At 44.7% G+C, this 72,089-nt stretch overlaps 2 protein-coding genes and 1 long non-coding RNA gene across 3 annotated transcripts in view; 1 reads left to right on the top strand and 2 right to left on the bottom strand.

The window, feature by feature from the left end:
* Positions 1-8,214: 8,214 nt before the first annotated feature.
* Positions 8,215-16,002, bottom strand: LOC141100309 (uncharacterized). Its single transcript, XR_012234673.1, has 2 exons — positions 15,796-16,002; positions 8,215-8,827 (listed from the first exon to the last, which is right to left on the bottom strand). It is a non-coding gene; the product is annotated as an uncharacterized lncRNA (long non-coding RNA).
* A 9,225-nt stretch (positions 16,003-25,227) lies between these two features.
* On the top strand, positions 25,228-34,866 carry GAMT (guanidinoacetate N-methyltransferase). Its single transcript, XM_073547207.1, has 6 exons — positions 25,228-25,486; positions 29,180-29,325; positions 30,884-30,947; positions 31,020-31,087; positions 32,512-32,622; positions 34,500-34,866. Exons 1-6 carry the CDS (start codon positions 25,315-25,317, stop codon positions 34,638-34,640), a joined length of 702 nt encoding a protein of 233 aa, XP_073403308.1. The 5' UTR covers positions 25,228-25,314; the 3' UTR covers positions 34,641-34,866.
* Positions 34,867-65,295: 30,429 nt separating this feature from the next.
* Positions 65,296-72,089, bottom strand: part of NDUFS7 (NADH:ubiquinone oxidoreductase core subunit S7) — a 7,767-nt gene continuing 973 nt past the window's right edge. Inside the window, exons 4-8 of the mRNA XM_073547208.1 lie at positions 69,251-69,368; positions 68,493-68,672; positions 67,911-67,957; positions 67,287-67,375; positions 65,296-65,586 (exon numbers count right to left, since the gene is read on the bottom strand). Of these exons, the coding sequence (XP_073403309.1) occupies positions 65,489-65,586; positions 67,287-67,375; positions 67,911-67,957; positions 68,493-68,672; positions 69,251-69,368 (532 nt within the window). The 3' untranslated portion in view covers positions 65,296-65,488. The remainder of the gene's footprint in view (positions 65,587-67,286; positions 67,376-67,910; positions 67,958-68,492; positions 68,673-69,250; positions 69,369-72,089) is intronic.

The raw sequence follows: 72,089 nt of genomic DNA on the forward strand, positions 1-72,089 counted from the left end.
CTATAGGCCGGTGAGTCTGACTTCTATACCAGGAAAGATCTTTGAACAAATTATTAAACAACATGTATGTCAATACCTGGATAAGAATGAAGTGATTAAACAGAGTCAGCATGGGTTTGTAACTAATAAGTCATGTCAGACTAACTTAATTTCCTTCTATGACGGTATTACTGATTGGGTGGATCAAGGAAATGCTGTAGATATAGTATATCTTGACTTCAGCAAAGCATTTGACAAAGTCTCTCATACAATCCTTATTGAAAAAATGACTAAGTATGGAATGGACAAGGCAACTGTTAGGTGGATTCATAACTGGCTTAGTGATCGGACCCAAAGAGTGGTCGTAAATGGCTGCACATCCAGTTGGAAGAATGTCTCAAGTGGGGTACCACAGGGCTCTGTCCTGGGCCCTGTATTGTTCAACATCTTTATCAACGATTTAGATGAAGGAATTGAGGGTAAACTGATTAAATTTGCTGATGACACAAAGCTAGGAGGGATAGCTAATACTAGAGAAGAGAGAGAGAGGATTCAAAAAGATTTAAATAAACTGGAGAAGTGGGCAGCAACTAACAGAATGGTTTTTAACAGGGAGAGATGCAAAGTACTACATCTGGGCAATAAAAATGAAAAAAGCATATATAGAATGGGAGGAATAGGGCTAAGTGACAGCACATGTGAAAAAGACTTGGGTATACTAATAGATCACAGACTGAATATGAGTCAACAGTGTGATGCAGCAGCAAAAAAGGCAAATGCAATTCTAGGATGTATTAACAGAAGCATACAGTCTAGATCACGTGAAGTCATTATTTCCCTCTACTCCTCTTTGGTCAGACCTCATCTGGAATATTGTGTCCAGTTTTGGGCACCACATTTTAAAAAAGACATCAACAAACTGGAGCAAGGTCAGAAAAGAGTGACCAGAATGGTGACCGGTCTGCAAACCCTGTCTTATGAGGAAAGGTTGCAGGATTTGGGAATGTTTAGTTTGCAAAAGAGAAGACTGAGAGGAGACTTAATAGCTGTCTACAAATATCTAAAGGGCTGTCACATTGTAGAAGGATCAACTTTTTTCTCATTTGCACAAGGAAAGACTAGAAGCACTGGGATGAAACTGAATAGGAGGAGATACAGATTAGATATTAGAAAAAAACTATGAACTTTGTATGTAACCCCCTTTCTCATGTACAGCACCATGGAATTAATGGTACTATATAAATAAATAATAATATTCTTTCATGGCGGACCGTTCAGGCCCCGATAAATTGTAAAGGCGAGCTTTTGGTAATTTGGCACTAGGAATAAGGTCAATAGCACAATCATAGGGCCGATGAGGAGGTAGTATCTCCACCGCTTTTTCTGAGAACACATCTCCAAAGTCCTTCAGGTACCCCAGAAGACCCTACAGACTAGCGGAGCATATTTGTACATTTTTTAGTCATTTCTTGGAACAGTTGGGGTCCCATTTCACAATCCCCTTCAGACACCAATCAATAACTGGATTGTGAGTCTGCAACCATGGAAACCCCAGTACCAATCCAGCAGGTAAATTATCCAACACAAAACAGGAGATGGATTCAGTGTGGAGTGTCCCCACTTGGAGAGGGAAATTGCTCTCTTGACCAAGCTGTGAGCTAACAGTGTCTTGTCAAGGGCGATAATTTGAATGGGTCTTTCTAAACTAACTGTCCCTAACCCTAACTTCAGAACCAGTCCCGAATTAATAAAGTTAGCAGCAGACCCACAGTCAATGCCAATGTTGATAACACCTGGTTCTCGAAGGAAATCATCGTATTTATCAGTACTTTATCAGAGAAAGAAAAAGGTACCTGGGAGTCTGGGTGACCTCCTCAGTCATCCCCCAGACTCCGACATTCTCCCGATGATTTGGTGGCTTGAGGATGGTTTGGGCAATTCTTAAGAAATCGTCCAGAGAGACCGCAGAGTCCGAGATCTTGTCTTCGTCTTCTCTCTGCAACAGACTGGCAACTCTAACCTCGGGTAAATGGACCTGCTCAGGGGAAGTATAACATGCGGCCTGCTGTTCAGCATGTCTCTCATGGATTCTGCGGTCCATTCGTATGGCCTGAGTCATGGCCTCCATCAGAGAACTAGGGGCGTCATGGAGGACCAAAGCATCCTTGAGTGTCTCGGAAAGGCCTCTTTGGAACTGGCACCTGAGAGCAGCATCGTTCCATAGAATTTCGGTGGACCACTGCCAGAACTAAGTACAGTAGTCCTTAGCTGTGCGACCCCCCCCCCCTGTGCCAGGTTCATGATCTTAGCCTCTGCAACCTGGATTCTGTTGGGTTTGTCATATATCAGACCTAAACTGTCAAAAAAGGCATCAACGGAAAACTTCTGGGGCTTGAGGGAACAAAGAAAATGCCCAGGTCTGAGGACCCCCTCGCAGTAGGGACATGATTATTCCCACCCGCTGGAACTCCTTACCTGACGACTAGGGGCTCAGGGTAAAAAAACTTACAGCTCTCGAAAAAATACCCTAAACTGGTCTTTCTGTCCTGAAAATTTATCAGGGAGGGATATGACAGGTTTGGGAGAGACCAACTATATATCAGAGGGTACTGATGTCACAGGCACTGCCGGCAGTGAGGCACGATGGGAGGTCTTCATCAAGTTATTTATCTGACCCTGCAACTGATATTGCGATGACTCCAGACTCTGGCAATCCTTTGCCAGATCTTGAGTCATCTGTGTCAAATTCACCACCTGGTCACAAAGAGTGTGAACAGGATCCATACTGGCAAAAAACAAAGTCGTAGCAGCCAGACGTAATGTGACGCTAGTCACTTATCACGGCCAAGCCGTCAGTCAGAATGTTCAAGGAGTCCAAGGTCTGAAGCGAGGAGGGTATGTAATAAACAGAAGGAAGAGACAAAAGCGTAGTCAGGTAACGTTTCGAAGTCAGAGTACTGGGGGGATAGTCAGAACAAAGTCCAAGGTCAGGCAACAGATCAAGCAGAACTTAAGGCACAGGAAAGCACAAAGCACAAACCTCACAAGATGAATGTACGTCTGGTAGTGGTCTGGGAAAAGCTGCTCAGTTAAGTAGGCATGGCAGTTACCCGGGATAGTGAACACCTGGAGACTGCTGATGCCTCCCAGTAACAGAGTGTCTAGTCGAGCTTTCAATAAACACACTGACAGCTCAGCACACTCCTGACAAGCCTCGATTGTCTGCAGACAGGTTCATATCACCACCACAACATCATATCGTGGGATACAGTGGGCTGTTTCACATTTAGCAACAGAAAAAAATATAATTTTTTTTAATGCGCCTTAGGTCTGTAGACAGTTTCATCACCACAGCACTAAATGACAAGGGATTCAGCGGGCTGTTTCACATTTAGCTAGTGAAAAAATAAGATTTAGAATGCTATACTCGTGCATGGAGCACAATAGAAGCAGTGCACAACACACTTGTAGGACATGTGCCCTGCTGGCTTTGCTTGTGGACCTGAGTGATGGCCAAAAAAGTGCTGGAAGATAAATTTAACAGCCACACTGGAAACTAGCTAGCTACACTATCTGACTGATGTACCACCGCCCAGCTAACTAGCCAAAATCTTGCTGCTAACAGTGTCGGCGTCAGGAGCAGTCTCTGCGCTGTTTCAGTGTCAAAATGGCGCTAAAACAAGATATCCGCGCTTTATATGGAGAGGGACATGTGATTTCAGCAGCCAATGACACATGCCGTTGTGTCAGGACATTGTGGGTGTTTCCTGCGCCACTATCGGCTAGCCGCAATGTGAATACATAAAGTTAGGAAGAAAAAGAAATTACTGTTTACAAGAATGCCACGCCTCTGAGCTCTGCAAACCCCCTCCCCTCATCAAACACATGCCAAACGCTCATGATACACCACCATTATTGTTGCTAAAGTGCTGAAAATACCTTTGTGGCAATGCAAATATTTTCCAGCACTTTTTACCGAATGTTACTGATTTTTTCTGCTTTTATAAAATTTTACTCATGTTTCCAATCACGAAACGGAATGTGCCATATTTGTGCCGAATTTATAATTGGCGATCATTTTCCTCAGAAAAATGTTATTTTAGCCCCAAATTTAGCATTTTCATAAGGGTAACAGGAGAAATTGCACTGTATAATTTGTAGTGCACTTTCTCTTGAGTACGCCGATACTCCATATGACAGAGAAAACTACTGTTTGGACGTATGGCAGGGCTCTGAAGGAATGGAGCATCATTTGACTTTTTGAATGTAACATTTCCTGGAATCATTAGCGGATGTCATGTCCCATTTGGAGAGCCCGATATGCCTAAACAGTGAAAAACCCCCACAAGTGACTGCATTTTGGAAGCTAGACTCCTCAAGGAATGTATTAAATGGGTGATGAGCACCTTGAACCCCCAGGGTCTTCACAGAAGTTCATAACATTGAGCCATGAAATTAATAAAATAACTGTCATGATCTAGGTGGGATCTCACAGAGTAAATACACAAAGTAACCTTTTTTTTTTCCTTTGGCTGTGTGCCAAAGGTGGTTTTGCCCCCGGTGGCCATTAGGGTCATTGCACTGTGGTGATTTCAGTTAGTTTTCCCCCCGGTGGCCATTAGGGTCATTGCACTCTGGTTACCTTAGTTTGTGCACGTGATTATGCAAAAGGTGTGATGCTCTATAAAAGAGTATCAGGTGTGTTAATCACTGTTGGTGATATTGTGAATTCCTCAGTTACAAGCAAGCCTGGGTGAAGGATGGAGCTGAAGGAGAGTCCCGAGCAGCTCAGAGAGAGTCCTAGAGTGGCAGCTATGGTGTCTGCAAGGAGGGCTGGCATGGATTGGTGGAGTCGCAGCGATGATGTCAGCAAGGAGTGCCTGCATGGCTTGGTGGAGTGGCAGCTGTTGTGTAGAGCTGCACTCAAAATGCTGGACTCATTGGCAGAAAAGCTCGACTGATTTGCTGGACTTTGTCTCTGGACAGCTGCATGGAGGTGGTGACTCTGGTTGCTCCAAGGCTGCACTATGGTGTTGGATCCGGTGGGAGGAAACGATGCACGCAGGTAGTGGGCTCTGTTGCTAGGAGCGTAAGCAACAGAGCAAAGCTAAGTGGTGTTTCCCCTGTTTTGTTACTTTTCCTTATGTGTGTTTAGTGCAGTGGTGGGATTAGTTTCCGCACCGACCAATTCCCTAGTGAGGGTTTAGGTGCAGGGCGAGCTAGGGTTAAAAGGTATCCTGAGCGGCGCCCGGTGCGGAACCGGCCTAGGGAACGTTAGGAGTGTAAAGACACTGACTCAGGGGAGTGCAGGAGGTCTCCACGTCCCCCGTTCCCTATCGCAGGGCCACCATTGTTATTGTTACCCAGGTTTCCCTTATTGTTTAAATTCGCCTTACTGGAGGCGGGGTTTCCAGATTTACGTGTATTACCTAAACTCACCTGTTGGAGGCGGCGTATCCAGCTGCACGTGTTATTGTTTAAATTCGCCCAACTGGAGGCGGTGTATCCAGGGTCACGCGTGTCATCTAAATCCGCCCTGCTGGAGGCGCTGTGTCCAGCCACGCGTGACCATGACAATAACATTTTTACTCACAAAAATGTTGTTTTAGCCCTAAGTTTTTAATTTTTCTAAGGGCTAATACGAAATTTTATTTAGGTCCATTTTATACTGGGTACACCAATACCCTACATGTAATCGGGAAATATTTTCAGCCACAGTGTAAAGCTCAGAAGGCAAGGAGCGTCATATTTTACTGTTATGGTTTGCAGGTGCCATGACCCACTGGGAGAGCCCATGAGGTGCCAGAAAAGCAGAAATCCCCATAAGTGACCCCATTTTACTAACTACACCTCTCAATGAATTCATCTAGGGGTACAGCGACCATAATGACACCACGGGTGTGTTACAGAATTTTATACCATTGGGCAGTGAAGAAAAAATAACTACATTTTTACCACCAAAAGTTTGTTTTAGCCAAAGATAATATATTTTCACACAAGAAATGGGTAAAAATGGCACCAAAATTTGTCCCACAATTTCTATTGAATGTATAAATACCCCATATGCTCTTGTACAGTACTACTTAGCTATACAGAGAGACTCGGGAGGAATGGAGCACTATTTGCCTCCTGGGCGCAGATGTTCCAAGAACAGTTTGCAGACTCCAAATACAGAGCCCCTAATTGCTGGAAGAGCAGAATCCCCCTGTAGCGACCATATTTTGGAAATTATACCCCTTGTGACAATTTTGACTCCATGGATATTTTCCAGAAACAAGCAATGAATGTTGCGAGTGAAAATTACAATCTGCCTTTGGATTTGGGAGCACAGAATTTGCCAAATTTCTTTTTGGCAGGTCAGAAGTAAATTAGCTTTTCCAGAGCCTTTGTGCTAATAGTAATGTGGAAGCCCCCTATATTTCCTTTAACAGATGACAGATCTGAGTGGGTACTTGTTTTTTTGTGGATTGAGTTCAAGCTTTTATTGGAAACATTTTTCAGAACTTTGGGATTACATTTATCTGGCGCTCGATGTTGACCACTTACTTTAAGGTTTCCATCTAAATTTCTGAGTGACCTGATTCAGATGAAATCCCCAAGGGATCCATTCAGCGTTACTCTGGACTCCGTCTGGCCTTTGTTCAGTGGTGTCCTTCTTTTCAGAAGTGCACAAAACTGTGGCCAACGGAACTTTCACGCAATCTTAAAAAGACAGACACGGCCAGATCACAGATCAAACAGTGTCGGATGGGCGGCTCATGGCACATAGTGCTGAGTGTCAGCTGTCAGAAACAGCTGAAACCTGGCCTGTGTGCACAGGAAGTCGCGATGATGTAATAATCCATCCCTGGTCAATAAAGGCCCAGGGCACAGGGACGGATTATTACGTCAGATGTCAGAAAGGGATTAGGAAGAAAAAAAAGGGGGAAAAGAGTGAAATGGAAGTTCCATATCATGTATAATAAGTTACAAGAAACAGGCAGAAAATTCAGGAAATATAAAGTGACTGTGGTGTTGAATAAATTAAACTGATACGAAATGCAGAACAAACAACAGTGCCAATAAAAGGATTAAATTGAAAATTTTAGGTGTCAAGCATACTCTGAAAATACAAAAAAGGCCAAGACATTCCTGCTCAATTGTATTAATTTTCAGAAAGTTGTGGGAAGCAGGGTGTGTTGCAGTCCGCGCTGCCGAGATTCACAAATCACCTGGGATACAAGATGTTGTAGCAGTGTACTCCTTTATTTCCTCCTACGCGTTTCGGCGCCCTTCCTGGCACCTTCCTCAGGGATATTACATCAGTCATAGGAGCAGGGAATTTATAGCCCCTTACATTAGCAATTATGGGTGTGTTCTGTTTACATGTGATGTCATAATGGTCATCACTGGGGGAGGGGCCAGCATTTTTGGCAGAATTTCACATAAATAGCATGATAAAACAAGAAAATGGTCCAAAACACTTGCTAAAATATACATAAAAATCTTACAAACAGAATGATGTAAAAATTTCCATGACAAATGCAGCAGAAACGTTGCTAAAATATCCAGACAACGCAACGTTTCTGCTGCATTTTTCATGGAAATTTTTACATCATTCTGTTTCATCCTGCTTCCCACAACTTTCTGAAGGTTTTTCCACGTGCGAGTGGTTGGTGGAGGTCCTGCAGCAGCTGATTCTGTGATATGCTCTCAAGCCAGTTGTGGGTTACACAACTGGAATAGGTGAGTGGAACTGTATTATACCGCTCATACTTCAAGTGTCACTAGTGATAGGGCACTATTGCGCCTCTTGTTCCCCCCACCATTTTTTGTATTGATACAATTGTATTAATTGAGATACATAAAAGTGCCGTGATTTGAACTTTGCTTGTAAGGTTTTGTCCTGAGGAAGAGGTCCTACGTGACCTCGAAACGCGTTGACTATTAACCTGTTTTGAAATAAAGCTTTGAAGAATATCATCTGCCGTCCATCTTTATCAGCTGCGCAGATTTGGACACATACACCCAGTTTCACCATTATCCTTGGACTTTGGACCCGTGTCCTGCAGCAGCTGATCCATGCTTTTTACATGATGCTTAGTTGCAACAAAACAAGGTTAGCGTACCTCCCCCTGTTCACCTTATATTTTTAACCAGTAAAAACCCTATTTGGGCTTTTTTTGCTCTCCAGATTTTCTACTTCTATGATATGAACCAATCATTTAGTGCTATTGGATTGAAAGTGCAACTGAATAAGGAAAAGTGCAAAATATTTATTGGGATTAAATGGTCCCAAGGTATATAAATGATATGAATATTCTATATATTTTGGATGATAGAAACTGGGTTATGATATTGAGGAGAATTCCCCTCAATACGATAACTGCCACAATTTATTTCTCAATATTTACGTACCGATATTTAAAATATATTGCAGTATGCAATAGCAAAAGAATTTTATGCTACATTTTTGCAGCTATAGTGAAAAAGCAATCCAAATAAATCACATATCGATATGCATATAGAATAAATTATCTTAAAGGCAAATATTCTAATTAGATCAAATTATCACCGTCCCAAAAAGTCCAGATCATCCACTAGGATTATAGAAAGACATTTCAAAAAAATTGTCCATGGGGTTATGCCTTCTCACGAAATTAGGTATATCCAAGACTCAAAGTCTTTTCCCCTATTGTTGTCATATGTCCAGATTTCTATAATGAAATTTTCTGGATGAAATGTTTCCAAAAAGGCTCTTCTTTTCTTATACTGTGATTATTCACATGTAGTGATCCACCTCAAAAGTCCAAGCCCAGAGGTAATGAAGGTATATCCAAATTCACAGTCAGACTTAAGTAATAGAATCCTAACAAATAAGCAGAGAATACCAAATTAAAATCCCAAAAATAAACAATAAAAACAGTCCTCAACCCATAAATATACTTCTTTACAAAAAAAATCATATTTCTAAAAATGCTTCGAAGCTGAAATTTTCATTCAAACCCTGGGGTGTAAGGGTGCCTAGTGGTGATGAGCGAGTATACTTGTTGCTCGGGTTTTCCCCGAGCATGCTCAGGTGGTCTCCGAGTATTTTGGCGTGCTCGGAGATTTAGTGTTTGTTGAAGCAGCTGCATGATTTGTGGCTACTTGACAGCCTCAATACATGAGGAATGCCTGTTAGGGAATCCCCACATGTATTCAGGCTGTCCAGAAGGCGCAAATCATACAGCTGCAGCGACAGAAACGAAATCTCTGAGCACGCCAAAATACTCGGAGACCACCTCAGCATGCTCGGGAAAGCCCAAGCAACAAGCATACTCGCTCATCACTAGTGCCTAGTCCAAAGATCCAGCGACTTTCCGTTTGTGCCAGTATTTTACCCAGGTTACCGCCCCTAGCACCCAGTGTAATCAAATCAATACCTTTGATTTTTACATACCTAATTTTTTTGCATATCTCAAACTAGAGGAAAAAAAAAAAAAAATTGGTGACAAAAACAAAACTCTTAAAATATTGAAATGTATTAATTTATAGCTAAAAAATTTTTTTTAGAAAACAGGAAAAAAAATAGTACTGAAAAAACAAAACAAAACAATTTCTTATTCATAAATTACATGTTAGAAAAAATAAAGATTGAAGAACAAATAATTGCCATTATATGAACTGGCCATATGATGGTGCTAAAGCTTCCCATTACGATTTCACATTAAAACAACAGAGAAAAGAAAAAAAAAACGAATGAGTTTTCTATATTCTTAAAATACAAACACATAAAGAGCAGGCATCATTTCCAAAATATGTTCTCATTCAATCAGCCAAATATCCATCAAAGAAAGCATAAATTTACCACTCCGGTATCTTTGTTGCTTTTAACCTCCCAGAAGGAATGGCAGAAAGAAATACATACAAATGTAGTTCAGCGTAAGTGTAGTGTGTGTTAAACACCGGAAATATACGGTAGATAAATACCTGTGTGCCTTCAGCGTATGTTAAGTGCTGCAGTCAGGACTTGACAACCTCCTGCCCTGACGAGTGCGTTTCGCCTTGCTTCTTTGGGGGACGTGTGATCTAAAGATCCAGCGACTTTCTGCTTGTGCCAGTATTTTACCCAGGTTACCACCCCTAGCACCCAGTGTGATCAAACCAAATCAATACCTTTGACTTTTAGCACATTAAAACTGCATTGATGGAACCGCTTGAAATATCAAGGGATGGTTTTCAATGTGGATTTGTGCTCAGCCATTTTTGCTTTTTCAATATCTCTGCAATGCTCCTGTACGCAAATTTTAAGTTCACGTGTTGTTAATCCTATATATACACCATGTTGAGTGATATTTCACACCTTTGAATGAACATGAAATGTAAAGATTTTGATCCATCATTGTTACAGAAATGTTTTGCTTTTATCATATTGCAGCATGCTTTACATAGTCCACATGGGTAATAGCCCTTGGTGGTACATCTAGACCTTGATGAATTCTTGGTAGAATCATAATCACTATGTAACAACATATCCTTGAAATTTCGAGATCTTTTTGCCACAATTGAATGCTTCTGTTGGAGGATTTTCTAAAGGATAGGATTGGTTTGGAGAACCATCCAATGTCTATCAATAGTCTCTCTGAACTGCAGCCATTTGTTATGGTAAACTGTAATAAGTCGTACCTGATTATTGTCTTCTGTAGTTTTTTTCTTTGCCTTTTCACAATTTTTTTTTTTTTTTGCTCTTAAATAGCTCCGCCAAATTGTTTTTCTATTGAATCAGGTCTTTAGATTGTTCTTCAAAATCTTGAGTATCCGAGCATATTAATTTTGGTCTCAGGAATTGTCCCACAGGAATTTCTTGTATTATGGCCTGTGGATAAGAAGCGTGAACATGAAGAAACCTATTCATTGCTGTAGGTTTTCAGAAGATCTTAGTAGATAAGTTTCCGTTTGGAAGGGTACATATCGGTAAGTCTAAAAAGTCGACAGTTTTGCCATACTTGAATGTTAAATTGATGTCCAGAGAGTTTTCATTTAATTTATCCATGAGATTTGAGTTCACCAACCAACCCTTCCCAGATGAACCACATGTCATCAATATATCTCATCCATCCCTGGATCATCTGGCATTGAGGTATTGACTCACTTTGAAAAATGCCTCATTCCCATGCACCCAAAAATAAATTTGCACTCGCGGGGACACAACTGGCCCCCATTGCAGTTCAGCAAGACCAAGCATATCATGATGAGAGTAGTAGTCATCAGCCGACGCCTGACCAACGGTAACCTTTTCACTGCCGATCAGCGATGCTGGCTCACATGCTGTCCTCTGTGTGACAGCTTGGGAACAGCGATACCCAGTGGCTTTGACCGGCGGTGACTTCAGTAAGGTTACCGCTGGTCAGAACCAGCGTTTCCCACTCTCGCACACAGATGATAGTGTGGGAATCCCCAGGTGTTTGGGCCCCCCCCATTAACTTGAATGAGGTCCAGGGTTCGTTATCAAGTTCGGATAAATGTACCTGAAGCAAACTTTTTTTTATAAAGTTGGGTCGAACCTGATGGACCCGAACATTCATGGATCCACCCATCCCTACCCATGAATTGCGACTCAGACCAAGCCTTCTGACACTGGGCAACACATTTCGCTACAGTATAGATTGATAGACTTGAGATTACATTGTACCCTGCACAGATTCAAAACACCATTTTCCAGATGCTACAAATCAGCACAAAAACATATCCGAGCCTCCTCCATGTTTCACAGTAGGTACAATATTCTTTTCTTTGTATCCTTCATTTCTATATATCTGAAACAAGAGCTGATGTGACTCTCTAAAAAGCTCCAGTTTTGTCTTAGGCCACGTGCACACAATGAGTATTTGGTGAGGTTTTTTTTTTACAATTTCTGAGGTAAGCCAAAACCAGGAGTGGATCAGCCAGAGGAAAAGTGTGATAGAACAATTCACTGAATGAGGACTTTAAGACTCCAATAAGGAGCCCACAAAATTGAAAAAATTGAAATGAATTACTGACTTGGGTGGACTCTCTAAATACACACGTTGTCAAAATTGTTGGTACCCCTCGTTTAATGACAGAAAAACCCACAATGGTGACAGAAATAACTTAAATCTGACAAAAGTAATAAATCAAAAATCTATGATTCCAGAAGCTCTGTATCTTGTCAATATGCATTTTGACAAACTCCAGTCTTGCTTTTTTATGTTTTGCTTTTAACATTGGTTTCCTCAGTCGTTTTCCATGATGTCCGCTTTGATTAAGACAGCACCGGATTTTGCAATCTGACACTGATGTACTTTGACATTGGAGATCACCTCTAATCCCTTTGGAAGTTGTTCGTAGCTCGTTATTTACCATTTGTATTATGAATCAATTCATTTTATCATTAATTTATCTCTTTCGACTGTGTCTGGGGATGTTGACTACAGTCCTATAGACCTTAAAGAGGTTTTCCCACAAACAAAATACATTTTAATAAATAGATCTTGGAATAAAAAGTTCTAGAATAGGATACATTAGAAAAAATGTTCCTGTGCTGTGATAATCTGATAAATGTGCCCATGCTATATACTGTGTAATGGCTGTGTACAGTGCTAGAAGCTAGAACATGATCTGATCACACCACATCTCCCGGGCAGGGGAGGAAGTAAAAGAGTTTATAAAGACAGGGCAACATCGGATTGAAGCTGATTCTTTCTCTGAGGTAAAATATTCTTACATGAGGTCCAAGTCCATGGTGTGTTGGTTGCAGGGTAATACTCAAGGTTGCTTTCTCTGTCCTCTCCCACAAACCACGGACAACAAAAAGGGGATCATTATCATCTTCATCTCCTGACTGTTGCATGTCCATCATCTGTTTCTCCTCATCCTCTTCCATTTATTCCTCGACTCCTGTACCATCACTAACAGTTTTTCAGGTACCATGAGCCCCCCTCGATCTCTGTAATCCTGCTCTACTTCTACCTCTTCCCCTGGGGCCACGGCTGCCTCACACAGACTGTTCAAAGTGTGCTCCAGCAGGTAGATGACCAGAATAGTGAAGCTGATGATGGCATCGTCAGCGCTAATCATCTTAGTAGCCATTTCAAAACTGTGCAGAAGGGTGCCGAGGTCATTCATCTGTGCCCCCTCCGTGATTTGCTTCACATCTGTACTGTGTTGGCCCATGCTATCCAAAAGGGCATACCAGGGCTCGTCGCTGCTGCCACAGTGACTGCAACATGTGCAGAATGGAATTCCACCATGTCGGAACATCATAAATCAAATGGTTAACCAGTAGGCCGAAAGACCTCTGTAGCAATGCAAGTCAATAACCTGTGGGGTGCGATCGGCGGAAGTGAGCAGACAGCAACCGGGCTTTCTGCAGTAACACATCCAGGCCGGGATAGTGGCTGAGAAATTGCTGTACCAAAAGGCTGAGGACGAGAGCCATACAACGCATATGTGTGAGGTTACCCTGGTGTCGAGCCGCCACCAGGTTTGCACTATTATCCCACACAGTCTTTCCTGGCTCCAGGTTCAGTGGAGACAGCCAGTGCTCTTACTGGCCTGGATAGCTGTCCACAACTCTCAAGCTGTGTGACTGTGAGCTCCAAAGCATATTAATATTAACACTGCCTGATTTCGATGTGCATGTCTGCGCAGAACGGAGGTGTGGGGGATTCTATCTGCACTGTTAGAACGCGTGTCTGATTAAGGAAGAGGTTAAGGGCACAGGTGGAGGCTGACTATAACTGACGCTGCTTGCAGGTAACAGCGGACTGAAATAGCTAGACAGATACCAAAATAAGGTAGGGAAGATTAACCCTCGCATGACAATCCTGGGGAAAGAATAATCAGAAACAAACCCCGGACTGGATCATGACACAAGGAGCTCAGAGACAGAATTGTGGCAAGGCACAGATCTGGCTAAGGTTAAAAAATAATTTCTGCAGTAATTAAGATTCCTTAGAGCACAATGGCCTCCATAATCCTTAATGGAAGAAGTTTGGGACCACCAGAAGACCACCCCCGGGTGAAGTCTTCCTAGACCTGGCCGTCCAGCCAAACTGAGCAATCGTCAGAGAAAAGCCTTGTTGAGAGAGGTAAAGAAGAACCCCAAGATCACTGAGTCTGAGCTCCACAGATGCAGGAGGGAGATGGAAGAAAGTTCCACAAAGTCGACTATCACTGCAGCCCTCCACCAGTTGGGCCTTTATGGCAGAGTGGCCAGACGGAAGCCTTTCCTCAGTGCCAGACATATGAAAGCCTGCATAGAGTTTGCTAAAAAATACATGAAGGACTCCCAGACTATGAGAAATCAGATTCTCTGGTCTGATCAGACAAAGATAGAACTTTTTGGTGATAATTCTAAGCCGTATGTGTGGAGAAAACCAGGCACTGCTCATCACCTGCCCAATACAATCGTAACAGTGAAACATGGTGGTGGCAGCATCATGCAATGGGGGGGGGGGGGAAGTTGTTTTTCAGCTGCAGGAACAGGACGACTAGTTACAAGTGAAGAAAAAAAGTGCTCTGGACCTCAGACTTGGCCAAAGGTTCACCTTCCAACAAGACAATAACCCTAAGCACACAACTAAAATAACAAAGGAGTGGCTTCAGAACAACTCTGTGACCATTCTTGACTGGCCCAGCCAGGGCCCTGACCTAAACCCAATTGAGCATCTCTGGAGAGACCTGAAAATGGCTGTCCACGAACATTAACCATCCAACCTGATGGAACTGGAAAGGATCTGCAAGGAATAATGGAGAGGATCCCCAAATCCAGGTGTGAAAAACTTGTTGTATCATTCCCAAGAAGAATGATGTACTAGCTCAAAAGGGTGCTTCTACTCAGTACTGAGCAAAGGGTCTGAATACTTATGACCATGTGATATTTCAGTTTTTCTTTTTTAAGATATTTGCAAAAGTTTCTAAATTTGTTTTTTTTTCAGTCAAGATGGGGTGCAGAGTGTACAATAATGAGAAAAAAAATGAACTTTTTAGAATTTACCAAAAGGCTGCAATGTAACAAAGAGGGAAAAATTTGAAGGGGTCTGAATATTTTTTGTACCTACCCACTGTGTGTGTGTGTGTGTATATATATATATATATATATTTTTATCACCCCACCAGCTCCTGCTGGAACTGCCACAGCTCCTGCCTGCTGTAGCCACAAACCACCGGCACCTCTGGCTGCTGAACAAGCAGCTGATCGTGTCACTGCAGCTTCTGCTGCTGCAGAACCTCTTGCTGCAACTGTAACTCCCGCTGCCACAAGTCACTGCATGCTTCCGCTGTGCCATCTTCGTGGACCTGCCGATCCACAGCAACCTTCATAACCCCGCTGAGTTACAGCCAGACGCTTGGCACCTTTGTGACCCCACCGAGCCAAGGCAAGCTGACTTGAAGAAAAAAAAAAACCCTTTGTGACCCCACCGAGTCACAGCAAAACACCTCACACGTGCCTCCTGGACCGTTGCCCTTAGCAACCGAGTTTGTAGACCTCGTCCATTGCCCCTAGCAACAAAGCTACAAAAGTGCCCTTAGCATTCTCCACCATATGCAAGGCAGCGCTCACTGAGTATTTGGGAACGCCCGCTTGGCAGTGCCATAACATACAGGAAGACTCAATTTCCTTAAAAGTTCTTCTGGGTTTTTTGCTCCATATCCCCAGCAGCACAAACACAGTAGTCAGCCTTTAGGTCCGGCAACATAAAATAATAATGTCCATAACCAGGGGTTTGCTCCCTCAGACCCTGTTCACACACAGGTCAGGGAAATGTTCGTTAGACACTCAGTTCCATAGGACAGTACAGTCTCTTACTGACCGAGGTCAGTACCACTCACGGTTGTCCGAGCGTCCACTCTGGAGGTATCTCACAGACCTCTTTCCTCTGGTTCAGGAAAGCCAGCACTGCTTCCCCAGGCTGTGTGATATCCAGCAGGCAGGGTTGGCCAGGAGCTACACACACAGGAGGCCTTCTACCTCCCTGGTCACAGACAACTCTGTAGTGTCCCACCTGGACACAAGGAAGTCTGTGCACAATCCAGACTCCCACTCTCCCATGTGCTAAACACACCTTCATGATGTAGCTGTAACCCCACCCCCAGGTGAGGTATGGATCACATGGCCGGTCACCTGGTCATGACCTCATGGCAGGTCCTGAAAATACCTGCAGGTCCCGAAGGAAAACAGGGGAACAGCCAGCACCCTCACCTAAAGGTGAGGTCATATGGGTAGCCTGACCCTCCCATCTCTCATAGCTACCCGCAACCTGGACCCAGTGCACTAACCATTATATTAGTGCTCATGTGCACTAATAATAAAACACTCCGGGTTGCATCTCAGGGAGCATCCATCCCTGTGACATATATCGGCCATTCACAACCCTGCCAATCACTGTTTCTGCATCACCACAGACGGAACGCCTCTATGCATGACCTGGGGAGCCCACATAGCGCCCCCTAGCTGTCACAGGGGTCACTGCATTACAATTATATATATATATATATATATATATAAACGCCTTATCATGTCTGTCTGTAACCGAAATCCTGCTGCGACGATCGGTCGCGGCCGCCAGGCCCCCGCCAGGTTGCAACCAATTAGCAATAGGCGCGGTGCGCAGGCGCAGTTCACAATTAGCAGGACGCACGCCACTATTACCGTGCCGTTGGGAGATCAGCGGCGCTAGCCGCTGATCTTCCGACGGTTGCCACGGATGACCTCTGGGCTCACGGGCGTCAGCGGCGACGCAGCCAGAGATGCCCGGTGCTAGCCGGTACCCAGGGTCCGGAGGAGAAGAGACTCCTTCGGACCCTCGGTACCATAAACGTGTAAAAAATAGAATTACAATAAAAAATAGTGATCTACTCACCTTCCGACAGCCCCCGGAATCTGTCCCTCCTATCCACGCTGCCGGCATCTTCCATTCCCAGTACTGCTTTGCGCGAAATACCGCTGATGACGTTGCGCTCTGGCGAGAGGACGTTGGCAGCGGTCTTTGGCACAAAGCAGTACTGGGAATGGAAGATGCCGGCAGTGTGGAGAGGAGGGACAGATTCCGGGGGCCGTCGGATGGTAAGTATATCACATTTTTTATTTTAATCTGCCGCTGGCCATATTGTAGAGTACCCGATGCTTTAGAATTGGGCCAGCAGCTAGTATTTATATATCTAATATATAAAGCTCAATGTGTGTGTGTGTATGTCCGGGATTGGCATCCGCACCGTCACAAAGTTTTGCACAGTCACACGTCTGGACCCCGAGAGCGTCATAGGCTATGTTGTGAGGCAAAAATTTAACCCTGCGTGTTCCAATTCACCAAACAATTTTGCCCCTATCTAATCTACATACTGGGGAAAAGTGTATGTATTGGCATCTGCACCGTCGTAGCTACAGCCACAAAATTTTGCACAGTCACACGCCTGCACCCCGAGAGCGTCATAGGCTATGTTGTGAGGTGAAATTTTAACCCCGCGCATTCCAATTCACCAAACAATTTTGCCCCTATCTACATAATGGGGAAAAAGTGAAAGAAAAAGTGTTGGAGGTAAATTGTCAGCTGCCAGATGTGAACAAGGGGGACTTAAAGAATGAAAGCGATGGCACCAAAGAGTATATACCGTACAGTTGCTGAGGTGGGGCCCTGACATGGGATATTCACCACACACGGGGATATGAACACACACACAAAATGCGCCACACACTACCACGTGCTTCAACACATATACCACCCTCAGCACACATTTCACCACACATACACTAACCTCGCCACATAAAAGTCGAAACACAAAAGTCGCCACTCAAAACTCGCCACGCTGTCCCAGAGCTGTTTACAAGATGAAAAATGATCTGTGATTGGTTGCTATCAGCAACAGGTTTCTTTGTAGACAGTTGTGGTAACTGAGGCCTATTATTCCTATCATTTCTATGGTGTTATCGTCCTTCTGTAAAGCTGGAAATAACACAATTTATTACCGTGCCAACACAGACCACCCTCTGACACAGACTGCAGGGGGAGCCCAGTATCACACAGGATAGGATTAGATACACGGCTCAGCAGACAGTATCACACAGGATAGGATTAGATACACGGTTCAGCAGTCAGTATCACACAGAATAGGATTAGATACACAGCTCAGCAGTCAGTATCACACAGGAGAGGATTAGATACACGGCTCAGCAGTCAGTATCACACAGGAGAGGATTAGATGCACGGCTCAGCAATCAGTATCACACAGGAGAGGATTAGATACACGGCTCAGCAGTCAGTATCACACAGGAGAGGATTAGATACACGGCACAGCAGTCAGTATCACACAGGATAGGATTAGATGCACGGCTCAGCAGTCAGTATCACACAGAATAATATTAGATACACGGCTCAGCAGACAGTATCACACAGGAGAGGATTAGACACATGTCTCAGCAGACAGTATCACACAGGACAGGATTAGATACATGGCTCAGCAGGCAGTATCACACAGAATAGGAATAGATACACGGCTCAGCAGTCAGTATCACACAGGATAGGATTAGATACATGGCTCAGCTGGCAGTATCACACAGAATAGGAATAGATACACGGCTCAGCAGTCAGTATCACACAGGATAGGATTAGATACACAGCTCAGCAGACAGTATCACACAGAATAGGATTAGATACACGGCTCAGCAGTCAGTATCACACAGGAGAGGATTAGATACACGGCTCAGCAGTCAGTAACACACAGGATAGGATTAGATACGCAGCTCAGCAGTCAGTATCACACAGGATAGGATTAGATGCACGGCTCAGCAGTCAGTATCACACAGAATAGGATTAGACACAGCTCAGCACTCAGTATCACACAGGAGAGGATTAGATACACGGCTCAGCAGTCAGTATCACACAGGAGAGGATTAGATACACGGCTCAGCAGTCAGTATCACACAGGAGAGGATTAGATACAAGGCTCAGCAGTCAGTATCACACAGGAGAGGATTAGACACACAGCTCAGCACTCAGTATCACACAGGAGAGGATTAGATACACGGCTCAGCACTCAGTATCACACAGGAGTGGATTAGATACACGGCTCAGCAGTCCGTATCACACAGGATAGGATTAGATACGCAGCTCAGCACACAGTATCACACAGAATAGTATTAGATACACGACTCAGCAGACAGTATCACACAGAATAGGATTAGATACGCAGCTCAGCAGTCAGTATCACACAGGATAGGATTAGATACACGGCTCAGCAGTCAGTATCACACAGGATAGGATTATATACACGGCTCAGCAGTCAGTATCACACAGGAGAGGATTAGATGCACGGCTCAGCAGTCAGTATCACACAGGATAGGATTAGATGCACGGCTCAGCAGTCAGTATCACACAGGAGAGGCTTAGATACACGGCACAGCAGTCAGTATCACACAGGATAGGATTAGATGCACGGCTCAGCAGTCAGTATCACACAGAATAATACTAGATACACGGCTCAGCAGACAGTATCACACAGGAGAGGATTAGACACATGGCTCAGCAGGCAGTATCACACAGGAGAGGATTAGATACACGGCACAGCAGTCAGTATCACACAGGATAGGATTATATACACCGCTCAGCAGTCAGTATCACACAGAATAGTATTAGATACACGGCTCAGCAGTCAGTATCACACAGGAGAGGCTTAGATACACGGCACAGCAGATAGTATCACACAGGATAGGATTAGATGCACGGCTCAGCAGTCAGTATCACACAGAATAACATTAGATACACGGCTCAGCAGACAGTATCACACAGGAGAGGATTAGACACATGGCTCAGCAGGCAGTATCACACAGAATAGGAATAGATACACGGCTCAGCAGTCAGTATCACACAGGATAGGATTAGATACACAGCTCAGCAGACAGTATCACACAGAATAGGATTAGATACACGGCTCAGCAGTCAGTATCACACAGGATAGGATTAGATGCACAGCTCAGCAGACAGTATCACACAGAATAGGATTAGATACACGGCTCAGCAGTCAGTATCACACAGGATAGGATTAGATGCACGGCTCAGCAGTCAGTATCACACAGAATAGGATTAGATACACAGCTCAGCAATCAGTATCACACAGGAGAGGATTAGATACACGGCTCAGCAGTCAGTATCACACAGGAGAGGATTAGATACATGGCACAGCAGTCAGTATCACACAGGATAGGATTAGATGCACGGCTCAGCAGTCAGTATCACACAGGAGAGGCTTAGATACACGGCACAGCAGTCAGTATCACACAGGATAGGATTAGATACACCGCTCAGCAGTCAGTATCACACAGAATAGTATTAGATACACGGCTCAGCAGTCAGTATCACACAGGAGAGGCTTAGATACACGGCACAGCAGACAGTATCACACAGGATAGGATTATATGCACGGCTCAGCAGTCAGTATCACACAGAATAATATTAGATACACGGCTCAGCAGACACTATCACACAGGAGAGGATTAGACACATGGCTCAGCAGGCAGTATCACACAGGATAGGATTAGATGCACAGCTCAGCAGACAGTATCACACAGAATAGGATTAGATACACGGCTCAGCAGTCAGTATCACACAGGATAGGATTAGATACACCGCTCAGCAGTCAGTATCACACAGAATAGTATTAGATACACGGCTCAGCAGTCAGAATCACACAGGAGAGGCTTAGATACACGGCACAGCAGACAGTATCACACAGGATAGGATTAGATGCACGGCTCAGCAGTCAGTATCACACAGAATAATATTAGATACACGGCTCAGCAGACAGTATCACACAGGAGAGGATTAGACACATGGCTCAGCAGGCAGTATCACACAGAATAGGAATAGATACACGGCTCAGCAGTCAGTATCACACAGGATAGGATTAGATACACAGCTCAGCAGACAGTATCACACAGAATAGGATTAGATACACGGCTCAGCAGTCAGTATCACACAGGATAGGATTAGATGCACAGCTCAGCAGACAGTATCACACAGAATAGGATTAGATACACGGCTCAGCAGTCAGTATCACACAGGATAGGATTAAATGCACAGCTCAGCAGACAGTATCACACAGAATAGGATTAGATACACGGCTCAGCAGTCAGTATCACACAGGATAGGATTAGATGCACGGCTCAGCAGTCAGTATCACACAGAATAGGATTAGATACACAGCTCAGCAATCAGTATCACACAGGAGAGGATTAGATACACGGCACAGCAGTCAGTATCACAGGATAGGATTAAATGCACGGCTCAGCAGTCAGTATCACACAGGAGAGGCTTAGATACACGGCACAGCAGTCAGTATCACACAGGATAGGATTAGATGCACGGCTCAGCAGTCAGTATCACACAGAATAATATTAGATACACGGCTCAGCAGACAGTATCACACAGGAGAGGATTAGACACATGGCTCAGCAGGCAGTATCACACAGGAGAGGATTAGATACACGGCACAGCAGTCAGTATCACACAGGATAGGATTAGATACACCGCTCAGCAGTCAGTATCACACAGAATAGTATTAGATACACGGCTCAGCAGTCAGTATCACACAGGAGAGGCTTAGATACACGGCACAGCAGACAGTATCACACAGGATAGGATTAGATGCACGGCTCAGCAGTCAGTATCACACAGAATAATATTAGATACATGGTTCAGCAGACAGTATCACACAGGAGAGGATTAGACACATGGCTCAGCAGGCACTATCACACAGGATAATAATAATAATAATAATATAATAATAATAAATTTTATTTTTATAGCGCCGACATATTCCGCAGCACTTTACATTTCAGAGGGGATTTGTACAGACAATAGACATTACAGCATAACAATAATCACATACAGTAGATTATAACAAATACCAAGAGGAGTGAGGGCCCTGCTCGCAAGCTTACAGTCTATGAGGAAAGAGGTAGACACGAAAGGTGGGTGGTAACAGTTGCCCTGATTGTATGGACCAGCCATAATGTTAAGTGTGTAACAGTACAGACACAGAGGGCTAATGGATGCATAAAGAATGTGGGAACATGATGCTGGGAACCTGGTTATGGTAAAATGTTTGGCTCTGCCACACAGGGATAGGTTAGGTTAATGTGTTGAGGCGATAGGCCAGTCTGAATAAATGCGTTTTCAGGACACGCTTAAAATTGTGGGGATTGGGGACTAATCGTATTGACCTGGGAAGTGCATTCCAAAGAATTGGCGTGGCACGTGTAAAGTCTTGGAGACGGGAGTGGGAGGTTCTGACTATTGAGGATACTAACCTCAGGTCATCAGCAGAACGGAGGGCGCGGGTAGGGTGGTATACTGAAACAAGGGAGGAGATGTAGGGTGGTGCTGAGCCATGGAGGGCTTTGTGGGTGAGGGTAATAAGTTTATACTGAATTCTGGAGTGGATGGGTAACCAGTGTAATGACTGGCACAAGGTAGAGGCATCGGTGTAACGATTGGTGAGGAATATGATCCTGGCTGCAGCATTCAAGACAGATTGGAGAGGGGAGAGTTTTGTAAGAGGGAGACCGATTAGAAGAGAGTTACAATAGTCGAGACGAGAATGAATAAGAGAAACAGTAAGAGTTTTTGCAGAGTCAAAAGTAAGAAAAGGTCGAATTCTAGAAATGTTTTTGAGGTGCAGATGACAAGAGCGAGCCAGTGATCGAATGTGGGGGGCAAAGGAAAGCTCGGAATCAAGTATGACCCCAAGACAGCGGGCATGTTGCTGGGGAGTAATAGGATAGGATTAGATGCACAGCTCAGCAGACAGTATCACACAGAATAGGATTAGATACACGGCTCAGCAGTCAGTATCACACAGGATAGGATTAGATGCACAGCTCAGCAGACAGTATCACACAGAATAGGATTAGATACACGGCTCAGCAGTCAGTATCACACAGGATAGGATTAGATGCACAGCTCAGCAGACAGTATCACACAGAATAGGATTAGATACACGGCTCAGCAGTCAGTATCACACAGAATAGGATTAGATACACGGCTCAGCAGTCAGTATCACACAGGAGAGGATTAGATGTATGGTTTTTATGTGCAATATAATCATTATAATTTGTTATAACTAACCACAGTTGGTTACTATGCCCAGGCAACGCTGAGCTCTTCAGCTAGTAGATATATATAATCCATGACAATGGGGATGTGGGGATGATGCAGAACAGGGGTGAGTAATTGGAGGTTAAGGCTATGTGCACACCTAGATTTTTGTCCTGCGGATTTTTCCGCATGGATTTGTAAAAATCCGCAGGTAAAATCTCAGGTCAAAAGACCTGCGGTTTACCTGCGGATTAGCCTGCGGTTTAGCCCTGCGGTTTCACGCCTCTACAATGGAGAAGGTGTGAAACCGCTGCGGATTCCGCACAAAGAATTGACATTCTGCGGATTGTAACATGCAGGAAATCCGGGCGGAAAAATCCGCAGCATGTGCACAGCGTTTTTGGTTTTACCATTGCAAACAATGGTACTGTACAACGCAGCAGAATCCGCACCGTGTGCACATAGCCTTAGGGGGTTTGCAGACATAAAATAATTTCTATGACACTATTTCGTTTCTGACAGAACAAACAACTACAAGGAGAGAAGAGAGAGGCACAGCCCATGTGCTGCCATATTTACTAATATTGGGGGCTTTTGATCACTGCAATGAGAAAGATCTCAGTTGCTGGGTGCAGGCAGACCTTGGCGGGTGCACTGCGCATGCGCTCGCCATTTTCTTTCTGCAGAAGCAAGGATGTTGGCCGGAGGACCGAGGGATCACTGATCCTGTACCTAAGGTACTATGGGGGACTCGGGGGACCTCATTTCTCTCTTCGCTGATATGTCAGATCATATCAGAGGAGAGCGAAATGGATTTGAAATCGGACTTTTGAATTTTTTTTTAATATGTGATCGCTGTTATTCAGTGAATAACGGTGATCATGTGACTGGGGATGACAAAAATTGTCCCATATCATGTTCTCCGGGGTCCCAGCTACCCCCAGTACCCAGAGATTTTCTGACGCTGGGGGGCGCTATAACCTTTTTTCTCTGCGCCGTTGAAAAGTGGTGCTGAGGAATAAGTACCCTTAACTGCCGCGGTTAAAAGGTGTATTGGTGGCCGTTAAGGGGTTAATACAGTGATGTGCGGATGACACGGTTTTTTTATGCGTTTCTGCATTTTTTACCTGCGGATCATCTGCATATAATATAAGTCTATGATGGAAATCTGCCCAGAACACTCAGCGTGCTGCAAGGAAACAGCCATGTTGCGGAGCAGTTTCCGTAGCGTGAAGCCCAGTGGGCAGCAGATCTCTAGAAATCCCATCCACTGCGCTGGAACTGGAGCGTGAGAACAAGCAGGAAAACTCACTGTGTGCACACAGCCTTGCTGCAGCGTGTCATAGGCAGCATCCACAACTCACGGTGGGCACACAGCCTTGCTGCAGCGTGTCATAGGCAGCATCCACAACTCACGGTGGGCACACAGCCTTGCTGCAGCGTGTCATAGGCAGCATCCACAACTCACGGTGGGCACACAGCCTTGCTGCAGCGTGTCATAGGCAGCATCCACAACTCACTGTGTGCACACAGCCTTGCTGCAGCGTGTCATAGGCAGCATCCACAACTCACGGTGGGCACACAGCCTTGCTGCAGCGTGTCATAGGCAGCATCCACAACTCACGGTGGGCACACAGCCTTGCTGCAGCGTGTCATAGGCAGCATCCACAACTCACTGTGTGCACACAGCCTTGCTGCAGCGTGTCATAGGCAGCATCCACAACTCACGGTGGGCACACAGCCTTGCTGCAGCGTGTCATAGGCAGCATCCACAACTCACGGTGGGCACACAGCCTTGCTGCAGCGTGTCATAGGCAGCATCCACAACTCACGGTGGGCACACAGCCTTGCTGCAGCGTGTCATATGCAGCATCCACAACTCACGGTGGGCACACAGCCTTGCTGCAGCGTGTCATAGGCAGCATCCACAACTCACTGTGTGCACACAGCCTTGCTGCAGCGTGTCATAGGCAGCATCCACAACTCACGGTGGGCACACATTAGCTTTTGACCCTTTTTCTAAAGCCGATTGATCCCTGATCTTGCTGTATGTTTCACCCTACATAGAGGTGATTGTTTACTGACACATTGTGGCCAACGTTCTCCTTGCTGCTCAGCCCAACCCCTGATCTGTGAGCTGACCACGCCCCCTCCGGTGACCACGCCCGGCGTGCCTCGTGAAGCCCCGCCCCTACTGGATCGCTATATCTCGGGTCCCGGCCGACCCTCGCCCAATGTCAGTGCGTCCCCGAGGGCAGCCATGGCGTCAGAGAGACTCTTTGCAGAAGGGGAGAGCTGCAAGTCGTCCTGGCACAGCGCGGATGCCGGGTACAATGAGACGGACACTCACCTGGAAATCCTGGGCAAGCCTGTAATGGAGAGATGGGAGACCCCCTATATGCACAGCTTGGCTGGGGTGGCGGCCAGTAAAGGTAGGGGGTGCACATGGCCCCTGGTGTGGCCCAGAATAGCCCCACATGGTGACAGCTGGGAGGGGGAGGGGGTGGCCGCCCTATATAGGACCCTCACCCTACGGAATGTCCCCAAAGCCCAATGTGTCATAGGACCCCAGCTGCCATGTGGGGTTTGTCATTCTGCCGTGCTGGATTGTCCCCTTCCTCCAATGGCGAACTGAGCGGCCACCTGACATCATCAATCTCTCACAAGTCAGTGACCATATATACCCACTGTGTGCTGACAATGTATGAGTGGCCCCATAGTAAGTGCTGATCACTAGCCGAGGTAAGCCGTAACTAGCAGCATTTATTAGTCTGCAGTCGCACCCTCTGCTGCTACAGAGACCCCATTACCTACAATAGGGTGGAAGATGTTGTTATTGTCTTTAGAAGGCTGGGATCACGTGTGCGAGAAACTCGGCCGAGTCTCGCATGCTAATACCTGGCACTGTACTCTGGAGCGGAGCGTGCGGCTGCATGTGTTGCTATGCGGCCGCACACTCATCCGAGTGCCGGCGGCAGTGCCGGGTATTACCATAACATGCGAGACTCGGCCGAGTCTCGCATGCTAATACCTGGCACTGTACTCTGGAGCGGAGCGTGCGGCTGCATGTGTTGCTATGCGGCCGCACACTCATCCGAGTGCCGGCGGCAGTGCCGGGTATTACCATAACATGCGAGACTCGGCCGAGTCTCGCATGCTAATGCCTGGCACTGTACTCTGGAGCGGAGCGTGCGGCTGCATGTGTTGCTATGCGGCCGCACACTCATCCGAGTGCCGGCGGCAGTGCCGGGTATTACCATAACATGCGAGACTCGGCCGAGTCTCGCATGCTAATACCTGGCACTGTACTCAGGAGCGGAGCGTGCGGCTGCATGTGTTGCTATGCGGCCGCACACTCATCCAAGTGCCGGTGGCAGTGCCGGGTATTACCATAACATGCGAGACTCGGCCGAGTCTCGCATGCTAATACCTGGCACTGTACTCTGGAGCGGAGCGTGCGGCTGCATGTGTTGCTATGCGGCCGCACACTCATCCGAGTGCCGGCGGCAGTGCCGGGTATTACCATAACATGCGAGACTTGGCCGAGTCTCGCATGCTAATACCTGGCACTGTACTCTGGAGCGGAGCGTGCGGCTGCATGTGTTGCTATGCGGCCGCACACTCATCCGAGTGCCGGCGGCAGTGCCGGGTATTACCATAACATGCGAGACTCGGCCGAGTCTCGCATGCTAATACCTGGCACTGTACTCAGAAGCGGAGCGTGCGGCTGCATGTGTTGCTATGCGGCCACACACTCATCCGAGTGCCGGCGGCAGTGCCGGGTATTACCATAACATGCGAGACTTGGCCGAGTCTCGCATGCTAATACCTGGCACTGTACTCAGGAGCGGAGCGTGCGGCTGCATGTGTTGCTATGCGGCCGCACACTCATCGCAGTGCTGGGTATTACCATAACATGCGAGACTCGGCCGAGTTTCTCACATGTGTGATCCCAGCCTAAGGGCTCATACTCACTTGCGAGATTCTCTCGCATGAAAACCTGGCATTGCTGCTGGCACTCAGACCGGAGCATGCGGATACATGTATTTCTATGCAGCTGAGCGCTCCGGTCCGAGTGCTGGCGGCAGTGCCGGGTTTTCATGCGAGAGAATCTCGCAAGTGAGTATGAGCCCTAAGAGTGGCACTGGGGTCTAGGTACGTCCTCTAGCTACTCCTGTGTATAGTACTTGCCTAGTAAAGACCATATTTCCATGCTCAGAGCCTGTGTACATGCAGGTACGGACTTGGGCTGAAATTCAGCCCTGGCATTTGGAATCACACAGGCCCATGCTGTCCCTGTCCCCAAGCTCCAGATGGGATATATTACTAATATTACCCTGGATGGAGGAAAGGAACATTTACTACAAGACCAATAGTTCTAATGATACCAGTGGCCTGCTGGGGTAAGTGACGTCACAACTCTTAAAGGGAACCTGTCTCCTCGTTTTGTCACTATAAGGCCTCATTCACATGTCAGTATTTCATCAGTATTTGTAAGCCAAAACCAGGAGTGTCTCCAAAACAGAGAACAGGTATCAGTCTTTCAGTTATAGTTTTTCTATGTAAGGGCCACTCCTGGTTTTGGCATACAAACACTGATGCAAAAATACTGATGTGTGAATGAGGCCTAAGATGCAGCTGCTGCGGACCGGCAATGCCCATCGGACCAGACAGCCCCCAGTCTGACCTGAAAGAGAAGAAAAGAAAGTTTTAATATACTCACCCGGGGGGGTGGTCCAGTCCGATGGGTGTCGCAGGTCCCGGGTCCGGCGCCTCCCATCTTCATGCTATGTTATCCTGCTTGCTTCATGCCGCACTCCTGTGCAGGTGTACTGATCTGCCCTGTTGAGGGCAGAGTAAAGTACTGCAGTGCACAGGCGCCGGACCTCTTTGACCTTTCTCGGTGCTTGCACACTGCAGTACTTTGCTCTTCCCTCAACAGGGCAGATCAGTACACCTGCACAGGAGTGCGGCATGAAGCAAGCAGGATAACAACATCGCATGAAGATGGGAGGAGCCGGACCTGAGACCTGCGACACCCATCGGACTGGACCATCCTCGGGTGAGTATAATAAAACTTGCTTTTTGTTTTTCTCTTTCAGGACAGACTGGAGGCTTATCTAGACCTGTAGAATGCTGTAGATAAGCCCTGAAAGGCAGTGGCTGCATCTTATAGCGACAAAATGAGGTGACAGGTTCCCTTTAACAGTATGGGTGTCTTGAGGACACCGATTCTGTAAGCAACATGGAAGACAAGGCGGCCCACCATCAGACTGGCCCTTCTGGCATTTGCCAGAATTGCCAGATGGCCAGTCCATCCCAGTGTACATGTAATTTAACTCATGAGCGATGTACCAGGTGAGGCGAATCCCAATACGCCTGTTATTACTGCCCACGTTTGTGTGACCTATAGTTAGCCTCTTTGTAATGTAGATCACATGTCTTTACACCATGCTCAGCCGTGGGAAGTGTGCCTGGACAGGATGTGGCACTCTAAAGGTACTGTCACACTTAGCGATGTACCAGCGATCCCGACCAGCGATATGACGCAGTCAGGATCGCTGGTACATCGCTAAGTGGTCGCTAGTGAGCTGCCACACAGGCAGATCTCACAGCGACATCGCTGGGGATGGGGGGTCGCTACTTACCTGTCAGACGAGGCGATCCTGCGTCCTCCCGCCCGGCTCCACGCTCGTCTCTCCACAGGAAGCGCCGCAGGAAGCTGATGAGAAAGTCCAGGACGTTCTCGCGGGATCAGCGATAACCAGCGGGGGAGCGGTCGGAGGCAAGTATCAGACACAGCGATGTTGCTAGCAATATCGCTATAACGTCACAAGTTATAGCAATATTGCTAGCGATATCGCTTAGTGTGACAGTACCTTTAGAAACCAACCATTGACTGTCCCTTTATGGCCGGAGTAGATGTCCCCAGATAATGATGCTGCTGATGCTCTTATTCACACTAGTGTTTATCGGCCCTGCAGTACCACAAATTGAAGCTTTACTGTTTTGGAAAATGTTGCCCAGATTCACTTTAAACACTTATGCGGGTCACCTCCCCATGTACAGACAGCTTGTTTGGACGATTCGTGAATGTTCGTTGCTAACCAAAGCCTTTCTTCCAGGTGGCCGCGTCTTGGAGCTCGGCTTTGGCATGGCGATAGCTGCTACTAAAGTGGAGGAGTATAACATAGAGGAGCACTGGATTGTGGAGTGTAACGATGGGGTATTCCAGCGACTACAGGAATGGGCCAAAACACAACCTCATAAGGTATAATGTACGGAGGTTATCACTATGTATACCAAACAGAACCTAATTGTGCCGCTATAGGAACCCACACCCTATTCTGGTGTGTATTGCTATACATATGGCAGATCCGCTATTAGCTTCCTACCTACAATAAATGTGAATTCCTTCACATTCTATATGAAGCGGGCACAGGCCAAGATAAATGTGGTCAGGGTCCTAAAAGTGTTCATGACTTGGTCAAGGTAAACTGCTGATTCACCCGATAGTTTGAAGCATAGTAAATTGCTGTTCTGTTTTAGTTCTGCGGAGTTTTAAACATTCATGTGGCAGAATTTTTGATCTGCATAGATGCCCCCATTTGCATGCTTCCTGCTAACTCTACACAGAAAAGGTAGAGAAATGGTTTCCCCATTTTACATGTCTGCAGCGAGTTGTTCCTTAGGATAGATCATCAATATCTGATCACAGTGGGTACGATATCCGCCACACCATTCGATCAACTGTTTTGGGCAGATGTGCTCAGTTGCAGTTCCATCAACTGCATGATGGCCCCAGCTGGGTACTACCCATCCAGCCAAACCAATGAAAAGGTATTCTCATACACAAACGCCTAGGTTCTTGCGATTGGTGAGGGTGTCGGTGTTCAGACCCCCAGTGATCCTACAGTTATCATCTCTAGACTGTGTATGGGTGATAAATGTTCATGGAGCCGAGATCTCAATTTGTGCATGTCAACCATTTTCCCGGAGTTCACCTCTTAGGGCAGCGTTCCCCAACTCTGGTTCTCAAGAGCCACCAACAGGTCATGTGTTCAGGATTTCCTTAGTATTGCACAGGTGATAATTGCATCACCTGGAGAGGCAAGAATTCAAAAACCTGTGCAATACTGAGGAAATCCTGAAAACATGACCTGTTGGGGAATACTGTCTTAGAGTATGGAAAGTGCGGGGCTCTGGGCTTTCATAAAATTTCGGTGGAGCCCCCTCTCCGCCCAACACTTCGTCGTGCTAGCCTGAGGCTCGCAGCCATCGCCCGACTCCTGCTGCCACCAGAAGCTTCTGGCAGCAATGACCCTGGGATCCCACTTCACTTATAATCTGAAAAAACCCTAAATTATCAAATTACCTGCAGCTTATCACTATTACTGTTTAATAACCTGCAGGTTATAACTAGAATATCTTAGTGCTGAAGTCATAACTCGAAGCATACATGTAGAGGACTGCAATGTACTGACGCTTGCAGGACTGGAGGGTCAATGTGCATGTGGAAATTGGGATCATGAGTACACATCTACCTACGTAGGGCTGATAGCATGTGTATTTGTACAACTTTTAATCATTTCAAAGTGCAAAAGCAGAGGGTCTAAGGGGGCAGCAGGCAGTCACTGCATGGTCAGCATGTACAGAAGCATTGGCAGATAAGTAAGGTGAGAGTGCATGGACACCGCAGGTATTGAGGGCTTCACACTCCCTGAGGAAATAAGGTCTACTATTAAGATGGTGATGGGGTGGCATAGGTATTCTGTAATATTTTATTCAAGGACAGTAATGTGTTTTTTTTTTTTTCCCATTCTTTACAGATTGTACCACTGAAAGGGCTGTGGGAAGATGTGGTACCTACTCTACCAGATGGCCACTTTGATGGTAAGAATGTGCCCCCTCTTTAATTCTGTCCCCATTTGGCTTATTCTTCACAATAATGTGTTGTCTATGTAGGCATTTTGTACGACACATATCCTCTGTCTGACGAGACCTGGCATACACATCAGTTCAACTTTATCAAGGTAAGGTCAGATTTCCAGTGTTGGTGTTTCCCCCATTAGATAGTATTTTAAAGCCTGATTCATATTCCTTTTCCGTTGCATAATGATTTTGGCAGAATGCACTTTGCGCACACAGAAACAGGGTTGCCTTGTCTCGATAAATGCGTAAAATTACTAAATGCTTTGTAAAAAAAAAAAAAATAAAGTGCCTCCAAAAAAAAATCGTCTCCATTCTCAAGAACAGATGGCTTTTTCGTTCTGTAGCTTGTTACTATCCTGTGGCAACCCAAATAATGGTTCCACAAACTGCAAACCAGATGTTGTAGATGCTGGGTAACTGTCTTGAACTTGGAATAGATCACCAGCAAAGCCCAACATCACACCTCCCCACTCCAGGCGTTGGCACTACACATGTAGAAAGCCTTTGAGACCCAGAAGCTGAACAAAGATGTGGTTGTTAGTCCCCAAAAAGCTCACGTTTTTACCTTCTCATGTCACCGTACAGATTTCAACTGCTTGAATGTCCAGTCCTTGTGTTGCTCTGACAAAACATGAAGTTTGCAGTAGTGGTTTCTTTATGAGAAGCAGGCCTTCTTATTTTTGAATCTGGACAGATGATGTGGTGTCTACTACTTGATGTCCGCATCCAGAGGCGGATGAGTAGATGGGGGGGCCCCAGGCAGTTTAGAAGGTGTGGGGCCCGCCAGGTGCCCAATGCATCACATGACATATTGCATGATTCCCTTTGATAGATCATGTGATCGGTCATGAAATTAACACACAGGTGCTCTGTTGCACATCCCTACATGTAAAATGACAGCTCTTCCTTTTCTGTATAGCGCTATACAAAATGGAGCAGAATCTCTTTATAGGGTTTGTTTTGCTAATTTCCTATAATTACTCCCTGTTGTCGGTGCCATTTGCACAACAGCAGGATACATTGCTTTACAATCTGTGTTGCTTCATAACTGGACAGACAGGTTGACGTCACAGAAGAGTGATTGACTTGGCGTTACATGGTGGTGGTAAGTGAGTGTTCCCTTTATATTTTTGTGGTGTATCACACCCTATATGGCCCCTCTGTCTTTTGGTCATTCAGGGAATTCCTTCCATCAGGACAAGAAAATGAGACCATAAGCCGTACTGCAATGAGGAGATCCGCTCACGGGCCCAGGCAATATGCCCCCTACATACAATATGAGCCTCCACACACAACCCCTACAAACTCAATCTGACTGCTATAGCAGGCTGACTGATACATTTTCAGAAAACTCATTTTGTAGCCAGTAATAATGGAACATGGACTATAGAGGAAAAAAAAATCAACTTTTTTTTAAATGAAAAATAAGACTTTTTTTTATTTGCTTTGCCACAAGTGAATGTATTAAATTGATTCAAAACCATAATAACAATAAGCTTTACGGTGTTTTTTTTTTTTTATACAGGCTCATGCTTACCGCCTATTGAAGCCTGGGGGAGTCCTTACATACTGTAACCTGACATCTTGGGGAGAGTTTTTGAAGGCTAAATATAATGATATAGAAAAAATGTTTCAGGTAAGACGTGTAGGGATTTTACATATGTCACATGTAGTATATTTATCAATATTGTAACTTTTAGGCAGTGCAAACTTAAACTAGACGGCCTTAACCCCTTAAGGACCAGGGGTATTTCCGTTTTTGCGTTTCCATTTTTTTCCCATGGCCATAACTTTTGTATTTGGCCATGTGAGGGCTTGTTTTTTGCGGGACAAGTTGTACTTTTGAATGACACCAATGATTTTAGCATATCATGCACTGGAAAATGGGGGGGGGAAAAAAAAATTCAAAATGTGGTGAAACTGCAAAAAAAAGTGCAATTCCATAATTGTCTTTTGGATTTTTTTTTTTACCGTGGTCAATAAATACTAAAACTGACCTGCCATTATGATTCTCCAGGTCATTACGAGTTCAAAGACGCCAAACATGTCTAGGTTCTTTTTTTATTCAAGTGTTGAAAAAAAAATTACAAATTTTGTTTAAAAAAAAAAAAAAAAAGGAACTTTCAGAGACCTGTAACATCTCCATTTTTTGTGATCTGGGGTTGGGTGAGGGCATATTGTGTGCTGAACTGATGTTTTTAATAACATTTTGGTGTGTATACGGACTCCCGTTATTGCATTATGTTGCAGCGACTAATAAAACGTAATTCTGGCTTTTTCTTTTTTTCTCGCTATGCCGTTTACGTATTGGATTAATTCTTTTCATATATTGATCAGGTGATTCTGAATACGGCGATACCAAATATATGTATATTTGATTTTTTTTTTTTTTTTTTTTTTATTTTAGTTTGAATGGGGGAGAATTGAACTTTTTTTTTTTTTTTTTTCTTTTACCTCAGTAGTCTCCGTGGGAGACTAGAAGCTGCGATCATCTGATCGTTTGTACTACCCAGAGCAGGGCTGCAGCCCTGCTCTGTGTAGCAGAAATGCTCATTTGCTATGCGCTTTGACCTTTCCCGGCACCTGTGCACTGCAGTACTTTGCGCTGCCCTCAACAGAGCAGATAAGTACACCTGCGCAGGAGCGAGATGCCATGAAGCAAAAAAATAGGAGGCGCCGGACCAGGACCTGCAACAGCCATTGGACCGGACCGCCCTGCAGGTGAGTATAGTTAAAGTTATTTTTCAGGTCGGATTGGGGGCTTATGTACAGCATTCTATAATGCTGTACATCAGCCCTGAAAGGAAGTGACCGTAACTCGTATCGGCCAAACGTGTTGACAGGTTCCCTTTAACAGCTGCGGGTAGATCGTGGTTCCACCTGCGGCTGTTAGGGGCACATGACAGCTGATCAGATCAGCTGTAATGTGCTGGAAAAGATACGGGCTTCATCGCCAGACCCCTCACCAAGCAGGGGGAGGCATCCAATGATGGACACTGCATGTCATTGAACGTTAAGGGATTAAAGGGAATCTATTCGTAGGATCATGTGCCCTAAGCCATCTATATGGGCATGCAGGTCATGGGAAGCTGAATAAAATGTCTTGATATCTGCAATCTCTAGTCTTATGAAAAAAATGTGGGTTTCTCTGGAATATGTAAATGAGCTGTTCAGGCTCTGCGCCGGTCACTGATTTGCAGGAGAACTTGCCTCCAGGGATTATAAATGACAGTGTGACTTGCCAGTGTGAGAAACATAGATCAGGAGAGCAGACTGTCCATCATTACATGTCTCTAATTGGTAATGTCTTTGCCATAAATCTAACATTTTACATGTTCCAGTGAAATACACATTTCTTAAGAAAATCAGATATCATTTCATTCAACTTTCTATGACCTACAGGCCCATAGAGTGCTTTGGCAGGTGGAGAAAGTGGTTCAAGTGCATCAGATGAAACTAGTCAGGAGTGTGGCTTTTATTAAATGTATAAATATCATCCTTTATTTTTTATAGGAGACTCAGGTACCTCGGCTATTGGAAGCTGGATTCAAACAGGACAACATTAGAACAACTGTGATGGATCTTATCCCTCCTAAGGAGTGCAGATACTACTCCTTCCCCAAAATGATCACTCCCACCATTATCAAGGCTTAAGTGGTGCAAGGATTTTGTCATGTGCAGTAGAAAATAAAGCTGCCTTCCTTCACACACTGTGCAGTTAGCTGTACTCGGCCTTAGCAATAGGGAGCACTGGCTCTCTTCCAGGAGGTTGTCCTGTGCTTGCAGTGGCACATGGTTCTTAACCGTGCCAACGTCCTCAACACTACTTGCAATGTGAAATATGTAATATAGCTGCTAAATAAATGTTTTTTGACTTGCTGGTGTTGGGTTTTGTGTGGTTTGTTTTTTTTTTTTTTTTTTTTTTTTTTTTTTTGTGTAAATTTCTCATTACCATGAACAAAAGTGGGGAACTTTTTTTTTTTTTTTTTCTGGCAATGGCCATTTGGATATAAACCATTATCAACTTGAAAATTACCATACTATGTGATTAAACAATTATCTCGCCCCTAATGTGATGAGGAGCTGCTTCTTTGATGTGGCAGTGATGTTAGGTGGCATGAATGACATTGCTGTATGCAATTGTTTTTCCAGATTTGCATTTGGTCTGGAGCATTGGGGAATCTTTGGGACTCCTTGGGCTATTTTGTAAAGAACTTACAGCAGTAAGTTGTACCGAACACAGATGTGTATTACACTGCATATCTCCTCAGAGGGACATTAATTATTGCTCATGTAATATTTGGAGAACTCTAACAGTGGGAGGCCTGCTATAGACAGAGCTGTATACATCACAGAACCTGAGACTGCAGTATATACATCACATAGGGGTCTGGAATGCATTGTGCGCTAGATCGGCTGACAAAGTATGTCCAAACGTGCACACTGGCCAGCATCACGACAATCTTTTATTGCATGTGATGCAGCAATCAGTAGTGAATGCTGAGTGTGCTTCTCGGTCAGAAGAAACTAAAGGGCCGGCAGCTGTCAAAATGAGCTGCCAGCCCGAGTACTGCAGTCCCCCCAGGAATTTGCGCTGCGGCCAGAGAAAAGATCATCGCAGGCGGTAAATGGTCCATGGGTCTGAGGTGGTTCCCCATCCCTGATATAGAAGGTAATACCCAAGTTAAGAAGTCTTCTCTGACTGAAAACAGCACCACAGAATGATGTCACTCTACCCTGATAGGCACAAGAACCACAAAGAGTTCAAATGGCCCCTCCTACATCCTCTCTCCTTTCCTGTGTGGGACACCATACACCTCTGCTACAATGCTTCTGGCTTGTTCCCATGCTGAAGTGCATGTGAGGCATGCCTGGTTGGGACTCAGAGCAACTCTTTGTGACGTTACTTCCAGTTTGCGCTCCACATTGGAATGCAGCGGTGCTAATAGGCCCTGGCAGTTTTTCAGTGGGGATGACTGCTGGTGATTGCATAGACCTCCCGACCCATACGCTCCCAGCTTGGCATTTTGGGGGGTGGGGGGGGAACCCTCTGATGAGAAAAAGGCATTGGATCTGGATGGCTATATAAGAGCCCCTGACAGATGACACTCTAAGGTAGGATCAACCCTGTTGTAATTACATGGAGGGTTTAAGTTCTTCCCACGCCACGGCTGCAGAGCCCAGTACTGTCCCAGTAATATAGAAAGAAAAAATTGCAATGTGAAGTCCTGGTTCAATATGTTCCTGGAAGGTGCTAGTACAGCCGGTGATTGCGGCAACGTAGAACAGGAGGGGAGGATGAAGCTCAGCACAGATGACTTCCAGTAAATACAATTCAAAAATTTATTAAGTGAAGAACATGATTAAAAACAAAATCTGACCTGTCTCTGGCATGTCAGTGCCCTTTGTCATGTGTCAGGTTTTGTGTTTAATCATGTATTTCACTTAATGTTTTGAATTTTATTTGCTGGAAGTCTGTGCTGAGCTTCATCCTCCCCTCCAGTTCTTCACTGTCCCAGTAAGTTTCCTGCCATTGGGGGTCCTTCTCCATGGTGCAGGTTATTGGGTATACTAGCATTACTTCCTTCCCTCTTTTAGGGGAATGAGGAGTAAAACCAAAACGTCAAGCCGCAATTGTACAAAAAGAAAAACAAAACACTGTCATCCTCCCATAAAAAACTGTATGCCAAGAATGCACTGAAAAAATTAAGGATGAACATCCTTAATGGAAGAGAGCAATGGGATAGTTTGCCAGGAAATCCAATCTTCCCTGCCCTCTTTTTCCCAATCCAATCCCAGTATCCCTCCAAAGGAAGAAGAAATGAGCTCAGACTCTCAAGAAGAGATGTCCATTCCGGAAAAGGTTCTGGAAGAGGATATGGCGTAACTCTTTACAGCAGTAAGGAAGACCATGGAGGAAATGAAGAGTACCTGAACAGTCAAGAGGAGAGGTTTGGTGGCCTACGGTCAAAAAAGATGGTATTTCCCATACACAAGAACATCCAGGACTTAATATTGGATGAATGGGAATCCCCTGAGAAGAGGATGAGTATTCCCGCCAAACAAAGAGACAGGTTCCCAGTGGATGAGAAAACGTCAAGATGTTAGTCAGAAATACTAAAGATTGACATTTAAGGAGTGAGAGTGGCCAAAAAGACAACCTTGTCATTTGGAGAGGACGCTCAGTTGAAGGATCCTCTGGAATGCAAGATGGATAGCCATTTAAGGAAATCCTGTGAGGCTTCAGCAGCCCTGCTAAAGACAAATGTCAGCTCCACATGTGTATCACGGTGCATGTCCCGATGGCTTGATCAGTTGGAAGAACATCTTAGTAAGGGCATTCACAGAGATGATATTGTAGCATCCTTACATCTCCTCCAGAAAGCCACGGGTTTTCTGGCAGACGCAACTGCTGAATCAGTAAGGGAGGTGGCAAGATCATCAGTTCTGTCGAATATTGTAAGACATGCACTCTGGTTGAAATAATTGAGTAGAGATGTAATTTTGAAGGTAAAGCTCTGCTCTATTCCCTTTCGAGGAGAATATATGTTTGGACTGGCTCTCGATGACCTCATAGAAAAGGCCTCAGACAAGAAAAAAATCTCTGCCTGAGCCAAAAAGCTTCAGAAAGAGATCTTTTTAATCTTAGGAACTACACCCTCAGTAAAGAGGGAAAGAAAAGTCAGGCCGGTGGAGTTATCCAAAAGGAGGACGTGGCAGAAATATATTTCTCTCCCTGGGTCAATGACCAAACAGACCATGATGCCAGAATAGTAGGGGTTTGCGTTTCAAAATTCCTCCCCCAGTGGGCAAAATTTGCTCAAACCCATGGACCTTGAAATTGGTCCTGGAGGGAGTAAAAAATAGAAGAGGTTGAAGATAACCCATCTGTCTTCTCCAAAGCTACAAGATGCCCTGATGTCTGGTCTGAAAGGCTTACTATCCTCAGGTGTAATCTTCCCAGTTCCTGAAGCAGACATTGTTCCTGCCTTTTCATTATAAAGAAACAAAGCGGCATCCACATGATTATAATAAACTTAAAACCTCTGAACCAATACTTTGTATACAAAAGGTTCAAGTTGGCGTGCATCAGGTCAACTGTCCCCCTGAGAGAACAGGACAAGTGTTATCATGTCTCCATTCATCCAACATATCAGAAATTCTTGGTTTGCAGTTGCCCAAGAAAGACAAGTAGTGCATTACCAATAGAGATGAGCGAATATGTTTGGAAAATGATAGCTGAATCCGAATTTGCCATATTCGTACCATATTTGTACCAATTTTATGTTTGACAATCGTTTCTGAACATATTTGCTCATCTCTACTCCCATTGACTCCAATGGCATTCGGTTATGTTCGGCGAATATTGCAAATATGGCGATCGTAATCCGAACCGAATATTGAAATATTTGCTCATCTCGTAATTAACAATTCAATGTTCTACCATTTGGAATGTCACCAGCACCGCAAATCTTCTCAAAGACTATGGCAAAAGTCATGGCTTCCATCAGGAGAGAAAATATTTGTATAATCCCATAGCTCAACAATTTCCTGCTTGTGGTTCCATTTGTACCATTACTTAACCCCTTAAAGACCAGAGGTATTTTTGATTTTTTCTTGCTCCCCTTCTTCCCAGAGCCATAACTTTTTTGGTCAAACTGGCCATATGAGAGCTTGTTTTTTGCGGGATCAGTTGTACTTTTGAACGACACCATTGGTTTTACCTTGACATGTACTCGAAAACGGGAAAATAATTCCAAGTTTCCAAGTGCGGTGAAATTCCAAAAAAAAGTGCAATCCCACAGTTGTTTTTTGAGGTTTTTTTCACCATGTTCACTAAATGCTAAAACTGCCCTGCCCTTATGATTCTTCAAGTCGTTACAGGTTCATAGGCACCAAACATGTTTAGGTTCTTTTTTTATTTAAGCGGTGAAAAAAATTCCAAAGTTTGTTAAAAAAAATTGCGCCATTTTCTGATACCCGTAGCGTGTCCATTTTTCGTGATCTCGGGTTGGGTGAGGGCCTATTTTTTGCATGCTGTGCTGACATTTTTGATGATACCATTTTGGTGCAGATACAATCTTTTGATCATCCATTATTGCATTTTAATAGAATGTTGCGGCGACCAAAAAACTCAATTCTAGCTTTTTATATTTTTCTTCATTACGCCGTTTAGTGATTAGATTAATTCTTTTTTTTATATTGATAAATTGGGCGATTCTGAACACAGTGATACCAAATATGTGTATGTTTGATTTTTTTTTAATGTTTTATTTTGAATGGGGCGAAAGGGGGGTGATTTGAACTTTTATATTTTTTAAAAAAAATTTACAACTTTTTTTTTTTTTACTTTTTGCATGCTTCAATAGTCTCCATGGGAAACTAGAAGCTGCACTTGTCCGATCAGCTCTGCTACATTCAGGCGATGATCAGATAGCCTGTATGTAGCAGCATTACTCACTTGCTATGAGCACCAACCACCGGGCAGCACTCATAGCAATCCGGCAGTGACAACCATAGAAGTCTGCTGGAGACCTCTGGATGTCATGCCAATCCATCGGTGACCCGCGATCACATGACGGGAAGTTAGAGTTAGACAGCGGCATTTAATGAGTTAGCACTGGGTGGATCGCTGACATGTGCTGGGCGCCGGAGCCCACATCAAAGGGAGGGAGTCCGACTATTACGCCCAATGTTGGAAAGGGGTAAAAGAACATGTACAAACAACAACCCAGATTCTAACATTCCTGGGATGGCTGGTGAACCATCAGAAATCAGACATGGTTCTCTCCACAGCAAAGACGTTCCACTGAACTCTGACATACAAACATACTTCTTACCCAAAGAAAAACAGATGCAACTAAGATCCAGGATAGCCTTCATTTGAAGCCAAAACTTCATGTCAGTAAGGTTCGTGATGTCAGTTCTGGGTTACATGACGTCATGTATCCAAGCGGTAACCTGGGCATAAGCACACACCAGAATCTTGCAGACCCTATAGCCTTGCAAATTGGGATGGGTCCCCAGAATCCTTAGACAAAAAAATTAGAGTCCCCTAGATCCAGAACCCTCTAGTAACTATAACAGTAGATGCCAGCATAAGATGAGGGGGAGGGGCTATGTTATTCAAATCCGCAGCATCAATGATTCTGGGCACCCACGTAAAAGTCTACTCAGTCACAGTGACTACGGTCGCTCACCCATGCCATCAGGGAAGTGCAAAGCACGAAGACCTGACAACAAACTTGGCAAGAATATTCTCTTGGGCAGAAGAACTTCTCTCCCTTTCAGCTCTCCACCTAATAGGCTCAGTCAATATCCAAGTTGGTTTCCTGAGCAGGAGTGATATTCATCCAGGCGAATGGGCTTTAAATTCAGAAGTCTTCAAAATGCTAACCAGAAGGTGGGATTACCCAGAAGTAGATCTTTTTGCAGGATACCAGAGCATAAAAGTGGATCAGTACGTCTCCCTGATCCCAAACGATACCTGTTTAGGTGTGGACGCATTTGCCCACCTGTGGAGATTCAAACTTTCATATGCCTTTCCTCCGGTTCCAATTTTACCAAAAGCACTAAAGAAGATAAGAATTTAAAGGGCCAAGGTAATCCTGATAGCACCTCTCTTGCTGAAGAGACGCTGCTTTGTCACCCTGAGCAACCTAAGTATAGAAGGTCCCCTGATTCTCTCACCAATCAGAAACCTCCTTCACCAGGGTCCAATTTACCACCCAGACCCCGGAAGCCTACAAGTGCTTCTCACTAAGTTATAATATCATCAAAAAGTTTATTTATTTTGGTTCTTCAATACAAAAAGTGAAACTCATATAACATATAGAGTAATTACAAACAGTGATCTATTTCAAGTGTTTATTTCTGTTTAGGTTGATGATTATGGCTTACAGCCTAGGAAAATCCAAAAGTCATCTCAGTATATTAGAATAATTAACAAAAAACACCTGCAAAAGCTTTCTAAGCGTTTAACAAGGTCCCTCAGTCTGTTTCAGTAGGCTCCACAATCGTGGGGAAGATTGCTGACCTGACAGATGCCTAGAAGGCAGTCATTGACACACTCCACAAGGAGGGTAAGCCACAAAAGGACATTGCTAAAGAAGCTGGCTGTTCACAGAGTGCTGTATCCAAGCATATTAATGGAAAATTGAGTGGAAGGAAAAAGTGTGGTAGAAAAAGGTGCACAAGCAGCCGGGATAACCGCAGCCTTGAAAGGATTGTTTAGAAAAGGCCATTTAACAATCTGGGGGAGATTCACAAGGAGTGGACTGCTTCTGGGGTCCTTGCTTCAAGAGCCACCACCACACAGATGTATCCAGAACATGGGCTACAAGTGTCACATTCCTTGTGTCAAGCCACTCTTGACCAACAGACAATACCAGAAGCGTCTTACCTGGGCCAAGGAGAAAAAGAACTGGATTGTTGTTCAGTGGTCCAAGGTGTTGTTTTCAGATGAAAGTAAATTTTGCATTTCATTTGGAAATCAAGGTCCCAGAGTCTGGAGGAAGAGTGGAGAGGCCACAATCCAAGCTGCCTGAGGTCTAGTGTGAAGTTTCCACAGTGATGGTTTGGGGAGCCATGTCATCTGCTGGTGTAGGTCCCCTGTGTTTTATCAACACCAAAGTCAGTGCAGCCGTCTACCAGGAATTTTAGAGCATTTCATGCTTCCCTCTGCTGACAAGCTTTTGGGAGATGGAAATTTAATTCTCCAGCAGAACTTGGCACCTGTCCATACTGCCAAAAGTACTAATACTTGGTTTAAAAACAACAGTATCAAAGCAACTTGGGCTTCCATAACACCTCAGCAGTGCCACAGGTTGATCGCCTCCATGCCACGCCGCATTGATGCAATAATTGATGCAAAAGGAGCCCCGACCAGGTACTGAGTGCATTTAGTGAACATACATTTCAGTAAGCTAATATTTCAAATTTTAAAATAATTTTTCAAGCTGGTGTTATAAAGTATTCAAATTTACTGAGATAATGACTTTTGGGTCTTCATTGGCTGTAAGCCATAATCATCAACGTTAACAGAAATAAACATTTGAAATAGATCACTCTGTTTGTAATCACTCTATATCAGAGGTATCAAACACGCGGCCCCTGAGGCAGGAGCATGCAATCCGCGATGGCTGTTCTGTGTGCACACTCTGCACAGGACCTGAGCTGAGGTCATAGGAGGGGGAGGAGTCAGGAGTCACATGATCAGGGGCCTGTCTGTGCTGGTTGTCATGGTGCTGGATGAAGGTAAGTTTACGTGTGGGGTCAGGAGGGGTTTACAGGGTGGATGTAGCAGAGCAATGTGTGTACGGAGCGGAGCCATGTGTGTACGGAGCGGAGCCATGTGTGTACGGAGCGGAGCCGTGTGTGTACAAAGTGTATGGAGAGCAGCCGTGTGTGTACGAGGTGTGTGAAGCGGAGCTGTGTGTGTACGAGGTGTACGGAGAGGAGGCGTGTGTATACGAGGTGTACGGAGTGCAGCCGTGTGTGTACGAGGTGTACGGAGCAGAGCCGTGTGTGTACAAGGTGTATGGAGCAGAGCCATGCTGTGTGTGTACAGAGCCGCATGTGAATGAGGTGTATGGAGCAGAGCCGTGTGTGTATGAGGTGTGCAGAGCGGAGCCGTGTGTGTACAGAACGGAGCAGAGCCATGTGTGTACGAGGTGTATGGAGCGGAGCCGTGTGTGTACGAGGTGTACGGAGCGGAGCCGTGTGTGTACGAGGTGTACGGAGCGGAGCCGTGTGTACGAGGTGTACGGAGCGGAGCCGTGTGTGTACGAGGTGTACGGAGCGGAGTCGTGTGGGTACGAAGTGTACGGAGCGGAGCCGTGTGTGTACGAGGTGTACGGAGCGGAGCCGTGTGTGTACGAGGTGTACGGAGCGGAGCTGTGTGCGTACGAGGTGTACGGAGCAGAGGTGAGTGTGTACGAGGTGTACGGAGCGGAGCCGTGTGTGTACGAGGTGTACGGAGCAGAGCCACATGTGAACGAGGTGTATAGAGCAGAGCCGCGTGTGTACGAGGTGTGCGGAGCAGAGCTGTGTATGAGGTGTACGGAGTGGAGCCGTGTGTGTACAGAACGGAGCAGACCCGTGTGTGTATGAGGTGTTCGGAGCGGAGCCGTGTGTGTACGGAGCGAAGCCATGTGTGTACGAGGTGTACGGAGCAGAGCCGCATGTACGAGATGTACGGAGCAGAGCCTCATGTGAACGAGGTGTAAGGAGCAGAGCCGCGTGTATACGAAGTGTGCAGAGCGGAGCCGTGTGTGTACGAGGTGTACGGAGCGGAGCCGTGTGTACGAGGTGTACGGAGTGGAGCCGTGTGTGTACAAGGTGTGCGGAGCCGTGTGTGTACGAGGTGTACGGAGCGGAGTCGTGTGGGTACGAAGTGTACGGAGCGGAGCCGTGTGTGTGTACGAGGTGTACGGAGCGGAGCCGTGTGCGTACGAGGTGTGCGGAGCGGAGCCATGTGCGTACGAGGTGTACGGAGCAGAGGTGAGTGTGTACGAGGTGTACGGAGCGAAGCCGTGTGTGTACGAGGTGTACAGAGCAGAGCCACATGTGAACGAGGTGTATAGAGCAGAGCCGTGTGTGTACGAGGTGTGCGGAGCAGAGCTGTGTACGAGGTGTACGGAGTGGAGCCGTGTGTGTACAGAACGGAGCAGACCCGTGAGTGTACGAGGTATACGGAGCGGAGCCGTGTGTGTACGGAGCGAAGCCATGTGTGCACGAGGTGTACGGAGCAGAGCCGCATGTACGAGATGTACGGAGCAGAGCCTCATGTGAACGAGGTGTAAGGAGCAGAGCCGCGTGTATACGAAGTGTGCAGAGCGGAGCCGTGTGTGTACGAGGTGTACGGAGCGGAGCCGTGTGTGTACAGAATGGAGCAGAGCCGTGTGTGTATGAGGTGTACAGAGCGGAGCCGTGTGTCTATGAGGTGTACGGAGCAGAGCCGTGTGTGTACGAGGTGTATTAAGTTTGAAAGGAATGCGGCCCCCCAGCTCAAATTTTTTTTTATGTGCGGCCCATTTACTCTGCCGAGATTGAGACCCCTGCTCTATATAATATGAGTTTCACTTTTTGTATTGAAGAAATTAAATAAAATAACTTTTTGAATAGGACCGTGAGGAAGGCACATAGTGCTGAAACATGTAGTCCCTTGCTGGAATGCTATTAATTGATTGGAGTTCCTCATACTTTTTATGACATAATGGATTAATAAAGAAGAAGTTTTTACAAATCTGGTGAACTCTCATCCTTTTGCTGGACCCCAATTTTCTCATATTTCTATTTGTTGGGGCATACTCCCTGCCTGGATCCGTGCAAAACATAAGGTGAACACCGATTACTGCATCAAGAGGAACTCCTTTATGGTAAGCTGGCTATATGTTTTTCACATTGTTTGAACTTTTTGATGATATGTTAAGCACTTGTATGTCTGGCTGCCTAGCTTCTGAATTCACAATTTTAAAAACTAAAGGTCTTTCAGATAGTCATTCAGACATCCCAGAAGAGTAGAAAGCTGGTGACAAATGCCATATATCATAAAATAGGGAAAGCCTTTTCTGCCATGGTTTGTGTCTAATTCTACAGACTTCTGCCAAGAGGACATTGCTCAGATCCTAGACTTCCTGCACTCTGCCAACTGGACAGTGCTCAGATCATAGACTTTCTACAAGATAGCCTGGAAAAAGTCTTTAAACCTAGCACCCTCAAAGTTCAGGTGGCAGCCTTAAGTTCATATTTTTACCAGAGCCTGGCTGATTATTGCTGGGTGAACAGGTTCATGGCTGCTGCTTCCTGTGTTCGTCATAGATTGATCAACCTAGTCCCCTCCTGGGACTTTAATATCGTCCTTAAAGGTATGACGCTACCACCATTTGAACCCTTTTTCTTGACAGAACTGAACAGACTTTCTTGGAAGACAGCCTTCCTGGTAGCGATCATTACAGACAGGAGAATGGGTAAACGTCAGGCTCTCTCAATCAATGAATCATATTTGAGAGTTCCAGAGGACAGACTAGCTCTTTGTCTTGACCCATCTTTCCTGCCCAAGGTGGTCTCAGAGTTCCTCAGGTCACAGGAGATAATTCTCTCTTTCTGCCAGAATCCAACAATTAAGAGAGAGGAAAAGTTCCCTTCTCTGCATGTACAAAGAGTGGTCCTTCAAAAAACAAGCCCTCACAAGACTCTGTCGGCCGAAATATGAAAAAATTATAGCTCTCAAAATATCAAAATATGGAGTAGCAAAAACTAGTTTTCGCAATGAAAAGCGTCTTTTAGTGTGTGACATCAGCCAAACAAAAACTATCTAAATCTGGTATCGCTGTAATCGAACCGACCCGAAGAATAAAGTCGCCTAATCACTTATACCACACGATGAACGGCATAAAGAATAAATAAAACCAATTCTTCACATGCTGTTGATTTTTTCATTCTGCCTTCCAACGATCACAGTAAGGCTCGGTGCACATTTATCCTGCACTCTGTGCTGAGTGCTTACATCGGGGTTTCCATGTAAATCTCTGAAATACATGATTCAGACAGAACCCCTGGTGGAGAATTCCCTATAATGAGGCAGATGGAGTCACCGTGGACGCTGTCTGACCTGTGATCTGATGGTGTTCGTCTTTTTAAGATTGCATAAAAGTGCCGTCGGCCACAGTTTTGTGCACTTCTGAAAAGAAGGACACAGCTGAACAGAGGCCAGACGGAGTCCAGAGTAAATCTGCTGTCTCATTATAGTGAATGGATCCATGGGGGGGGTTCATCTGAATCACGTCACTCAGAGATTTAGATGGAAACCGCAAAGTAAGTGGTCAGCGTTGAGCACCGGATAAATTTAATCCCAAACGTTATGTAAAATGTTCCCAATAAAAGCTTCCACTCAATCCACAAAAAAAGGAAGTCCCCACTCAAATCTGTCATCTGTTAACAGAAATATAGGGGACTTCCACATTACTGGTAGCACAAAGGCTCTGGAAAAGTGAAATGGCTCCTCACCCGCCAAAAGAAATTCAGAAAAATCTCTGCTCCCAAATTCAAATGCCCCCCCCCTTCTGAGCCCCAGTGTGCCTAAAGAATATTTAGCGCCCACATGTTTGGCATTTCTGTAGTGATGACAGCCTGCGTGTCTCCAGAAGCATGAGCTGGGCATAATGTACTGGTCACTACAACATACTGGTTACTACAACGGCAGTTTGCAATTTTCACTCAGCAACATCCACTGCTCCCTGTTTCTGGAAAACACCCATGGAGTCAAAATCATCACTACATCTGTTGATAAATTCTCAAAAGTTATAATTTCCAAAATGGGGTCACCTGAGGGGGAATTCTGCTTTTCTAACACTTAGGGGCTCTTTATAGGAAAATCTGCGCTCCAGTAGGCAAATAGCGCTCTGGCCCTCCCAAGTCATTCCGTATGGCAAAGTAGTACTGTACAGCCACATACGGGGTATTTCTACATTCAGCAGAAATTTTGGGACAAATTCTGGTGCCATTTTTACCTATTTCACAGTGTGAAAATTTAAAACTTGGGGCTAACAAACACAATCTTGGTGGTAAAAATGTAAATTATTTTTTCTTTACTGCTCAATGGTATAAAAGTTTGTGACACACCAGTGATGTCAATATAATCACTGCACCCCTAGAAGAATTCAATTAGAGGTTTAATTAATACAACCCCTATTAAAAATTATAGACTCACCGGCCTTGGAGAATGTTCATTCAGTTGTTTAATTTTGTAGAAAAAAAAGCAGATCACAGACATGGCACAAAAGTAAAGTCAATTCAAATGGCAACTTTTTGGCTTTAAGAAACAGTAAAAGAAATCAAGAACAAAAAATGTGGTAGTCAGTAATGGTTACGTTTTTTTAAAAAAAATTATGGAATCACTCAATTCTGAGGGGAAAAATTATGGAATTACCATGTAAATTTTCATTCCCAGGAAAAACACCTGCATCAAATTAGATCTGCTCGCTAGTCTGCATCTAAAAAGGAGTGAACACACCTTGGAGAGCTGTTGCACCAAGTGGACTGACATGAATCATGACTCCAACACGAGACATGTCAATTGAAACAAAGGAGAGGATTATCAAACTCTTAAAAGAGGGTAAATCATCACGCAATGTTGCAAAAAATGTTGGTTGTTCACAGTCAGCCGTGTCTAAAATCTGGACCAAATACAAACAACATGGGAAGGTTGTTAAAGGCAAACATACTGGTAGACCAAGGAAGACATTAAAGCGTCAAGACCGGAAACTTAAAGCAATATGTCTCCAAAACAGGAAATGCACAACAAAACAAATGAGGAACGAATGGGAGGAAACTGGAGTCAACGTCTGTGACCAAACTGTAAGAAACCGCCTAAAGCAAATGGGATTTACATACAGAAAAGCTAAACGAAAGCTATCATTAACACCTAAACAGAAAAAAAAAAGGTTACAATGGGCTAAGGAAAAGCAATCAGGACTGTGGATAACTGGATGAAAGTCATATTCAGTGATGAATCGCGAATCTGCATTGGGCAAGGTGATGATGCTGTAACTTTTGTTTGGTGCCCTTCCAATGAGATTTATAAAGATGACTTGCCTGAAGAGAACATGCAAACTTCCAGTTATTGATGATATGTGGCTGCATGTCAGATTAAAGCACTAGGAAGATGGCTGTCATTACATCTTCAATAAATGGACAAGTTTATGCTGATATTTTGGACACTTTTCTTATCCCATCAATTGAAAGGATGTTTGGGGATGATGAAATCATTTTTCAAGATGATAATGCATTCTGCCATAGAGCAAAAATTGTGAAAATATTCCTTGAAAAAAGACACATAAGGTCAATGTCATGGCCTGCAAGTAGTCCGGATTTCAAACCAATTGTATATCTTTGGTGGAAGTTGAAGAAAATGGTCCATGGCAAGGCTCCAACCTGCAAAGCTGATCTGGCAACAGCAATCAGAGAAAGTTGGAGCCAGATTGATGAAGAGTACTGTTTGACACTCATTAAGTCCATGCCTCAGAGACTGCAAGCTGTTAGAAGCTTTTCTGTTAGAAAAGCCAGAGGTGGTGCAACAAAATACTAGTGATGTGTTGGAGTGCTTTTTTGTTGGTTTGTTTTTCATGATTCCATATTTTTTTCCCTCAGAATTGAGTGATTCCATAATTTTTCCCCTGTTTGGTTTAAAAAAGTAACCATTACTGACAACCACATTTTTTTTCTTGATTTCTTTTAGTGTTTCTTAAAGCCAGAAAGTTGCCATTTGAATTGACTTTAGTTTTGTGCCATGTCAGTGATCTGCTTTTTTTCTACAAAATTAAACAACTGAATGAACATCCTCTAAGGCAGGGGTGGGGAATCTTTTTTCTGTCAAGGGCCATTTGAATATTTATACCATCCTTCGGGGGCCGTACAAACTCCGCCCACAAAGTACAGCCTGACTTTGACACTGGTGTCAGGACGTAATCTTTCATTGCATGCCCTTCAATGTTCAGTAGTGAACACTGCGTGTGGTGTGCTAACAGAGCAAGAAGAAATTAATGAGCTGGTGGCAAAGTACAGCTCAGTGCTCAAGAATGCAGTCCCTGAGAATCTGCTCAGGGGCCTGATAAAAGGTCATCGAGGGCCGTAAATGGCCCTGGGGCCTGAGGTTCCCCACCCCTGCTCTAAAGGGCGTCACACTAAGCGATATCGCTAGCAATATCGCTATAACTTGTGACGTTATAGCGATATTGCTAGCGATATCGCTGTGTCTGATACTTACCTACGACCGGCTCCCCCGCTGGTTATCGCTGATCGCGCGAGAACGTCCTGGACCGTTTCTCGTCGTCTGCTTCCTGCGGCGCTTCCTGCTGTGACGACGAGCGACGCGTGGAGCCGGGCGGGAGGACGCAGGATCGCCTGGTGTGACAGGTAAGTAGCGATCCCCATCTCCAGCGATGTCGCTAGTGAGATCTGCCTGTGTGGCAGCTCACTAGCGACCACTTAGCGATGTACCAGCGATCCTGACCGCGTCATATCACTGGTCGGGATCGCTGGTACATCGCTAAGTGTGACAGTACCTTAAGGCTTGTGATTCCATATTTTTTGCCAGGGGTTGTAAAATGAGGTCACTTATGGGGGGGTTCTGCTGTTCTGGCACCTCAGGGGCTCTGTCAATGTAAAATGGCACCCTCAAACAAGTACAGCAAAATCTGCACTGTAATATGGCGTTTCTTCCCCTTTGAGCTTTGTACTGTGCCTCAAAATAGTTTTCGACCACATATGGGGCATCGGTGAACTCAGGAGAAATTGCACAACAAACTTTGTGGTCCAATTTCTCCTTTTGCCCTTGAGTAAATGCAAAATATGGAGCTAAAAAAGATTTATCTGTGAAAAATGTGATTTTTTTTTTTTATTTCCAAGGCTCTACACTATAAACTTCTGTGAAGCACCTGTGGGTTCAAGGTGCTCAATACACATCTAGATAAGTTCCCTAAGGGGTCTAGTTACCAAAATGGTGTCACTTGTGTGGGGTTTCCACTGTTTAGGCACATCAGGGGCTCCTCAAATCTGACATGGTATTCGCTAATTATTCCATCAAATTTTGCATTCAAAAAGTCAAATGGCGCTTTTCCTTCCAAGCCCTGTCGTGCGCACAAACAGTAGTATTCCCCCACATACGGGGCATCAGCGAACTCAGGAGATATTGCACAACAAAATGCATGGAGCGATTTCTCTTGTTACCCTTATGAAAATGCAAAATATGGAGCTAAATAAGATTTATTTGGGAAAAATGTGATTTTTTGTATTTTCACGGCTCTACGTTATAAACTTCTGTGAAGCACCCATGGGTTCAAGGTGCTCAATGCACATCTAAATAAGTTCCCTAAGGGGTCTAGTTTCAAAAATGGTGTCACTTGAGGTGGGTTTCCACTGTTTAGGCACATTAAGGGCTCTCCAAATGCGACGTGTCAATCGCTAATTATTCCAGCATATTTTACATTCAAAAAGTCAAATGGCGCTCCTTCCCTTCCAAGCACTGCCGTGTGCCCAAACAGTAGATTTTCCCCACATATGGGGTATTGGCATGCTCAGAAGAAATTGCACAACAAAATGTATGGTCCATTTTCTCCTGTTACCCTTGCAAAAGTAAAAATAAATTAGGTCCAAAGGAAAATTTTTGTGAAAGAAAAGTAAATGTTTATTTTTCCTTCCATATTCCAAAAATTCCTGTAAAGCACCTGAAGAGTTAATAAACTTCTGGAATATGATTTTGAGCACCTTGAGGGGTGCAGTTTTTAGAATGGTGTCATTTTTGGGTATTTTCTGTCATATAGACCCCTCAAAGTCACTTCAAATGTGATGTGGTCCCTAAAAAAATGGTTTTGCAAATTTTGTTGTAAAAATCAGAAATCGCTGATCAACTTTTAACCCTTATAACTTCCTAGCAAAAAAATTATGTTTCCAACATTGTGCTGATGTAAAATAGACATGAAGGAAATGTTATTTATTAACTATTTTGTGCGATATGACTCTGATTTAAAGGCATAAAAATCAAACGTTTGAAAATTTCAAAATTTTCGCCAAATTTCCGTTTTTTTCACAAATAAACACAAGTCATATCAAAGAAGTTTTACCACTATTATAAAATACAACATGTCACGAGAAAACATCCTCAGAATCACCAAAACCCGTTGAAGCGTTCCAGAGTTATGACCTCAAAGTGACAGTGCTCAGAATTGTAAAAATTGGCCTGGTCAGAAGGCGAAAACAGGCTTTGGGCTGAAGAGGTTAATTAAAAAAAAAAATTTCAATTTTTTTTCAGTTATTTTCAACTTTTATTTTCATTTTCATTATTTTCGCCCTTTTTTTATAATTTCCATTTGGGATCCTTATTTATTTTTGTTTATTATTATTATTAATAATTTTATTACATTACTTCCCCATTTTCTCAGTTTTTCATTTTATTCCACACCATTTTTCTGCTTTTCTTTTGTTTTTGTTTTTAAATTTTTTCTTTTCCTATTTTTTCATCCCCGTCTTTTTTTTCACAATTTCCTTAATTTTTTTTTTCTACCTTTTGTTATATTTTTTCTCATCGCTTCATTTTTACAGCATTTCTTTATTACACCTCATTACCATTTAATGCATATTCCATTCATCATTTTTATTTTTGTTACTTTAATTTTTATGGTTTTATATTTTTCCATTTTCATCTCAATTTTTTAATATTCATTCACCATTTTCCAACTTTCAGCAATATCACTTATTTTCCCCGGGTCCTTCCCCTGTGGTATAAAACAACTATGCCCCATACACATCGGAGTTAATATATGAACTGTTTAATTATGATTCTATCCCTTATCCTTGCTCCCAGTGCCCTCCTGCTTTTGCATGATGACTTAGAGACCTTTTTTTCCTACCAAAGGATGACCGCACTGTGAATGCGCATCACGTCATGTGTTTCAAACCTTACTCTGAGTGTGGAGCGGCCACTTCCGGCGTCCCGATACCGGAAGTGCGGCTCCCGGCACACATTTAAACGGACCCACTGGCACCAATGCCTCTACAACACCACCAGTCCAGTGCACAACCTCACGCCTCCACCGGACCACCTGGACTGATTTTATATCCAAGGTTAGTAAGGGACCATATGCACCTTATGTTTCCACAGCGCTGGACTTCTTAGTGACCACCAATACGTCTTTTTACTGACCTCACATATCAGACAATAGCATCCCCAGACTGGTGAAAATGCAGCCGCTGTTGACTGTACACTATATCTGACAACTTGCTGCATCAGAGAAAACCAAAAACAAAAAACAAATATCCTAAAATAAAAAGTAAAAAATAAATTGCAAAAATTGCATGAAGGTAGTAATAACAATAAGGGTATTTAGTAAACATAATTTTGATCAAAAGAATGTACAAGCCATCCCGCCACGTCAAGGCAACCCTTGTGGGACAGTCCTAACTCTTGTATTTAAAACCTTTCCATTTGTCAAGTGACGTAAATGTGAACAAGGACTGAGGGACTGAACCACCAGTAAAGCATAGGCCAGACAGGATGGATTTTCCAACTCAGAAACAGGGCGGACCTCTCTGACCTTTCCCGGCACCTGCGCACTGCAGTACTTTACTCTGCCCTCAACAGGGCTGAGAAAGTATGCCTGCGCAGGAGCCGAGGCAGAAGTAAGAAGGACATCATCGCTAGAAGATGGGAGGCGCCGGAACGGACCACGACATCCACCGCCCCCCGGTGAGTATAATCTAACTCATTTTTCTTCTCTTTCAGGTTACATCGGGGGCTTATCTACAGCATTACAGAATGCTGTAAATAAGCCCCTGATGGCTGTAGCCGCATCTTATAGGCCAAAAATGGGGTGACAGATTACTTTTAACCCCTTCATGACCTTTGACGCCACATAGGCGTCATGAAAAGCCGTGCCAAAACGACCCATGACGCCTATGTGGCGTCATGACTTTAAAGCCCCCTGCGAGTCGGGTGACCGGGGTCACTTAAAGGTCACCTGACCCGCAGATACAGGGGGCTTTGTTCTTCACCACAAGGGGTGTGGCTTCACCCCCACATGGCTACGATCGCTCTGATTGGCTGTTAAAAGTGAAACAGCCTATCAGATCGATAGCAATATTTCATCAATGAAAATTGATGAAATATTACAATCCAGCCATGGCCGATGCTGAAATAGCATCGGACATGGCTGGAGACACCAAGTTAACCCCCCCCCGCCAACTGACGCCGCCACCGACTGACGGCGGCGATCGGCCGCCGCTGTCACAATCTGCCCCCCCCTTCCCTCCGCTCCCCCCACCTTCCGATCCCCCCCCACGATACTAACCCCCCTGGCCGTCCCGGTGTCCCGCCGTCCTGGTCTATGGGCGCCGCCATCTTGGAAAATGTCGGGCGCATGCGCAGTGCGCCGCCGGCATTTCCCGGCGGCAGATTCTTTTTTTTTTATTTTGATCACTGATAAACTCTCACAGTGATCAAAATAAAAAAAAAAGTAAATCACCGCCCCCCTTATCACCCCCCATAGGGACAAATAATAAAATATTTTTATTTTTCAATTAGGGTTAGAAATAGGACTAGGGTTAGGGCAAGGGTTAGGGGTGGGTTGGGGATTAGGTTTGTGATTAGGGTTAGAGTTGGTATTAGGCTGAGTGCAGACGGAGTTTTGAGCCCTGCGGATTTTTCTGTGCAGAATGGAAGAAAACCGCAGGTCAAATGACCTGCATTTTTCCTGCGGATTTCTTCCATTTTTCACGCGGTTTTCATGCGGTTTTTGTGCGGTTTTCCATTGCGGTCTTCCCCCTGCGGATTTGGTAACAGGGGAGATAGAAAACCGCACAAAAGAAGTAACATGCTGCGGATTTTGTACCGCAGGAAAACCGCGCGGAAAAATCTGCAGCGTCTGCACAGCGGTTTTTTTTTTTCATTCATTTTAAAGGTACTGTACATCACAATGCGGATATGCAACGTTTCTGCGCGGTAAAATCCGCTGCGGAAACGCTGCAAATCTGCATCGTGTGCACATGGCCTTAGGGTTAGGGGTTATGATTAGGGTTGGGATTAGGGTTAGGGGTGTGTTGGGGTTAGGGTTGGAGATAGAATTGAGGGGTTTCCACTGTTTAGGCACATCAGGGGGACTCCAAACATGACATGGCGCCACCATTTATTCCAGCCAATTTTGCATTCAAAAAGTCGAACAGTGCTGCCTCCATTCTGAGCCCCGACGTGTGCCCAAACAGTGGTTTACCCCCACATATGGGGTATCAGTGTACTCAGGAAAAATTGCACAAGAACTTTGGGGGTCTAATTTCTCCTGTTACCCTTGGGAAAATTAAAAATTTGGGGCTAAAAATATAATTTTTGTGGAGAAAAAATTATTTTTTATTTTCACGGCTCTGTGTTATACACTTCTGTGAAGCACTTGGGGGTTCAACGTGCTCACCAAACATCTAGATAAGCTCCTTAGGGGGTCTAGTTTACAAAATGGGGTCATTTGTGGGGGGTTTCCACTGTTTCGGTACATCAGGGGCTCTGCAAACGTAACATGACGCCCGCAGACCATTCCATCAAGTCGACATTTCAAAACGTCACTACTTCCCTTCCGAGCCCCAACGTGTGCCCAAACAGTGGTCCCCCCCCCACTTATGGGGTACCAGCGTACTCAGGACAAACAGGACAACAACTTTTGGGGTCCAATTTATCTTATTACCCTTGTGAAAATAAAAAATAGTGGGCTAAAAATCATTTTTTGAGGGAAAAAATATATTTTTTATTTTCACGGTTCTGCGTTATAAACTTCTGTGAAGCACTTGGGGGTTCAGAGTGCTCACCACACATCTAGATAAGCTCCTTAGGGGGTCTAGTTTCCAAAATGGGGGCACTTGTGGGAGAGCTCCAATGCTTAGGCACACAGGGGCTCTCCAAACACGACATGGTGTCCGCTAATGATTGGAGCTAATTTTCCATTCAAAAAGTCAAATGGCGCTCCTTCCCTTCCGGGCCCTGCCGTGCGCCCAAACAGTGGTTTATGACCACAAATGAGGTATCGGTGTACTCAGGAGAAATTGACCAACAAATTTTAGGATCCATTTTATCCTGTTGCCCATGTGAAAATGAAAAAACTGAGGCTAAAAGAACATTTTTGTGAAAACAAAGTATTTTTTTTTTTATGGATCAATTTGTGAAGCACCTGGGGGTTCAAATTGCTCATTATGCATCTAGATAAGTTCCTTGGAGGGTCTAGTTTCCAAAATGGGGTCATTTGTGGGGGAGCTCCAATGTTTAGGCACACAGGGACTCTCCAAACGCGACATGGCAACCGCTAAATATTCCAGCATATTTTCCATTCAAAAAGTCAAATGGCGCTCCTTCCCTTCTGAGCCCTGCTGCGCGCACAAACAGTGGTTTATGACCACATATGAGGTATCGGTGCACTCAGGAGAAATTGCCCAACAAATTTTAAGATCCATTTTATCCTGTTACCCGCGTGAAAATGAAAAAATTGATGCTAAAAGAATATTTTTGTTGGAAAAATTAAAACGTCCATTTTTTCCTTCCACGTTGCTTTAGTTCCTGTGAAGCACCTGAAGGGTTAATAATCTTCTTGAATGTAGTTTTGAGTAGCTTGAGGGGTGCAGTTTTTAGAATGGTGTCACATTTGGGTATTTTCTCCCATATAGACCCCTCAAAGTGACTTCAAATGTGAGGTGGTCCCTAAAAAAAATGGTTTTGTAAATTTTGTTGAAAAAATGAGAAATCGCTGGTCAACTTTTAACCCTTATAACTCCCTAACAAAAAAAATGTTTCCAAAATTGTGCTGATGTAAAGTAGACATGTGGGAAATGTTATTTAGTAGCTATTTTGTGTTACATACCTCTATGGTTTAACAGAATAAAAATTCGAAAATTGCGCCAAATTTCCATTTTTTTTCACAAATAAACGCAAAAATTATCGACCTAAATTTACCACTAACATGAAGCCCAATATGTCACGAAAAACACTCTCAGAATCTTAGGATCCGTTGAAGCGTTCCTGAGTTATTACCTCATAAAGGGACACTGGTCAGAATTGCAAAAAATGGCCAGGTCATTAAGGTCAAAATAGGCTGGGTCATGAAGGGGTTAAATGCAAAAATTTGCTGGAATAATTGCGGACGCCATGTCACACTTGGAGAGCCCCTGATGTTCCTAAATAGTGGAAACCCTCCTCAAGTGACCCCATTTTGGAAATTATACCCCTTTTGGGAATTTATCTACAGATGTAGTGACGATTTTGACTCCACATGGGAGTTTTCCAGAAACAAGCAGCAGCCCATACATTGTGTCCAGCTCATGCACCTGTAAATTAGGCGGGTTGTCATCGCTACAGAAATGCCAAACATGGGATGCTAAATGTGGGTTAGGCACATTGAGGCTCAGAAGGGAGGGGGCATTTGGATTTGGGAGCCCAGAATTAGCGGAATTTCTTTTGGAGGGTGAGGAGCCATTTCGCTTCTCCAGAGCCTTTGTGCTACCAGTAATGTGGAAACCCTCTACTTTTTTTACGCCGTTCCTTTTGCAGCATAAGTCATTAGGCGACTTTATTCTTCAGTTCGGTTTGATTACAGCGATACCAGATTTATATCCGGTTCTTATGTTTGGCTACTGTCACACAGTAAGAAACGCTTTTTTTATTGCAAAAACTAGTAGTATTTAGATAACTATAATTTTCCATATTTCTGCTGACAGTCATGTTATGGCTTATTCTTTTGCGTTTTTATTGGTATCGTTTTCGGGCTCATGACATTTTTTGATCTCTTTCTATTCTGATTTTTTGTAGGCAGAATAATCAAGAACCGACAATGCAGGAATTGTTTTTTGGGCTTCTTTTTAATGTCATTCCGCGTGTGGTAAAATTGATAATCCAGCTTTATTCTTTGGGTCAATACGATTACAGCGATACCTCATTTATATTTTTTTTATGTTTTGGCACTTTTACACAAACTATTTTAGAGAAAAAGTTATTTTTATATTGCTTCTTTCTGAGAGCTATAACTTTTTTTCTGCTGATGGAGCTATATAGCAGCTTTATTTTTGCAGGACAAGATGAGTAGGGGTACCATTTTTATTTACATTCTTCTTTTTGATTGCATTTTATTCCACTTTTTGTTGACAATTGTTTCTTCCTCATTTATTTTTTTCCACGGTGTTCACTAAAGGGGGTTACCTAGTGGGACAATTGTATAGGTTGTGTCGTTCTGGATGCAGCAATACCAAATATGTGTACTTTTATTATTTTTTTTCTATAATATTTATTTACGCAATATATTTTGGATTTTTTTTTAATTACCATATACACTTGAGTATAAGGCATCCCGAATATTAAACTGGGAAAACTTATTGACTCGAGTATAAGCCTGGAATGCATGACCCCTTCATCCCCATTCTGGTATGCATGGCAACCTTCAGAAAAACATAGAATAAACCATCCTACTTACCTTCCCTCTTTGCCAGTAGCTGATTTATGCTTGTAAGCAGCGCATGGCAGTGACGTCACGCGCTGCCTACAAGCAGAGGACAGCTGCCGAAATACTCATGTCGGGACTATAGGAGTGGAGAGCAGTGAATATTCATTGATCTTTAATAGCAGGCACAGTGTTAGCCACAGGCTTGCTGCAGCGGCTGGGAGATCATGAGTGCCCACCTACTAAAGGGAAAGAATATTCACTGCCCTCCATTCCCATGGGAGCGAAGAGCAGTGAATATTCATTCCTTTAACCTCTTCCCGACCGCCCACAGTAGATAAACGTTGGCGCTTGCTGGGCTTTGTGCAGCGCCGACGTTTATCTACTGTCGGCGGTTTTGTGCCCCCCGGGACCCCCTCATACCTTATAACGCGGGGATCCCGGTGCACAATGCATGCTGGGACCCCCGACGTCATCGAGACCTGATTGGTTCAGGTCCTGATGACGTCGCGTCACAGCAGCCAATGAGAGAGCTCGCTGGGAAAGCTGCTTGTTTCCCGGCGATCTCCCTCATTATAACGCGACTTCTCCTCTGAGCTCATGCTGACAGATGAGCAGAGGTGAAGCAGCGTTACAGTGTGACTAGATCGCTGCCTGGCACAGCTGATCGCTGCCTGGCACAGCTGTGTCAGGCAGCGATCTTGTCACACAGTAACGCTGCTTCTCCTCTGATCATCTGTCAGTGTGAGATCAGAGGAGAAGTGGCGTTACTATGTGCCGGGCAGCGATCTTGTCACATAGTAACGCTGCTTCTCCTCTGATCATCTGCCAGTGTGAGATCAGAGGAGAAGTGGCGTTACTATGAGTCAAAAATACAAAAAATAAAAAACACAAAAATAAAAAAAAAGTAAAGAAAAAAAAAGCAGGTAGGCAGGCTAGGGCTATGTCTAGGGCTAGGGCTAGGGTTAGGGCTAGGGCTAGGGGTGTGTTGGGGTTAGGGTTGGAATTCGAATTGGGGGTTTCCACTGTTTAGGTACATCAGGGGCCCTGTAAATGCAATATGACGCCCGCAGACCATTCCATCAAAGTCTGCATTCCAGAACGTCACTACTTCCCTTCCGAGCCCCACCGTGTGCCCAAACAGTGGTCCCCCCCCACATGTGGGGTACCAGCGTACTCAGGACAAATTGGACAACAACTCTTAGGGTCCAATTTCTCCTGTTACCCTTGTGAAAATAAAAATTGGGAGCTAAAAGATCATTTTTGTGGAAAAAAAATGATTTTTTTATTTTCACGGCTCTACATTATAAACTTTAGTGAAACACTTGGGGGTTCAAAGTGCTCACCACACATCTAGATAAGTTCCTTGGGGGGGTCTAGTTTCCAAAAAGGGGTCACTTGTGGAGGATTTCCACTGTTTAGGCACATCAGGGGCTCTGCAAACGCGACATGACACCCGCAGACCATTCCATCAAAGTCTGCATTCCAAAACGTCACTACTTCCCTTCCGAGCCCCACCGTGTGCCCAAACAGTAGTTTTCTTCCACATATGGGGTACCAGTGTACTCAGGACAAATTGGACAACAACTTTTGGGGTCCAATTTCTCCTGTTACCCTTGTGAAAATAAAAAATTGGGGGCTAAAAGATCATGTTTGTGGAACAAAAATGATTTTTTATTTTCATGGCTCTACGTTATAAACTTCTGTGAAGCACTTGGGGGTTCAAAGTGCTCACCACACATCTAGATAAGTTCTTTAAGGGGTCTAGTTTCCAAAATGGGGTCACTTGTGGGGGTTTCCACTGTTTAGGCACATTAGGGGCTCTCCAAATGCGACATGGCATCCTATCTCAATTCCAGCCAATTCTGCATTGAAAAAGTCAAACGGCACTCCTTCCTTTCTGAGCTCTGCCGTGTGCTCAAACAGTGGTTTAGCCCCACATACGGGGTATCGGCGTATTTGGGAGAAATTGCACAAAAAATTTTGTGGTTCATTTTCTGTTTTTACACTTGTGAAAATAAAAAAAATGGTTCTGAAGTAAAATGTTTGTGAAAAAAAGTTAAATGTTTATTTTTTCCTTCCACATTCCATTCATTCATGTGAAGCACCTGAAGGGTTAATAAACTTCTTGAATGTGGTTTTGAGTACATTGAGAGGTGCAGTTTTTAGAATGGTGTCACTTTTGGGTATTTTCTGTCATATTGACCCCCCATACTCACTTCAAATGTGAGGTGGTCCCTAAAAAAAATGGTGTTGTAAATTTTGTTGTAAAAATGAGAAATCGCTGGTCAACTTTTAACCCTTATAACTTCCAAAAAAAAAAAAATTATGTTTCCAAAATTGTGCAGATGTAAAGTAGACATGTGGGAAATGTTATTTATTAACTATTTTGTGCGATATCACTCTCTGATTTAAGGGCATAAAAATTAAAAGTTTGAAAATTGCAAAATTTTCAAATTTTTTGCCAAATTTCGATTTTTTTTAACATATAAGCGCAGTTTATATCTAAGAAATTTTACCACTATCCTGAAGTACAATATGTCATGAGAAAACAATGTCAGAATCAGCAGGATCCGCTGAAGCGTTCTAGAGTTATGGCCTCATAAAGTGACACTGGTCAGAATTGAAAAAATTGGCCTGGTCACGAAGGCAAAAACAGGCTCAGGCGCGAAAGGGTTAAGTAGTGGGCACACGTGAACACCCGGCAGCTGCAGGAAGCCAGTGTCTGAGACTACTGTGCCCGCTATTAAAGAGAACTGAATATTCATTGCCCACCACACCCATGGGAGTGGAGAGAAGTGAATACTCATATCTCTTTAGCAGCGGGCACAGGCGTTAGCCACAGCAGCCGGCTCCTGCCTCCTGTGACCTGCTGGGGGGGGCTTTTACAGCATAAAAAATGTGCCAAACAACTCGACTTATACACGGTATTTTGTGATTTATTTTTTTTTTTATTTAACCCCTTACCTACAATTGACGTAATATTCCGTCCATGTGACCATGGACCTAATTACCATGGACGGAATATTACGTCATCGCGATCAGCGGCGCCCACGTGGTGAGCGCCGCTGATCGCGGCCGAGTGTCAGCTAATTATCATAGCTGACACCCGGCACAATGTGTCAGGGGCGGTCACGGACCGCCCCCGACACGTTAACCCCTTGCACACCGCGATCAAACGCGATCGCAGTGTACCGTGGGTTAAAGGGAAGCATCGGCAGGGAGGGGGCTCCCTCCGTGCTTCCCTGAGCCCCCCACAGCAGCGCAATGTGCAGCGCTGCTGCGGGGGGCTCTTTCCCTACAGGCCCCCGGTTCCAAGATGGTGACGGGGGCCTGCAGGGAACTGACTTCCTCACTGCCTGCAAAGCGCAGGCATGAGGAAGTCTGCAGCAGTGCCTGTGACAGATCGCTGATCTGTCACAGTGATCTGTGATGTGACAGATCAGCGATCTGTCACAGGACAGTGATGTCCCACCTGGGACAAGGTAATAAAGTAAAAATAAAAAAAAAAAAGTGTTAAAAATAATTAAAAAAAAAAAAATCGGTAAATAAATTAGTAAAAAAAAAAAAAAAATATTCCCCAATAAATCCATTTTTTCAAAATAAAAAAAAAACAAAAACAATAAAAGTACACATATTTGGTATCGCCGCGTCCGTAATGACCTGCCCTATAAAGCTGTCCCATTAGTTAACCCCTTTAGCGAACCCCTTAAAAAATAAAAATAAAAAACGAAGCAAAAAATGATTTATCATACCACCGAACAAAAAGTGCAATAACGCGCGATCAAAAAGACGCATATAAATATGCATGGTACCGCTGAAAACGTCATCTTGTCCCGCAAAAAACGAGCCGCCATACAGCATCATCCGCAAAAAAATAAAAAAGTTATAGCTCGCAGAATAAAGCGATACAAAAATAATTATTTTTTATATAAAATTGTTTTCATTGCAAAAAACCGACAAAACATAAAAAAACGACCTAAATGAGGTATCGCTGTAACCGTACTGACCCGAAGAATAAAAACGCGTTATCAATTTTACCGCACGCGGAACGGTGTAAACGCACCCCCCAAAAGAAATTCATGAAACGCTGGTTTTTGTTCATTCTGCGTCCCAAAAATCGGAATAAAAAGCGATCAAAAAATGTCACATGCCCGAAAATGGTACCATTAAAAACGTCAACTCGTCCCGCAAAAAATAAGACCTCACATGACTCGGTGGGTCAAAATACGGAAAAACTATAGCTCACAATATGTGGTGATGCAAAAACTATTTTCACAATAAAAAGCGTCTTTTAGCGTGCGACAGCCGCCAAACATAAAAACCGCCATAAATCGTAAATCAAACCCCCCGTTATCACCCCCTTAGTTAGGGAAAAATAATAAAACTAAAAGAAAATGTATTTATTTCCATTTTCCCGCTAGGGTTAGGGCTAGGGCTAGGGTTAGGGCTCAGATTAGGGTTAGGGGTGTGTTGAGGTTAGGGTTGGAGTTATAATTGGGGGTTTCCACTGTTTGGGCACATCAGGGGCTCTCCAAATGCAACATGGCGTCTGATCTCAATTCCAGCCAATTCTGCGTTGAAAAAGTCAAATGGTGCTCCTTCCCTTCCAAGCTCTGCCATGTGCCCAAACAGTGTTTTACCCCCACATGTAGGGTATCAGCCTACTCAGGACAAATTACAAAACAACTTTTGGGGTCCAATTTCTCCTGTTACCCTTAGGAAAATAAAAAATTGGGGGCAAAAATATAATTTTGCGGAAAAATGTTTTTTTTATTTTCACGCCCAGGCGTTATAAACTTCTGTGAAGCACTTGGGGGTTCAAAGTGCTCTCCACACATCTAGATAAGCTCCGTGGGGGGTCTAGTTTCCAAAATGGGGTCACTTGTCGGGGGTTTCCACTGTTTAGGTACATCAGGGGCTCTCCAAACGCAACAAGACACCCGCAGACCATTCCATCAAAGTCTGCATTCCAAAACGTCACTACTTCCCTTCCGAGCCCCGACGTGTGCCCATACAGTAGTTTTCTCCCACATATGAGGTATCAGCGTACTCAGGACAAATTGGACAACAACTTTTGGGGTCCAATTTCTCCTGTTACCCTTGGGAAAATAAAAAAATGGGGACTAAAAGATCATGTTTGTGGAAAAAATACGATTTTTTTTATTTTCACGCCCGGACGTTATAAACTTCAGTGAAGCACTGGGGGGTTCAAAGTGCTCTCCACACATCTAGATAAGTTCCTTGGGGGGTCTAGTTTCCAAAATGGTGTCATTTGTGGGGGGTTTCTACTGTTTTGGTACATCAGGGGCTTTCCTAACGCAACATGGTGTCCGATCTCAATTCCAGCCAAAAACGTCAAATGGCGCTGCTTTCCTTCCGAGCTCTGCCATACGCCCAAATAGTGGTTTACACCCACATGTGGGGTATCAGCGTACTCAGGATAAATTGCACAATACCTTTTAGGGTCCTGTTACTTTTGGAAAAATAAGAATTGAGGGTGAAAAGATCATTTTTGTGGAAAAAATATGATTTTTTAATTGTACCGCTGTACGTTATAAACTTCTGTGAAGCCCTTGTGGGTTCAAAGTTCTCACCACATATCTAGATAAGTTCCTTGGGGGGTCTAGTTTCCAAAATGGGGTCACTTGGGGGGGGGTTTCCACTGTTTAGGTACATCAGGGGCTCGCCAAACGTGACATGGCGTCCGATCTGAATTCCAGCCAATTTTGCATTGAAAAAGTCAAAAGGCGCTCCTTCCATTCTGAGCTCTGCCATGCGCCGAAACAGTGGTTCCCCCCCACATATCAGGTATCAGCGTACTCAGGACAAATTGCACAACTTTTGCAGTCCAATTTCTCCTGTTACCCTTGGTAAAATAAAGAAAATTGAACCTGAAGTATTTTTTTTGTGAAAAAAAGTTAAATGTTCATTTTTTTTTTATTATTCAAAAAATTCCTGTGACGCACCTAAAGGGTTAATAAACTTCTTGAATGTGGTTTTAAGCACCTTAAGAGGTGCAGTTTTTAGAATGGTGTCACTTTTGGGTATTTTCTATCATATAGACCCCTCAAAGTGGCTTCAAATGTGAAGTGGTCCCTAAAAATAAAATGGTGTTGCAAAAATGAGAAATCGCTGGTCAATTTTTAACCCTTATAACTTCCTAACAAAAAAAAATTTTGGTTCCAAAATTGTGCTGATGTAAAGTAAACATGTGGGAAATGTTATGTATTAAGTTTTTTGTGTGCCGTATCGCTGTGATTTAAGGGCATAAAAATTCAAAGTTGGAAAATTGCGAAATTTTCAAAATTTTCGCCAAATTTCCGTTTTTTTCACAAATAAACGCAAGTTATTTGAATGCAATTTTACCACTAACATGAAGTACAATATGTCACGAGAAAACAATGTCAGAATCACCGGGATCCATGAAAGCGTTCCAGAGTTATGACCTCATAAAGGTACAGTGGTCAGAATTGTAAAAATTGGCCCGGTAGTTAACGTGCAAACCACCCTTGGTAGTGAAGGGGTTAAATAAAAAAAATCACAACTTTCTTTCACTTTTTATTTTTTACTTACTCCCAATATGGGACTTTCACTTTCTACAGTCTGATCAGAATTATAAGGTATAGCAGTGCAGGAGCATTGCTGTACCTTATAAACTGTCAGTGCTGCAGGGACAAGTTAGTTAGATCATGCACTGCACATGATCTAACCAACTTCTTAGTGCCTGGTGACCCATGACAACGATCAGGACCCCACAATGGACATCAAGGGGTCTCCGATCCAAGGGTAGAGGGGATTTCTTCCCTCTGCCTGCTGGCTAAAAGCTGCGATATCACCTATCGCAGCATTTAGGGTGTTAAAATGCCAGGAGCGGTGAGGGACTGGCAACCTGCTCCTTGTTCTGAGAACCAGGGGTCAGCTGTCAGTAACAGCTGGCGCCGGTTGGAGATTGCCGCGCAAAGCCCTCTGTGCACGGACGATAGCCATGACGTATATGCAATGCATCGGCCAGGAAGTCCTTCCCGATCACGACCATACATGTACTGCAAATGTCAGGAAAGGGATAAGATTCAGCCTGATTGCTGGTATAATACATTGCATGCTCCTAGCATGGTGTAACAGGCTTGAGGTAGCTGTAAGACCCGTAGGTTATCATGATGACCTCAGGTTGCCATGACAACAATTAGACCTGTACAATGAAGTCGCGTGGGGGGGGCATCAATTTGAAGGGGATAGGGAAACCTCTCCCTAATGCAGTGATTGCTATCCATCGCAGCATTTAGGGGGTTAAATTACCCAGGGCGGTGCCAGCACCACTCCTGGCAGTGACACTCAGAGCTCAGCTATAACTTATGCCAAGCTCCTATGCCTGAATGATCACCATGATGTAAATTTACATAATTTAAGACTTACATTTTAAAGAGGCATTTGCAGAATCCAACATGGATAAGAAAAATATCCTTTGTGAAACCACAGGGAAAGAAGAGAGGGGGGAGGGGGTTTCTAAGCTTGAGTTGGAGGCAGATCTGAAGTGTGCAGGACTTTTGATGTAGCAAAGGCTCAACTTTGCCATGGGCTTTAGTGTATCCCCAAGTGTGTAGTAATGCAATCCTGCAATGTCAGTGCTGCTTAATGCAGGACATTATTGTGAGAAATACAATATCCTACCCTCCGTATGAGCGCCTCAGCTCCGGATTAGAGCTCACCTGGCAATTGCTGGAAGTGATATGCTCCCTGCCACACATAAAAAGCTCTTCAACAGTTCCCTCCTTTCAGCCTTTTGTCCTAGTCATGGAGTACAAGCCTCTCTGCTCTGCCAGTCTTTACATACCTATGAGAATATTCTTACTAAAGAAAAATATCCTAACCAATCAACTTGCCAGGAACTGAGAGATATGAGACACAAGGTTCTAGGAAAAGTAGTATCCCAGTGTAAAGGTGCAGCAACTGAATAGAGTATTACAAAACACTATAAAAAAAAAATAAAAAAAAACGACATGCAGAGTACTCCAAAACATCCTAGATCACACATGTCCTGTGAAAAATGTTCATATATTTTAGTCCCTTAAAAACAAGGTCAAAATGCACTGCAAATACTGAAGATGTAAGTGGCATATTGGCAGAATTTTGTGTTACGTCAAAGTCTTGCTTTATTTCTGGAGTACAAGTAGAAAGGTTACGGTAGGTATGGGGAAATGAGTACATGCAAATATGCACTATGTACACTAATGGCCAGCTGTTGTATTCCCCTCGCTCTTGCGAGTGTCCTATCTTATCACCCTAGGGCATGGGAGTTGGCCAGGTGTAATCTAGAAAGTGTGTCCCAGGAGTGAAATAACACCACAGTCTTAAGGTTATAGTCCTCTTTAATGTTCTATGAAGTACAGTTTTCAAGACAAACCAATCATTCATACAGAGGCAAAAATCTTGGCATAAATCAGTAAGATGAGATAGTGTCAGCAGTAGAACTGTGTTTGCACCTTCACAAAGAGGCTATTCCAAGCATTTCTACATATAAATAACAAAAAAAAAAAAACACGCTCATTTCCGATACCAGATACGGATCCGCTTCTCTCTTTTGATCTTCTTTTGTAGCTGCAGAATACCATATAGAAGAGCTTCGGCAGTAGGAGGGCAGCCTAGAAATACACCAAGTAGATGTCAAATATATAATGCTTCCAGTCATGGTGGAAAAAAAAAAAAAAAAAAAATCAAGCAGGCAACAGAGCATGGAGCTATATTAATACCCAAGATTAAAGAGGTTGTCCGACCACAAAATCAACATTTTTTAAGCCAATCTTTGCTGTATTGCAAAGAAAAACACCCCTATAAAATTAGTGCTTTGTTTCTACCTTTCGTTTCTCTGGTTGTTCACTTTTTTACCTGCATGCATTTTGTTTACGCCCTTGGTAAGGCAGTTCCTGTGCTTTTTTTCCAACCAAACCCATGATGCATTCCACTGTCCATAATTCTAATAACGCTGTTACATGTCCCCCACATTACCTCTATATACATTACATCATACCTAAAGTGTACTACCTACTGCTATGTAATTGTCATTTTTCTGATATTAAATAATCTTTTATTTTACATATTTTAGAGAAGATCTAAGAGGATTTGCATACAGCTGCCAGTTCATAGCCCTACAAAAACAAATCCCTTTCTGATTTGTCAGCCTCGTGTAACATCATACGCTTGTGCCTACAACAATGATGATATCAGGCTGGGCCACGAACCAGAACAGGATCCAGGATTCGGTTCTGGTAGGACAGACACTGGTTACTGAAGTGCTACTTGGCGAAGATCTCAAGACCAAAATATATAATACTCTCTAATGTGGATATATATCACACACACTCAAATCAGTTTATAGGTGGAGTTCTCTCTACTTTTAACAAACCGCGTGGAAAAAGATTGTATTATATACAGGGGTTGGACAAAATAATGGAAATACCTGGAAACATCTACAAAAGTTAGTTTAATATGGTGTAGGTCCACCTTTTGCGGCGATTACAGCCTCAATTCTCCGAGGTATGGATTCATACAAGGTGTGAATTGTTTCCAAAGGAATTGTAGCCCATTCTTCAGTTAAAACACCCTCCAGTTCTTTGAGCGACAATGGCGGTGGAAATCGACGTCTAACTTGAATCTCTAAAATCGACCATAAATGCTCAATAATGTTGAGGTCTGGGGATTGTGGGGGCCAGATGAGATGCTCAACTTCATTTGCTCCTCGTGCCATGCTTTAACGATTCTAGCTGTATGAATTGGTGCATTATCATCCTGAAAGATGGCGTTCCCCTCCGGGAACAGTGCTTGAACCATAGGATGCACTTGGTCGCCCAAAATGCCCAAATAATCTCGGCTGTTATTTCTTCCATGAAGGGATATCATTGGCCCTTCAGATCTCCATGAAATAGCACCCCAGATCATCACAGAACCTCCGCCATGTTTTACGGTTGGGAGAAGGCAGTCTGGATGGAATCATGGCACCATGTATTTCAACTAGTCAATGTAATTATGGCAGATGAAATTATTCATAATTAAAGTGAAATAAAGTTATTTGTTTTTGCACTAAATGCCAGCTTCAAGCTGCATTTAATTTCACAAACACATCCGCACAACATAGCATATGGATCAGCTGCATACACGGGCTGTGTGTATACATGTACTGTATATACTGCACTGTATCAGGACAAGTATGTACCTAAGAGACATAGCACAGCATTCATTTAAACCCTGATTAACACTGAACACAGCAGTATGTCCATGTAAAGCACACACTGCAGCTAAGCAAAAAACAATACAATACAGAAAAATTGTGAAAATGATTAGCTACCTGGAACATAGATATCAACGGGAACAATTCGGTCACAGCCTCTGACAACAGAGTATGAGTAGTGGTAGTAGCCACCTCCATTGGCACAACTGTAGGGCACAGTATATCAGGTGTGAGAAATGTAAAGGACAACAGGTAAATCAGCTGACACTGCCATTCTGAGAAAATAACATTTGTCACGGCAATTCAAATACGCGGTTAATGTCTTTATGTTTTTTCCTTATGTTGCGGGCAAAGCTAAAATGGTTTTAAATACCAGGGCTGTGGGGTCGGAGTCTATTTTTGTGGCGTCGGAGTTGTAGTCGGTGTCATGGAAATTGAGGAGTTGGAGGTTTGGCTTACCGACTCCACAGCCCTGTTAAATACAATATTATGGGCCCAGAAATTTGCAGCATCATGCAATACAAATTCACATTACAGCTACACATATGAGGACCACGGTAGAAGAAAAGCTTTTAGTTCATGATCCCTATGGGTAGAGGATTATATTGCTACTGTTGGCATCTCTCAATGCGCTGGGATTATTCTGCAGCCAGTAACCTCATGGGGCAATATGACTCTGCAGCTGCTGCATCACAGTCACAAGCCACAAGTTTGGCGCCCCTATAAACAAATAATACATACCTGCCCATGGAAACTACATAACGTGGTTCTGGCATCTGATCATAGACCTGTGAATGGAAGAATAAACATGCTAAGATCAGGAATGGCCCGTCTGCTCGGATAATACCGAGTAACATATTCAGTGCCAAGGGAAATAAGTAATATATAACTAAGAGGGCATGACAGCATTCTTATTATAGGTAAGTATAGGTCTATAAAGAACATAAAAGGAAGAACAGCACAACAATAAAAATCACATGATCTTCATTACTGAATTTCAAAATCCGTAACAACCACAACGTTGGATGCAATTCACATGATAGCCATGACTGACTGACATTTCTGGCACAAAAAGCGCCTTTAATCATAGTCTAATAGTTTGTGGTTTTATGGATGTGCCGGTCTTGCTTTCATATTCATTGTGAAGTCAACAGTCTGCTAGTGCATTGGCACCCATTTCTGCCACACCAGTCCTCACTATAGGACTATAGATGCGGTAAGCCTTCCTTTCGTGTTACTTTGGATACAGCAAAATATAGTACAGACTGACACATAGCCAAAATTTTTTAACATGTGGTAAAATTAAAACAAAAAAAATCATGCCTTTCTCAGGGCAGGAGCCATCTTATTGGTGAGAGTCCCGGCTACAATCATGACATCTGCCTGCCTAGGGCTAGCACGAAAAACCACCCCAAACCTGTCCATGTCATAACGTGGGGCAGCCATGTGCATCATCTCCACTGCACAACATGCCAATCCAAAGGTCATAGGCCACAGGGAGCTCTGTAGGTAGAATATAGAAAAATTACATTACCCTTCAATACAACCCCTCTTCAGAGATTTAAAGGGTTCACATGAATAAACCACATTTTAATCAACCGATCTTGTAATAAAAATAAGTTCCAGATCCAATCAAACACCTATGGGGAATTCTAAAGAGAAATCACTCTCCATCCTGCATCCAGGCTGGTAAAAGTGGTCGTTTTTGAAGAATGGAAAAAGACAGATGTTACAATATGTTGCCAACTTGTTAATTCCATGCCTAGAAGACTTACAGCTGCCCTTGAAAATTATGGAAATCATAAAATACTAGATGTAGTAGTTTTGATGTGGGGTGTACTTATGTACTCATTTTTGCTTCAGCTAATGTAAAATTGAAGATCATACTTTATCATAAAGTTACTTTCATGTTAGGGGTGAAAAAAATGTTTTATACAACTCAGTCTTGTCAAAACTTTAGAAATTGTTCTTGTGGTCACTGAGATATGGATTAAAATCTTAATTTTTCTCATTTATACTGAGCACTGTATGCAACAAATTACTCAAAATAAATTATGCCAAGTTGCATCAGTAAACCTTACCCGTCTTGCCCAATTCACCAGGTCATCAAGCTTTGTGACTATAAACTCTCCTTTACCACTTACTGCTGATGGTTTCGCTGCACTGACAGCGCCACTCTTCTGTCTGACAGGTAAGGCACTGAAAGAGAAGACAACTATCAGGATACTCGATATAAGGGCTCATTCCAATGACCGTATTCTCAGACAGGGTGCGGTCTGTAAAAAAATAATTCAATGGGGCAGGGGCACTACCCCTTCTTGGGAAGCGCTCCACCGTGCACCCCACACCACAACCCCTTCTTGGGAAGCGCTCCGTGCACCTCACACCACTACAGCTTCTTGGAAAGAGCTCCACCATGCACCCCACACCACAACCCCTTCTTGGGAAGCGCTCCACCGTGCACCCCACACCACAACCCCTTCTTGGGAAGCGCTCCACCGTGCACCCCACACCACAACCCCTTCTTGGGAAGCGCTCCGTGCACCTCACACCACTACAGCTTCTTGGAAAGAGCTCCACCATGCACCCCACACCACAACCCCTTCTTGGGAAGCGCTCCACCGTGCACCCCACACCACAACCCCTTCTTGGGGGTCTAAGAGTGTATACCGCTCGAAACGCGCACAGAACCTCCTGGGCACTTTCTGTGCGGCTATCCCGTGTCAGGATAAAAACCGCAATGATGACTATAGCAGCCATGCTGTATTTTAATGAAATAAATAAAGAAAATTCTGGATTTTACTCCTTGAGCTGGACTTTCCTTTTTCTATGAAGTATTCCAAGACGTCCAAGTGGAGACGTGTCCTTGCTCAGACCTTGCTGCAGCATCAATGAGGGGTGAGCTGAACTAAATCCTTTTTTTAGCCCACCACTGCACCCTCCCGGGAAGCGTTCCACCACACAGCCCACCACTGCACCCTCCCGGGAAGCGTTCCACCACGCAGCCCACCACTGCACCCTGCCGGAAAGCGTTCCACCACGCAGCCCACCACTGCACCCTGCCGGAAAGCGTTCCACCACGCAGCCCACCACTGCACCCTGCCGGAAAGCGTTCCACCACGCAGCCCACCACTGCACCCTGCCGGAAAGCGTTCCACCACGCAGCCCACCACTGCACCCTGCCGGGAAGCGTTCCACCACGCAGCCCACCACTGCACCCTGCCGGGAAGCGTTCCACCACGCAGCCCACCACTGCACCCTGTCGGGAAGCGTTCCACCACGCAGCCCACCACTGCACCCTGTCGGGAAGCGTTCCACCACGCAGCCCACCACTGCACCCTGCCGGAAAGCGTTCCACCACGCAGCCCACCACTGCACCCTGCCGGAAAGCGTCCCACCACGCAGCCCACCACTGCACCCTGCCGGAAAGCGTTCCACCACGCAGCCCACCACTGCACCCTGCAGGGAAGCGCTCCACCACGCAGCCCACCACTGCACCCTGCAGGGAAGCGCTCCACCACGCAGCCCACCACTGCACCCTGCAGGGAAGCGCTCCACCACGCAGCCCACCACTGCACCCTGCAGGGAAGCGCTCCACCACGCAGCCCACCACTGCACCCTGCAGGGAAGCGCTCCACCATGCAGCCCACCACTGCACCCTGCAGGGAAGCGCTCCACCATGCAGCCCACCAGTGCACCCTGCAGGGAAGCGCTCCACCATGCAGCCCACCACTGCACCCTGCCGGGAAGCGTTCCACCATGAACCCCACCAGTGCACTCTGCCGGGAAGCGTTCCACCATGAACCCCACCAGTGCACTCTGCCGGGAAGCGTTCCACCATGAACCCCACCACTGCACTCTGCCAGGAAGCGCTCCACCATGCACCCCACCACTGCACTCTGCCAGAAAGAGCTCCACCATGGATCCCACCACTGCACCCTGCCGGGAAGCGTTCCACCATTAACCCCACCAGTGCACTCTGCCGGGAAGCGTTCCACCATGAACCCCACCAGTGCACTCTGCCAGAAAGCGCTCCACCATGCACCCCACCACTGCACTCTGCCAGAAAGCGCTCCACCATGCACCCCACCACTGCACTCTGCCAGAAAGCGCTCCACCATGCACCCCACCACTGCACTCTGCCAGAAAGCGCTCCACCATGCACCCCACCACTGCACTCTGCCAGAAAGCGCTCCACCATGCACCCCACCACTGCACTCTGCCAGAAAGCGCTCCACCATGCACCCCACCACTGCACTCTGCCAGAAAGCGCTCCACCATGCACCCCACCACTGCACTCTGCCAGAAAGCGCTCCACCATGCACCCCACCACTGCACTCTGCCAGAAAGCGCTCCACCATGCACCCCACCACTGCACTCTGCCAGAAAGCGCTCCACCATGCACCCCACCACTGCACTCTGCCAGAAAGCGCTCCACCATGCACCCCACCACTGCACTCTGCCAGAAAGCGCTCCACCATGCACCCCACCACTGCACTCTGCCAGAAAGCGCTCCACCATGCACCCCACCACTGCACTCTGCCAGAAAGCGCTCCACCATGCACCCCACCACTGCACTCTGCCAGAAAGCGCTCCACCATGCACCCCACCACTGCACTCTGCCAGAAAGCGCTCCACCATGCACCCCACCACTGCACTCTGCCAGAAAGCGCTCCACCATGCACCCCACCACTGCACTCTGCCAGAAAGCGCTCCACCATGCACCCCACCACTGCACTCTGCCAGAAAGCGCTCCACCATGCACCCCACCACTGCACTCTGCCAGAAAGCGCTCCACCATGCACCCCACCACTGCACTCTGCCAGAAAGCGCTCCACCATGCACCCCACCACTGCACTCAGCCAGGAAGCGCTCCACCATGCACCCCACCACTGCACTCAGCCGGGAAGCGCTCCACCA

Source organism: Dendrobates tinctorius, unplaced genomic scaffold (assembly GCF_039654945.1).
Source record: "Dendrobates tinctorius isolate UK_male_01 unplaced genomic scaffold, ASM3965494v1 ptg000011l, whole genome shotgun sequence".
In the NCBI taxonomy this organism is placed as follows: domain Eukaryota; kingdom Metazoa; phylum Chordata; class Amphibia; order Anura; family Dendrobatidae; genus Dendrobates; species Dendrobates tinctorius.

What these genes read in the sequence shown, in the direction of transcription:
- GAMT (XM_073547207.1), top strand. Translation starts at nt 25,315, where the DNA reads ATGGCGTCAGAGAGACTCTTTGCAGAAGGGGAGAGCTGCAAGTCGTCC. An exon ending in TGGGGTGGCGGCCAGTAAAG is followed by an intron (nt 25,487 to 29,179) that starts GTAGGGGGTGCA and finishes CCTTTCTTCCAG; the next exon opens with GTGGCCGCGTCTTGGAGCTC. An exon ending in ATCAGTTCAACTTTATCAAG is followed by an intron (nt 31,088 to 32,511) that starts GTAAGGTCAGAT and finishes TTTTTTATACAG; the next exon opens with GCTCATGCTTACCGCCTATT.